Below are 72,089 nucleotides of genomic sequence, written 5' to 3'. Positions count from 1 at the left end.
CCGCCAAAGGTTTTTCTATGGGGTTGAGATCTGGAGACTGGCTAGGCCATTCCAGGACCTTGAAATGCTTCTTACGAAGCCACTACTTCGTTGCCCGGGTGGTGTGTTTGGATCATTGTCATGCCGAAAGACCCAGCCACGTTTCATCTTCAATGCCCTTGCTGATGGAAGGAGGTTTGCACTCAAAATCTCACGATACATGGTCCCATTTATTCTTTCATGTACACAGATCAAACCTCCTGTTCCCTTTGCAGAGAAACAGCCCCAAAGCATGATGTTGCCACCCCCATGCTTCACAGTAGGTATGGTGTTCTTTGGTTGCAACTCAGCATTCTCTCTCCTCCAAACATGACAGTTGTGATTCTACCAAACAGTTCTACTTTGTTTTCATCTGACCATATGACATTCTCCTAATCCTCTTCTGGATCATCCAAATGCTCTCTAGCAAACCTCAGACGGGCCCGGACATGTACTGGCTTAAGCAGGGGGACACGTCTGGCACTGCAGGATCTGAGTCCCTGGCGGTGTAGTATGTTACTGATGGTAGCCTTTGTTACGTTGGTCCCAGCTCTCTGCAGGTCATTCATTATGTCCCCCTGTGTGGTTCAGGGATTTTTGCTCACCGTTCTTGTGATCATTTTGACCCCATGGGGTGAGATCTTGCGTGGAGCCCCAGATCGAGGGAGATTATCAGTGGTCTTGTATGTCTTCCATTTTCTAATTATTGCTCCCACAGTGATTTCTTCACACCAAGCTTGCTTGCCTATTGCAGATTCAGTCTTCCCAGCCTGGTGCAGGTCTACAATTTTGTTTCTGGTGTCCTTTGACAGCTCTTTGGTCTTCACCATAGTGGAGTTTAGAGTGTGACTGTTTGAGGTTGTGGACAGGTGTCTTTTACACTGATAACAAGTTCAAACAGGTGCCATTAATACAGGTAATGAGTGGAGGACAGAGGAGCCTCCTAAAGAAGATACAGGTCTGTGAGAGCCAGAAATCTTGTAGGTGACCAAATACTTATTTTCCACCATAATTTGCAAATACATTCTTTCAAAAATCAGACAATGTGATTGTCTGGATTTGTTTCCACATTTTGTCTCTCATAGTTGAGGTGTACCTATGATGACAATTACAGGCATCTCTCATCTTTTTAAGTGGGAGAACTTACACAATTGGTGGCTGACTAAATACTTTTTTGCCCCACTGTACATGCACCATTTTTTTTTTTAACTGTGGTGATGAAATCACCTCCTACAGTGCTGGAGTCACGGCTTTAATTATTGTGGGAGCAAACGCTGTTGCTGTCAAGATAAATAAATCCGCGCTGCAACTGAATGGCGTACCTGCTATGCAAATGATGGTTAACAATAAAACAAAGTAACATTACAGTATAACAGTAAGACAGCTTTATGTATGGTGGGAGCAAATGCTGTTGCTGTCAAGATAAATAAATCCGCGCTGCAGCTGAATGGCGTACCTGAAAACAAAAAAATGGTTAACAATAAAGCACAGCAACCAGTAAAGTATAAAAAAATTACATACCTGAAAAGCAAACATGATAAAACATAATAACAATAAAACATTGCAGAATAGAATACAGTAAAAAGAGCAGAACAATAGAGAGAAAATAGAGAGAGCGAGAACAATAAAATGACAACTATTTTTGGTTTTTATCTTATATTTTTTTGTGGTTTTTTTTTTACAATTTTATTTGTAACTGTAACTGTAACGGTTCAGTTCCAGGTTCGGGTCTCTCAAAATGGGATGGCATCTTGGGAGACCCTGTGAAAGTGTGTCCTAGTCTGTGCAGTGCTGTACTCTACACGAAAACTCCACTAGTGTATGGTAGCGTTCAAAAAATTCACCAATGCAAAGACCAGGATTGTCAGGACAGGAGGGACAATAATAGCGGTTGTCACGCCTATATCAGCGCTTGCTACAGACATGACATCTTCTTTGGGGGGCTCGTTGAGTAGGGCTACTAGGGTGGATATACGGGAAATTCCTCTCATGCAGCCGGCTTACTGCATTTGGATTGGGAAGGTGAGGTGGAGCACCGTCTGGAAACAGAAGGGCTCTGACGATCTCATCCTGGAATTTAAGGAAGGATCCAGTCCATTCTGAAGCTCTGTATAGCACATGAGCATAATCCAATTGAAATAAGTATCCAGACACTTTTTTGTACCAGCGCCTGGCCTTATGGCAACTAGGTACGGCGCCAACAACTGGTCGTTGAGGTCCACCCCTCCCATATTTAGTTATATTCATGAATATAGGGGTTTCTCCAGAACACCAGTCACTGTAGGAATTTGGACCGTCATGTCTGCATGTAGGGAGGACAGAACGAAAACATTCTTATTATCCCTCCACTTCACAGTGAGCAAGTTATTACACTTCAAGCAGACTCTCTCCCCCAGCCTAAGACGGGAATCTGTAAAGCCTCTGGGGTAAGCCCCGGCAATTAGATCGCACGGTGCCACATGCGCCAATCTGATGATCAAATAAGTGAATAAAAAGTGGCATGCTCATGTAATAATTGTCCACATACAAATGGTACCCTGAATAAGGGTGACACCAAGTCCCACACAATCTTGCCACTGCTCCCTATGTAATCTGGGCAGTTTGGTGGCTCTACGTGACTATCTTTTCCCTTGTAAACCATAAAACTATATGTATAGCCTGTGGCCCTGTCACAGAGCTTATACATCTTGACCCCGTATCTGGCACGCTTGCTGGGAAGATACTGTTTGAAAGACAAGTGACCAGAAAACTTAATCAGGGACTCATCAATGCAGACAACTTGATGGGGAGTAAACAAGGCTGCAAAACGTTTGCTGAAGTGGTTTACGAGGGGCCGAATTTTGTAGAGCCGATCGTATCCAGGGTCTCCGCGAGGATGACAGAGTTCATTGTTGTTGAAGTGCATGAACCACAAGATCTGCTCATGTAATGCCCTGGTCATGGAAGCAGAGAACACGGGCATATGGTAAATTGGGTCAGTGGAGCAATATGACCGCAACATACTCATTTTAACGATGCCCATGTCGAGGGATAGGCCCAGAAAGGTCTTAAATTCGGAAACCGTAGTTGGTTTCCAATCTCTGGCAAGGGAGGACTGGGGATTAGCGGTGATGAATTGACCAGCATACAGATTACTTTGGTCCACAATAGAACTATAGAGATCTTCGGTGAAAAACAGCAAATAAAAATCAAGTGACGTAAAATCAACTGTTTCCACCTGAATTCCAGGTTGACCAGTGAATGGGGGAAGTACGGGTGCTGCAGAAGTGGTGGGCTCCCAATTGGATTGGCAAATTCTGCAGGACACTAGGACACTATGGGCACGACGGGCCTGTTTTTGTCTTGGTGGCAGCGGGACACTACTTGTGCTTGCCACCTCGCCAGCTTGAACTGCAGTTGTGGGACTTGCCACGTCACCATGTGATACTGCAGTGCTGGATGTACGACCAGGATGTACTGGGCCACTGGTGCTTGACAGTTCACCAGAAGGATGAGTGGCACTAGTACTTCTCTGCTCCATACGAGAGCCCTGTGGTTCTTGCACCTCAACAGCAGAAGAAGATCGGGGTCTGGTACGTCTGACCTTGGCAGGGACCACAACTACGTCGTCAGAGCTATCTGTCATGGAGAAGCTGTGGTCTACAGGATCATATTCTGAGCCTGAATCTGACAGATGAGTGACTTCCTCTTCACTATCTGTCATGCTCATAAACGTGTGGGCCTCTTCACTAGTGTACCTTCGATTTGCCATTTTGGGCTCTAAATTTACTGGTACAGTAGTGAGACTCACAGATAAAAAAGCTCCTAGGCTGTCAGCTACTGTATCAAATGCCACCAAAAAAACTGTTAGTGATCGCAGGGATCAGGCCTGACTCTGCAAATGCTGCAGTTATGTGTATAGTGTTTTGTAAGTGACAGTGATCGATCGATACTGCACTTGGATGGGCTGGGTTGGGCGGAGGGGCAAAACGCAGGTGCTAGCAGGTATCTGGGCTGATCCCACTAACACTGCGTTTTTGGGAACCCTAAACTGCTGGGGACTCTAGTATAGATCTGTTCAGATCAGATATTGATCCGTTCAGGCACTATACCACTAAGGGAGGTGTATGCTGCGTGCATGGGTGTTAGCGGTACTGGCACTAATCTGACACTGCCTGGGGTGATGCAAACCCTTACTGCCCCTAAAACCTATTTGATATCACTCACCGGGTGATCAGGGGGTTAAACCTTTATTGGGTAATAAACAGTAGTATAAAAAACAAACGAACTAACCAGCGTCACCCGTAACACTTATGCGGTGATCACTGGTGAAAGGATTAACTAGGGGGCAATCAGGGGATTAAAACCTTTATTAGGTAGTATATGGGGGTACCTGACGCTATAAAAAGCTGACGGTGAACCTAAATAACTAATAGGCTAACTAGCGTTACCCGTGACACCAATACGGCTATCAGAAAAATGATTGATTAGTGACACTGGCGACAGGGGGTCTGTATGTTTCTGGTCCTTTTTTGGGTATATATTATAATCTTTTTTTTCATGCAGCCTGTGGGCTGAACGAAAAAAAGAGATTGATCGGTGGGTATGCCCACCATTAGAATACCTCCCTTCATCCACCCAATTCTAATGATGGGCATACAGTGGGGAAAAAAAGTATTTAGTCAGCCACCAAATGTGCAAGTTCTCCCACTTAAAAAGATGAGAGAGGCCTGTAATTGTCATCATGGGTATACCTCAACTATGAGAGACAAAATGTGGAAACAAATCCAGACAATCACATTGTCTGATTTTTGAAAGAATTTATTTGCAAATTGTGGTGGAAAATAAGTATTTGGTCAATATCAAAAGTTCATCTCAATACTTTGTTATATATCCTTTGTTGGCAATGACAGAGGTCAAATTTTTTCTGTAAGTCTTCACAAGGTTGTCACAGCCTATTGCTGGTATGTTGGCCCATTCCTCCATGCACATCTCCTCTAGAGCAGTGATGTTTTGGGGCTGTCGCTGGGCAACACGGACTTTCAACTCCCGCCAAAGGTTTTCTATGGGGTTGAGATCTGGAGACTGGCTAGGCCATTCCAGGACCTTGAAATGCTTCTTACGAAGCCACTACTTCGTTGCCCGGGTGGTGTGTTTGGGATCATTGTCATGCCGAAAGACCCAGCCACGTTTCATCTTCAATGCCCTTGCTGATGGAAGGAGGTTTGCACTCAAAATCTCACGATACATGGTCCCATTTATTCTTTCATGTACACAGATCAAACCTCCTGTTCCCTTTGCAGAGAAACAGCCCCAAAGCATGATGTTGCCACCCCCATGCTTCACAGTAGGTATGGTGTTCTTTGGTTGCAACTCAGCATTCTCTCTCCTCCAAACATGACAGTTGTGATTCTACCAAACAGTTCTACTTTGTTTTCATCTGACCATATGACATTCTCCTAATCCTCTTCTGGATCATCCAAATGCTCTCTAGCAAACCTCAGACGGGCCCGGACATGTACTGGCTTAAGCAGGGGGACACGTCTGGCACTGCAGGATCTGAGTCCCTGGCGGTGTAGTATGTTACTGATGGTAGCCTTTGTTACGTTGGTCCCAGCTCTCTGCAGGTCATTCATTATGTCCCCCTGTGTGGTTCAGGGATTTTTGCTCACCGTTCTTGTGATCATTTTGACCCCATGGGGTGAGATCTTGCGTGGAGCCCCAGATCGAGGGAGATTATCAGTGGTCTTGTATGTCTTCCATTTTCTAATTATTGCTCCCACAGTTGATTTCTTCACACCAAGCTGCTTGCCTATTGCAGATTCAGTCTTCCCAGCCTGGTGCAGGTCTACAATTTTGTTTCTGGTGTCCTTTGACAGCTCTTTGGTCTTCACCATAGTGGAGTTTAGAGTGTGACTGTTTGAGGTTGTGGACAGGTGTCTTTTACACTGATAACAAGTTCAAACAGGTGCCATTAATACAGGTAATGAGTGGAGGACAGAGGAGCCTCCTAAAGAAGATACAGGTCTGTGAGAGCCAGAAATCTTGTAGGTGACCAAATACTTATTTTCCACCATAATTTGCAAATACATTCTTTCAAAAATCAGACAATGTGATTGTCTGGATTTGTTTCCACATTTTGTCTCTCATAGTTGAGGTGTACCTATGATGACAATTACAGGCATCTCTCATCTTTTTAAGTGGGAGAACTTACACAATTGGTGGCTGACTAAATACTTTTTTGCCCCACTGTACATGCACCATTTTTTTTTTTAACTGTGGTGATGAAATCACCTCCTACAGTGCTGGAGTCACGGCTTTAATTATTGTGGGAGCAAACGCTGTTGCTGTCAAGATAAATAAATCCGCGCTGCAACTGAATGGCGTACCTGCTATGCAAATGATGGTTAACAATAAAACAAAGTAACATTACAGTATAACAGTAAGACAGCTTTATGTATGGTGGGAGCAAATGCTGTTGCTGTCAAGATAAATAAATCCGCGCTGCAGCTGAATGGCGTACCTGAAAACAAAAAAATGGTTAACAATAAAGCACAGCAACCAGTAAAGTATAAAAAAATTACATACCTGAAAAGCAAACATGATAAAACATAATAACAATAAAACATTGCAGAATAGAATACAGTAAAAAGAGCAGAACAATAGAGAGAAAATAGAGAGAGCGAGAACAATAAAATGACAACTATTTTTGGTTTTTATCTTATATTTTTTTGTGGTTTTTTTTTTACAATTTTATTTGTAACTGTAACTGTAACGGTTCAGTTCCAGGTTCGGGTCTCTCAAAATGGGATGGCATCTTGGGAGACCCTGTGAAAGTGTGTCCTAGTCTGTGCAGTGCTGTACTCTACACGAAAACTCCACTAGTGTATGGTAGCGTTCAAAAAATTCACCAATGCAAAGACCAGGATTGTCAGGACAGGAGGGACAATAATAGCGGTTGTCACGCCTATATCAGCGCTTGCTACAGACATGACATCTTCTTTGGGGGGCTCGTTGAGTAGGGCTACTAGGGTGGATATACGGGAAATTCCTCTCATGCAGCCGGCTTACTGCATTTGGATTGGGAAGGTGAGGTGGAGCACCGTCTGGAAACAGAAGGGCTCTGACGATCTCATCCTGGAATTTAAGGAAGGATCCAGTCCATTCTGAAGCTCTGTATAGCACATGAGCATAATCCAATTGAAATAAGTATCCAGACACTTTTTTGTACCAGCGCCTGGCCTTATGGCAACTAGGTACGGCGCCAACAACTGGTCGTTGAGGTCCACCCCTCCCATATTTAGTTATATTCATGAATATAGGGGTTTCTCCAGAACACCAGTCACTGTAGGAATTTGGACCGTCATGTCTGCATGTAGGGAGGACAGAACGAAAACATTCTTATTATCCCTCCACTTCACAGTGAGCAAGTTATTACACTTCAAGCAGACTCTCTCCCCCAGCCTAAGACGGGAATCTGTAAAGCCTCTGGGGTAAGCCCCGGCAATTAGATCGCACGGTGCCACATGCGCCAATCTGATGATCAAATAAGTGAATAAAAAGTGGCATGCTCATGTAATAATTGTCCACATACAAATGGTACCCTGAATAAGGGTGACACCAAGTCCCACACAATCTTGCCACTGCTCCCTATGTAATCTGGGCAGTTTGGTGGCTCTACGTGACTATCTTTTCCCTTGTAAACCATAAAACTATATGTATAGCCTGTGGCCCTGTCACAGAGCTTATACATCTTGACCCCGTATCTGGCACGCTTGCTGGGAAGATACTGTTTGAAAGACAAGTGACCAGAAAACTTAATCAGGGACTCATCAATGCAGACAACTTGATGGGGAGTAAACAAGGCTGCAAAACGTTTGCTGAAGTGGTTTACGAGGGGCCGAATTTTGTAGAGCCGATCGTATCCAGGGTCTCCGCGAGGATGACAGAGTTCATTGTTGTTGAAGTGCATGAACCACAAGATCTGCTCATGTAATGCCCTGGTCATGGAAGCAGAGAACACGGGCATATGGTAAATTGGGTCAGTGGAGCAATATGACCGCAACATACTCATTTTAACGATGCCCATGTCGAGGGATAGGCCCAGAAAGGTCTTAAATTCGGAAACCGTAGTTGGTTTCCAATCTCTGGCAAGGGAGGACTGGGGATTAGCGGTGATGAATTGACCAGCATACAGATTACTTTGGTCCACAATAGAACTATAGAGATCTTCGGTGAAAAACAGCAAATAAAAATCAAGTGACGTAAAATCAACTGTTTCCACCTGAATTCCAGGTTGACCAGTGAATGGGGGAAGTACGGGTGCTGCAGAAGTGGTGGGCTCCCAATTGGATTGGCAAATTCTGCAGGACACTAGGACACTATGGGCACGACGGGCCTGTTTTTGTCTTGGTGGCAGCGGGACACTACTTGTGCTTGCCACCTCGCCAGCTTGAACTGCAGTTGTGGGACTTGCCACGTCACCATGTGATACTGCAGTGCTGGATGTACGACCAGGATGTACTGGGCCACTGGTGCTTGACAGTTCACCAGAAGGATGAGTGGCACTAGTACTTCTCTGCTCCATACGAGAGCCCTGTGGTTCTTGCACCTCAACAGCAGAAGAAGATCGGGGTCTGGTACGTCTGACCTTGGCAGGGACCACAACTACGTCGTCAGAGCTATCTGTCATGGAGAAGCTGTGGTCTACAGGATCATATTCTGAGCCTGAATCTGACAGATGAGTGACTTCCTCTTCACTATCTGTCATGCTCATAAACGTGTGGGCCTCTTCACTAGTGTACCTTCGATTTGCCATTTTGGGCTCTAAATTTACTGGTACAGTAGTGAGACTCACAGATAAAAAAGCTCCTAGGCTGTCAGCTACTGTATCAAATGCCACCAAAAAAACTGTTAGTGATCGCAGGGATCAGGCCTGACTCTGCAAATGCTGCAGTTATGTGTATAGTGTTTTGTAAGTGACAGTGATCGATCGATACTGCACTTGGATGGGCTGGGTTGGGCGGAGGGGCAAAACGCAGGTGCTAGCAGGTATCTGGGCTGATCCCACTAACACTGCGTTTTTGGGAACCCTAAACTGCTGGGGACTCTAGTATAGATCTGTTCAGATCAGATATTGATCCGTTCAGGCACTATACCACTAAGGGAGGTGTATGCTGCGTGCATGGGTGTTAGCGGTACTGGCACTAATCTGACACTGCCTGGGGTGATGCAAACCCTTACTGCCCCTAAAACCTATTTGATATCACTCACCGGGTGATCAGGGGGTTAAACCTTTATTGGGTAATAAACAGTAGTATAAAAAACAAACTAACTAACCAGCGTCACCCGTAACACTTATGCGGTGATCACTGGTGAAAGGATTAACTAGGGGGCAATCAGGGGATTAAAACCTTTATTAGGTAGTATATGGGGGTACCTGACGTTATAAAAAGCTGACGGTGAACCTAAATAACTAATAGGCTAACTAGCGTTACCCGTGACACCAATACGGCTATCAGAAAAATGATTGATTAGTGACACTGGCGACAGGGGGTCTGTATGTTTCTGGTCCTTTTTTGGGTATATATTATAATCTTTTTTTTCATGCAGCCTGTGGGCTGAACGAAAAAAAGAGATTGATCGGTGGGTATGCCCACCATTAGAATACCTCCCTTCATCCACCCAATTCTAATGATGGGCATACAGTGGGGAAAAAAAGTATTTAGTCAGCCACCAAATGTGCAAGTTCTCCCACTTAAAAAGATGAGAGAGGCCTGTAATTGTCATCATGGGTATACCTCAACTATGAGAGACAAAATGTGGAAACAAATCCAGACAATCACATTGTCTGATTTTTGAAAGAATTTATTTGCAAATTGTGGTGGAAAATAAGTATTTGGTCAATATCAAAAGTTCATCTCAATACTTTGTTATATATCCTTTGTTGGCAATGACAGAGGTCAAATTTTTTCTGTAAGTCTTCACAAGGTTGTCACAGCCTATTGCTGGTATGTTGGCCCATTCCTCCATGCACATCTCCTCTAGAGCAGTGATGTTTTGGGGCTGTCGCTGGGCAACACGGACTTTCAACTCCCGCCAAAGGTTTTCTATGGGGTTGAGATCTGGAGACTGGCTAGGCCATTCCAGGACCTTGAAATGCTTCTTACGAAGCCACTACTTCGTTGCCCGGGTGGTGTGTTTGGGATCATTGTCATGCCGAAAGACCCAGCCACGTTTCATCTTCAATGCCCTTGCTGATGGAAGGAGGTTTGCACTCAAAATCTCACGATACATGGTCCCATTTATTCTTTCATGTACACAGATCAAACCTCCTGTTCCCTTTGCAGAGAAACAGCCCCAAAGCATGATGTTGCCACCCCCATGCTTCACAGTAGGTATGGTGTTCTTTGGTTGCAACTCAGCATTCTCTCTCCTCCAAACATGACAGTTGTGATTCTACCAAACAGTTCTACTTTGTTTTCATCTGACCATATGACATTCTCCTAATCCTCTTCTGGATCATCCAAATGCTCTCTAGCAAACCTCAGACGGGCCCGGACATGTACTGGCTTAAGCAGGGGGACACGTCTGGCACTGCAGGATCTGAGTCCCTGGCGGTGTAGTATGTTACTGATGGTAGCCTTTGTTACGTTGGTCCCAGCTCTCTGCAGGTCATTCATTATGTCCCCCTGTGTGGTTCAGGGATTTTTGCTCACCGTTCTTGTGATCATTTTGACCCCATGGGGTGAGATCTTGCGTGGAGCCCCAGATCGAGGGAGATTATCAGTGGTCTTGTATGTCTTCCATTTTCTAATTATTGCTCCCACAGTTGATTTCTTCACACCAAGCTGCTTGCCTATTGTAGATTCAGTCTTCCCAGCCTGGTGCAGGTCTACAATTTTGTTTCTGGTGTCCTTTGACAGCTCTTTGGTCTTCACCATAGTGGAGTTTAGAGTGTGACTGTTTGAGGTTGTGGACAGGTGTCTTTTACACTGATAACAAGTTCAAACAGGTGCCATTAATACAGGTAATGAGTGGAGGACAGAGGAGCCTCCTAAAGAAGATACAGGTCTGTGAGAGCCAGAAATCTTGTAGGTGACCAAATACTTATTTTCCACCATAATTTGCAAATACATTCTTTCAAAAATCAGACAATGTGATTGTCTGGATTTGTTTCCACATTTTGTCTCTCATAGTTGAGGTGTACCTATGATGACAATTACAGGCATCTTTCATCTTTTTAAGTGGGAGAACTTACACAATTGGTGGCTGACTAAATACTTTTTTGCCCCACTGTACATGCACCATTTTTTTTTTTAACTGTGGTGATGAAATCACCTCCTACAGTGCTGGAGTCACGGCTTTAATTATTGTGGGAGCAAACGCTGTTGCTGTCAAGATAAATAAATCCGCGCTGCAACTGAATGGCGTACCTGCTATGCAAATGATGGTTAACAATAAAACAAAGTAACATTACAGTATAACAGTAAGACAGCTTTATGTATGGTGGGAGCAAATGCTGTTGCTGTCAAGATAAATAAATCCGCGCTGCAGCTGAATGGCGTACCTGAAAACAAAAAAATGGTTAACAATAAAGCACAGCAACCAGTAAAGTATAAAAAAATTACATACCTGAAAAGCAAACATGATAAAACATAATAACAATAAAACATTGCAGAATAGAATACAGTAAAAAGAGCAGAACAATAGAGAGAAAATAGAGAGAGCGAGAACAATAAAATGACAACTATTTTTGGTTTTTATCTTATATTTTTTTGTGTTTTTTTTTTACAATTTTATTTGTAACTGTAACTGTAACGGTTCAGTTCCAGGTTCGGGTCTCTCAAAATGGGATGGCATCTTGGGAGACCCTGTGAAAGTGTGTCCTAGTCTGTGCAGTGCTGTACTCTACACGAAAACTCCACTAGTGTATGGTAGCGTTCAAAAAATTCACCAATGCAAAGACCAGGATTGTCAGGACAGGAGGGACAATAATAGCGGTTGTCACGCCTATATCAGCGCTTGCTACAGACATGACATCTTCTTTGGGGGGCTCGTTGAGTAGGGCTACTAGGGAGGATATACGGGAAATTCCTCTCATGCAGCCGGCTTACTGCATTTGGATTGGGAAGGTGAGGTGGAGCACCGTCTGGAAACAGAAGGGCTCTGACGATCTCATCCTGGAATTTAAGGAAGGATCCAGTCCATTCTGAAGCTCTGTATAGCACATGAGCATAATCCAATTGAAATAAGTATCCAGACACTTTTTTGTACCAGCCCTGGCCTTATGGCAACTAGGTACGGCGCCAACAACTGGTCGTTGAGGTCCACCCCTCCCATATTTAGTTATATTCATGAATATAGGGGTTTCTCCAGAACACCAGTCACTGTAGGAATTTGGACCGTCATGTCTGCATGTAGGGAGGACAGAACGAAAACATTCTTATTATCCCTCCACTTCACAGTGAGCAAGTTATTACACTTCAAGCAGACTCTCTCCCCCAGCCTAAGACGGGAATCTGTAAAGCCTCTGGGGTAAGCCCCGGCAATTAGATCGCACGGTGCCACATGCGCCAATCTGATGATCAAATAAGTGAATAAAAAGTGGCATGCTCATGTAATAATTGTCCACATACAAATGGTACCCTGAATAAGGGTGACACCAAGTCCCACACAATCTTGCCACTGCTCCCTATGTAATCTGGGCAGTTTGGTGGCTCTACGTGACTATCTTTTCCCTTGTAAACCATAAAACTATATGTATAGCCTGTGGCCCTGTCACAGAGCTTATACATCTTGACCCCGTATCTGGCACGCTTGCTGGGAAGATACTGTTTGAAAGACAAGTGACCAGAAAACTTAATCAGGGACTCATCAATGCAGACAACTTGATGGGGAGTAAACAAGGCTGCAAAACGTTTGCTGAAGTGGTTTACGAGGGGCCGAATTTTGTAGAGCCGATCGTATCCAGGGTCTCCACGAGGATGACAGAGTTCATTGTTGTTGAAGTGCATGAACCACAAAATCTGCTCATGTAATGCCCTGGTCATGGAAGCAGAGAACACGGGCATATGGTAAATTGGGTCAGTGGAGCAATATGACCGCAACATACTCATTTTAACGATGCCCATGTCGAGGGATAGGCCCAGAAAGGTCTTAAATTCGGAAACCGTAGTTGGTTTCCAATCTCTGGCAAGGGAGGGCTGGGGATTAGCGGTGATGAATTGACCAGCATACAGATTACTTTGGTCCACAATAGAACTATAGAGATCTTCGGTGAAAAACAGCAAATAAAAATCAAGTGACGTAAAATCAACTGTTTCCACCTGAATTCCAGGTTGACCAGTGAATGGGGGAAGTACGGGTGCTGCAGAAGTGGTGGGCTCCCAATTGGATTGGCAAATTCTGCAGGACACTAGGACACTATGGGCACGACGGGCCTGTCTTTGTCTTGGTGGCAGCGGGACACTACTTGTGCTTGCCACCTCGCCAGCTTGAACTGCAGTTGTGGGACTTGCCACGTCACCATGTGATACTGCAGTGCTGGATGTACGACCAGGATGTACTGGGCCACTGGTGCTTGACAGTTCACCAGAAGGATGAGTGGCACTAGTACTTCTCTGCTCCATACGAGAGCCCTGTGGTTCTTGCACCTCAACAGCAGAAGAAGATCGGGGTCTGGTACGTCTGACCTTGGCAGGGACCACAACTACGTCATCAGAGCTATCTGTCATGGAGAAGCTGTGGTCTACAGGATCATATTCTGAGCCTGAATCTGACAGATGAGTGACTTCCTCTTCACTATCTGTCATGCTCATAAACGTGTGGGCCTCTTCACTAGTGTACCTTCGATTTGCCATTTTGGGCTCTAAATTTACTGGTACAGTAGTGAGACTCACAGATAAAAAAGCTCCTAGGCTGTCAGCTACTGTATCAAATGCTACCAAAAAAACTGTTAGTGATCGCAGGGATCAGGCCTGACTCTGCAAATGCTGCAGTTATGTGTATAGTGTTTTGTAAGTGACAGTGATCGATCGATACTGCACTTGGATGGGCTGGGTTGGGCGGAGGGGCAAAACACAGGTGCTAGCAGGTATCTGGGCTGATCCCACTATCACTGCGTTTTTGGGAACCCTAAACTGCTGGGGACTCTAGTATAGATCTGTTCAGATCAGATATTGATCCGTTCAGACACTATACCACTAAGGGAGGTGTATGCTGCGTGCATGGGTGTTAGCGGTACTGGCACTAATCTGACACTGCCTGGGGTGATGCAAACCCTTACTGCCCCTAAAACCTATTTGATATCACTCACCGGGTGATCAGGGGGTTAAACCTTTATTGGGTAATAAACAGTAGTATAAAAAACAAACGAACTAACCAGCGTCACCCGTAACACTTATGCGGTGATCACTGGTGAAAGGATTAACTAGGGGGCAATCAGGGGATTAAAACCTTTATTAGGTAGTATATGGGGGTACCTGATGCTATAAAAAGCTGACGGTGAACCTAAATAACTAATAGGCTAACTAGCGTTACCCGTGACACCAATACGGCTATCAGAAAAATGATTGATTAGTGACACTGGCGACAGGGGGTAAAAGGGTTAACTGCGGGGCGATCAAGGGGTTAAACCTTTATTAGGGGGGTAGGGGGTACCCTATACTTAAAGGGGCCTACCACTAATTGCCCTAACACTTATAACAGTCACAAAATGACACCAATGCAGTGATCAGTAAAAAAATGAAAACTGCTATTGGTGTCACTGTGACAAGGGGTGACAGGGGGGGCAGGGGGGTTGATTGGGGGGAATTGGGGGTGATTGGGGGTGATTTGTGTGCCTATGTGTACTGGTGTTAGTGTGCTGTTGGTGAAAACTCACAGTGGTGTCTTCTCTCCTCGGGCTCCGGACGAAAAGACTGACACAAGGAGAGATGACATCAATTCCTCTGCTTCTGTTTACAGTTTCAGAATCAGAGGAAACTTCCCATTCATCAGGAAAGATTGTGAGGGGGTGGCCATGAATCAGTGGCCTCCCTCTCAGGACGGATCACTCCTGCAACGATGCCGACCACCTCGGGAGGGGAGTAACGTATGGGTACGTTACTCTGCCTGCCCTTGCCATTCTGCCGACGTATATCTTTGTGAGGAGGTCGGCAAGTGGTTAATATTGGATTACAGCTTTAGATCTGGATAGAATGGCAAGATGACAGAACCTCCCTCATGTTTTTATTGATGTCCCCATTTTGGGAGATTGTGCATTTTCACTTTGGGATAAAGAAAATTTTTGATGGTGAGGCTTCTTCCAGGAAATTAGAATAGATTGGTAAATATGACTTACAGTATATACTAGAGTATAGAGTATAAGAGTATAAGCCAACTTTTTCAGCACATTTTTTATGCTAAAAAAGCCCCCCTCAGCTTATACTCGAGTGAGGGTCTCCCGCTGTGTATGAAACAGTATAAGAATTTAGGGTTGAATGGCTAGTTAGGAAGAGAGGTGGGAAGAGAAGGAAGGAACCCTACACTTTTTAGAATGTAACATCTGATATCTCTTCCTCCTTCTGAAGCCATCACCATACCATATGTTACCAGATGTCACTATGTAAGTCTTGTCTTTGCTCTCTTTCTGAAGAATAAAACAACTTTTCTTGAAGTATTGTACGAACTAAGGATTCTACTATTTCTAATATGAAACAAATTCCTAACATATTGATGGAGATGCGGCCTTGGATAAAGACAGACATACTTCTCCACACACCCATTTGGAGAGATGACACAGACATATTTACACACAAAGACTTTAACAAGTCGGAAAGCCATTCATCCAGAAACGCCCTTGAGATACAAGAATTCTAGTATTTATACTTTTCTTCACTCATTTTTTTTCCCACTCCTTAACAAAGGGGGGAGGTTAACCACTTCCCGCCCAGCCTATAGAAGATTGACGGCGGGGGATGGCTCAGTTATCCTGACTGGGCGTCATATGATGTCCTTCAGGATAACAGCCGCTGTGCACCCATGGGGGTGCGCATCGCGGCGATCGGTGGAGCGGTGTGTCAGTCTGACCTATCTGACCACCTATCAGTGCCCATCAGTGCCCATCCGTGCCACCTATCAGTACCACCAATAAGTACCCATCAGTGCCACCCATAAGTGCCCATCAGTGCCGCCTATGAGTGCCCATTAGTGCTGCCTATGAGTGCCCATCAGTGCCGCCTATGAGTGCCTATCAGTGCTGCATACCAGTGCCATCTATCAGTGCCCATCAGTGCCACCTATCAGTGTCCATCAGTGCCGCATTTCAGTGCCCATCATCAGTGCCTGCCAGTGCCACCTCATTGGCCCTCAGTGCTCATCATTAAAGAAGAAAACGTACTTATTTACAAAAATTTTTAACAGAAACAAAGAAAAACTTTTTTTTTTTTAATTTTAAATCTTTTTTTATTTGTTGCGCAAAAAATAAAAACCGAAGAGGTGATCAAATACCACCAAAAGAAAGCTCTATTTGTGGGAACAAAATGATAAAAAATTCGTTTGGGTACAGTGTTGTATGACCACGCAATTGTCATTCAAATTGTGACAGTGCTGAAAGCTGAAAATTGGCTTGGGCAGGAAGGTGCCTAAGTGCCTGGTATTGAAGTGGTTAACACAATTTCGTGATTGATCAAGTCTCGGCAAAAAACGATCAAAGAACCTAGAAATAGGAGTTTGTGTTGCGTCAGATGTGGACAACAGTCCAGTAAAAGTCGAGGGTGAGTTTTTCCTCTGTCTGTTTTTCTCACCTCTAACCAAAGTTTTCAACGTTGTACGAAGAAAAAAAAAGAAAAAGACCCAGCCTACGAGGTTGATTGACAAGGCCAGTTGGATGGTATGCTTCAAGTTATTCTGGAAATCCAGGGCTTTGTTTTTGAAAACGTAACGTTACGTACGTGAGGATTTCTGCTAAGGTTAGTTCCTAAGAAGGTGAGAAAATCTCATATAAGAAAATATTTGGGTTGTTGCCCAAGAAGAAAAATAATTGTTGAAACAGGAAATAAAACTTCACATTATTTGAAAAAGCCACCATTGTAGGTACAACGGGCAGATGTACTCTTTGGGTGAGCTAATATGAAAGTCGGATTTTGATGTTTGAAGATGGAAGGTCCAAAGACAAAGGCAAAGAAAGATCAACAGGCAAACATTACAGCACACAATTCAAGGAACAAAGCAAAAACTACAAGAAAATTATTCTTCAAAGAAAAAAAAAGATAAGGACAATATTCTTCCAAGAAAAAGCAACAAACGAAAGAAAAAGCAACGAACGAAAGAAAAGGCAATGAACAATCTTACTACATGCAGTAGTAAGGTAATTAATTAATTAATGCCATAGTGTAAAGAAGTTCTTTAATAAGGAAACTAAGTTTAATGCTGCATGTCAATGTTTATGAATATTTAAGCCCTGAATAGGGATGAGCCGAACACCCCCCTGTTCGGTTCGCACCAGAACATGCGAACAGGAAAAAAGTTTGTTCGAACACGTGAACACCATTAAAGTCTATGGGACATGAACATGAATAATCAAAAGTGTTAATTTTAAAGGCTTATATGCAAGTTATTGTCATAAAAAGTGTTTGGGGACCTGGGTCCTGCCCCAGGGGACATGGATCAATGCAAAAAAAGTTTTAAAAACGGCCGTTTTTTCAGGAGCAGTGATTTTAATAATGCTTAAAGTCAAACAATAAAAGTGTAATATCCCTTTAAATTTCGTAGCTGGGGGGTGTCTATAGTATGCCTGTAAAGGGGCGCATGTTTCCCGTGTTTAGAACAGTCTGACAGCAAAATGACATTTCGAAGGAAAAAACCCATTTAAAACTACTCGCGGCTATTGCATTGCCGACAATACACATAGAAGTTCATTGATAAAAACAGCATGGGAATTCCCCACAGGGGAACCCCGAACCAAAATTAAAAAAAAAAAAAATTACATGGGAGTCCCCCTAAATTCCATACCAGGCCCTTCAGGTCTGGTATGGATATTAAGGGGAACCCCGGCCAAAATTTAAAAAAAAATGACGTGGGGGTCCCCCTAAATTCCATACCAGACCCTTCAGGTCTGGTATGGATTTTAAGGGGAACCCCGCGCCAAAAAAAAAAAACAGCGTGGGGTCCCCCCAAAAATCCATACCAAACCCTTATCCGAGCACGCAACCTGGCAGGCCGCAGGAAAAGAGGGGGGGATGAGAGTGCTGCCCCCCTCCTGAACCGTACCAGGCCACATGCCCTCAACATTGGGAGGGTGCTTTGGGGTAGCCCCCCAAAACACCTTGTCCCCATGTTGATGAGGACAAGGGCCTCATCCCCACAACCCTGGCCGGTGGTTGTGGGGGTCTGCGGGTGGGGGGCTTATCGGAATCTGGAAGCCCCCTTTAACAAGGGGACCCCCAGATCCTGCCCCCCCTGTGTGAAATGGTAAGGGGGTACTTACCCCTACCATTTCACTAAAAAACTGTCAAAAATGTTAAAAATGACAAGAGAGTTTTTGACAATTCCTTTATTTAAATGCTTCTTCTTTCTTCTATCTTCCTTCATCTTCTTCTTCTGGTTCTTCTGGCTCTTTTGGTTCTTCCTCCGGCGTTCTCGTCCAGCATCTCCTCCGCGGCGTCTTCTATCTTCTTCTCCTCGGGCTGCTCCGCACCCATGGCATGGGGGGAGGCTCCCGCTCTTCTCTTCATCTTCTTCTCTTCTTCCTTCTTCTCTTCTTCTCTTCTTCTCTTCTTCATTTTCTTCTCCGGGCCGCTCCGCATCCATGCTGGCATGGAGGGAGGCTCCCGCTGTGTGACGGCGTCTCCTCGTCTGACGGTTCTTAAATAACGGGGGGCGGGGCCACCTAGTGACCCCGCCCCCCTCTGATGCACGTTGACTTGACGAGACTTCCCTGTGACATCATGGGGAATGCCACAGGGAAGTCCCGTCATGTCCTGTGCGTCAGAGGGGGCAGGGTCACCGGGTGGCCCCGCCCCCTGTTATTTAAGAACCGTAAGATGAGGAGACACCGTCACACAGCGGGAGCCTCCCTCCATGCCAGCATGGATGCAGAGCGGCCCGGAGAAGAAAATGAAGAAGAGAAGAAGAGAAGAAGGAAGAAGAGAAGAAGATGAAGAAGAAGATGAAGACAAGAGCGGGAGCCTCCCCCCCATGCCATGGGTGCGGAGCGGCCCGAGGAGAAGAAGATAGAAGACGCCGCGGAGGAGATGCTGGACGAGAACGCCGGAGGAAGAACCAGAAGAACCAGAAGAAGAAGATGAAGGAAGAAAGAAGAAGCATTTAAATAAAGGAATTGTCAAAAACTGTCTCTTGTCATTTTTAACATTTTTGACAGTTTTTTAGTGAAATGGTAGGGGTAAGTACCCCCTTACCATTTCACACAGGAGGGGGCCGGGATCTGGGGGTCCCCTTGTTAAAGGGGGCTTCCAGATTCCGATAATCCCCCCGCCCGAAGACCCCCACAATCACCTGCCAGGGTTGTGGGGATGAGGCCCTTGTCCTCATCAACATGGGGACAAGGTGTTTTGGGGGCTACCCCAAAGCACCCTCCCAATGTTGAGGGCATGTGGCCTGGTACGGTTCAGGAGGGGGGGCACATTCTCGTCCCCCCCTCTTTTCCTGTGGCCTGCCAGGTTGCGTGCTCGGATAAGGGTCTGGTATGGACCTTTGGGGGGACCCCAAGCTGTTTTTTTTTTTTTTGGCGCGGGGTTCCCCTTAAAATCCATACCAGACCTGAAGGGTCTGGTATGGAATTTAGGGGGAACCCCACGTCATTTGTTTTTAAAATTTTGGCCGGGGTTCCCCTTAATATCCATACCAGACCTGAAGGGCCTGGTATGGAATTTAGGGGGACTCCCACGCCATTTTTTTTTTAAATTTTGGTTCGGGGTTCCCCTGTGGGGAATTCCCATGCCGTTTTTATCAATGAACTTCTATGTGTATTGTCAGCAATGCAATAGCCGCGAGTAGTTTTAAATGGGTTTTTTCCTTTCGAAATGTCATTTTGCTGTCAGACTGTTCTAAACACGGGAAACATGCGCCCCTTTACAGGCATACTATAGACACCCCCCAGCTATGAACTTTAAAGGGATATTACACTTTTATTGTTTGACTTTTAAGCATTATTAAAATCACTGCTCCTGAAAAAACGGCCGTTTTTAAAACTTTTTTTTGCATTGATCCATGTCCCCTGGGGCAAGACCCAGGTCCCCAAACACTTTTTATGACAATAACTTGCATATAAGCCTTTAAAATTAGGACTTTTGATTTCTCCCATAGACTTTTAACCACTTGCCGACCGCCTCACGCATATATACGTGAGCAGAATGGCACGGGCAGGCAAAATCACGTACCCATACGTGATTGCCTTCCCGCGGGCAGGGGGTCCGATCGGACCCCCCCCCCGGTGCCAGCGGCAGTCGGCATTTGGCTAGGAGCGATGAGAGACGAGGGGGAGACCATCCGATCGTGGCCCCCCCCTCGCGATCGCTCCCAGCCAATGAGGAACATCCCCTGTCTGTGTATAGTACACACAGGCAGAGGATGTGATGTCATCTCTCCTCGGCTCTGCAGTTTCCGTTCTAGCGCCGAGGAGAGAAGACATGTAAGTGCACCAACACACACACACACAGTAGAACATGCCAGGCACACAAAACACCCCCGATCCCCCCCGATCGCCCCCCGATCCCCCCCCAATCACCCCTCCCCCCTCCCTGTCACACTGACACCAAGCAGTATTTTTTTTTTTTATGATTACTGCATGGTGTCAGTTAGTGACAGTTACTGTGGTAGGACAGTGAGTGTTACCCCCCTTTAGGTCTAGGGTACCCCCCTAACCCCCCCTAATAAAGTTTTAACCCCTTGATCACCCCCTGTCACCAGTGTCGCTAAGCGATCATTTTTCTGATCGCTGTATTAGTGTCGCTGGTGACGCTAGTTAGGAACGTAAATATTTAGGTTCGCCGTCAGCATTTTATAGCGTCAGGGACCCCCATATACTATCTAATAAATGTTTTAACCCCTTGATTGCCCCCTAGTTAACCCTTTCACCACTGATCACCGTATAACCGTTACGGGTGACGCTGGTTAGTTGGTTTATTGTTTATAGTGTCAGGGCACCCGCCGTTTATTACCGAATAAAGGTTTAGCCCCCTGATCGCCCGGCGGTAATATGCGTCGCCCCAGGCAGCGTCAGATTAGCGCCAGTACTGCTAACACCCACGCACGCAGCATACGCCTCCCTTAGTGGTATAGTATCTGAACGCATCAATATCTGATCCGATCAGATCTATACTAGCGTCCCCAGCAGTTTAGGGTTCCCAAAAACGCAGTGTTAGCGGGATCAGCCCAGATACCTGCTAGCACCTGCGTTTTGCCCCTCCGCCCGGCCCAGCCCAGCCCACCCAAGTGCAGTATCGATCGATCACTGTCACTTACAAAACGCTAAACGCATAACTGCAGCGTTCGCAGAGTCAGGCCTGATCCCTGCGATCGCTAACAGTTTTTTTGGTAGCGTTTTGGTGAACTGGCAAGTACCAGCCCCAGGCAGCGTCAGGTTAGCGCCAGTCGTGCTAACACCCACGCATGCACCGTACGCCTTCCTTAGTGGTATAGTATCTGAACGCAACAATATCTGATCCGATCAGATCTATACTAGCATCCCCAGCAGTTTAGGGTTCCCAAAAACGCAGTGTTAGCGGGATCAGCCCAGATACCTGCTAGCACCTGCGTTTTGCCCCTCCGCCTGGCCCAGCCCAGCCCACCCAAGTGCAGTATCGATCGATCACTGTCACTTACAAAACACTAAACACATAACTGCAGCGTTCACAGAGTCAGGCCTGATCCCTGCGATCGCTAACAGTTTTTTTGGTAGCGTTTTGGTGAACTGTCAAGCACCAGCCCCAGGCAGCGTCAGGTTAGCGCCAGTCGCGCTAACACCCACGCATGCACCGTACACCTCCCTTAGTGGTATAGTATCTGATCAGATCAATACCTGATCCGATCAGATCTATACTAGTGTCCCCAGCAGTTTAGGGTTCCCAAAAACGCAGTGTTAGTGGGATCAGCCCAGATACCTGCTAGCACCTGCGTTTTGCCCCTCCGCCCAGCCCGGCCCAGCCCACCCAAGTGCAGTATCGATCGATCACTGTCACTTACAGAACACTAAACGCATAACTGCAGCCCTCGCAGAGTCAGGCCTGATCCCTGCGATCGCTAACAGTTTTTTTGGTAGCGTTTTGGTGAACTGGCAAGCACCAGCGGCCTAGTACACCCCGGTCGTAGTCAAACCAGCACTGCAGTAACACTTGGTGACGTGGCAAGTCCCATAAATGCAGTTCAAGCTGGTGAGGTGGCAAGCACAAGTAGTGTCCCGCTGCCACCAAAAAGACAAACACAGGCCCGTCGTGCCCATAGTGCCCTTCCTGCTGCATTCGCCAATCCTAATTGGGAACCGACCACTTCTGCAGCGCCCGTACTTCCCCCATTCACATCCCCAACCAAATGCAGTCAGCTGCATGAGAGGCATTTTCTTTATGTCCTCCCGAGTACCCCTACCCAACGAACCCCCCCAAAAAAGATGTTGTGTCTGCAGCAAGCGCGGATATAGGCGTGACACCCGCTATTATTGTCCCTCCTGTCCTGACAATCCTGGTCTTTGCATTGGTGAATGTTTTGAATGCTACCATTCACTAGTTGAGTATTAGCGTAGGGTACAGCATTGCACAGACTAGGCACACTTTCACAGGGTCTCCCAAGATGCCATCACATTTTGAGAGACCCGAACCTGGAACCGGTTACAGTTATAAAAGTTAGTTACAAAAAAAAGTGTAAAAAAAAAAAAACAAAAAAAAAAAAACACATACAAAAATATAAAATAAAAAAAAAATAGTTGTCGTTTTATTGTTCTCTCTCTCTCTATTCTCTCTCTATTGTTCTGCTCTTTTTTACTGTATTCTATTCTGCAATGTTTTATTGTTATTATGTTTTATCATGTTTGTTTTTCAGGTCTGCAATTATTTATACTTTACCGTTTACTGTGCTTTATTGTTAACCATTTTTTTGTCTTCAGGTACGCCATTCACGACTTTGAGTGGTTATACCAGAATGATGCCTGCAGGTTTAGGTATCATCTTGGTATCATTCTTTTCAGCCAGCGGTCGGCTTTCATGTAAAAGCAATCCTAGCGGCTAATTAGCCTCTAGACTGCTTTTACAAGCAGTGGGAGGGAATGCCCCCCCCCACCGTCTTCCGTGTTTTTCTCTGGCTCTCCTGTCTCAACAGGGAACCTGAGAATGCAGCCGGTGATTCAGCCAGCTGACCATAGAGCTGATCAGAGACCAGAGTGGCTCCAAACATCTCTATGGCCTAAGAAACCGGAAGCTACGAGCATTTCATGACTTAGATTTTACCGGATGTAAACAGCGCCATTGGGAAATTGGGAAAGCATTTTATCACACCGATCTTGGTGTGGTCAGATGCTTTGAGGGCAGTGGAGAAATCTAGGGTCTAATAGACCCCAATTTTTTCAAAAAAGAGTACCTGTCACCACCTATTGCTATGATAGGGGATATTTACATTCCCTGAGATAACAATAAAAATGATTTAAAAAAAAAAATATGAAAGGAACAGTTTAAAAATAAGATAAAAAAGCAAAAAAATAAAGAAAAAAAAAAAAAAAAAAAAAAAAGCACCCCTGTCCCCCCTGCTCTCGCGCTAAGGCAAACGCAAGCGTCAGTCTGGCGTCAAATGTAAACAGCAATTGCACCATGCATGTGAGGTATCACCGCGAAGGTCAGATCGAGGGCAGTAATTTTTGCAGTAGACCTCCTCTGTAAATCTAAAGTGGTAACCTGTAAAGGCTTTTAAAGGCTTTTAAAAATGTATTTAGTTTGTCGCCACTGCACGTTTGTGCGCAATTTTAAAGCATGTCATGTTTGGTATCCATGTACTCGGCCTAAGATCATCTTTTTTATTTCATCAAACATTTGGGCAATATAGTGTGTTTTAGTGCATTAAAATTTAAAAAAGTGTGTTTTTTCCCCAAAAAATGCGTTTGAAAAATCGCTGCGCAAATACTGTGTGAAAAAAAAAAAATGAAACACCCACCATTTTAATCTGTAGGGCATTTGCTTTAAAAAAATATATAATGTGTGGGGGTTCAAAGTAATTTTCTTGCAAAAAAAAATAATTTTTTCATGTAATCAAAAAGTGTCAGAAAGGGCTTTGTATTCAAGTGGTTAGAAGAGTGGGTGATGTGTGACATAAGCTTCTAAATGTTGTGCATAAAATGCCAGGACAGTTCAAAACCCCCCCAAATGACCCCATTTTGGAAAGTAGACACCCCAAGCTATTTGCTGAGAGGCATGTCGAGTCCATGGAATATTTTATATTGTGACACAAGTTGCGGGAAAGAGACAATTTTTTTTTTTTTGCACAAAGTTGTCACTAAATGATATATTGCTCAAACATGCCATGGGAATATGTAAAATTACACCCCAAAATACATTCTGTTGCTTCTCCTGAGTACGGGGATACCACATGTGTGGGACTTTTTGGGAGCCTAGCCGCGCACGGGACTCAGAAAACCAAGCACCGCCTTCAGGCTTTCTAAGGGCGTAAATTTTTGATTTCACTCTTCACTGCCTATCACAGTTTCGGAGGCCATGGAATGCCCAGGTGGCAAACCCCCCCCCCCCCCAAATGACCCCATTCCCAAGCTATTTGCTGAGAGGTATAGTGAGTATTTTGCAGACCTCACTTTTTGTCACAAAGTTTTGAAAATTGAAAAAAGAAAAAAAAAATGTTTTTTCTTGTCTTTCTTTATTTTCAAAAACAAATGAGAGCTGCAAAATACTCACCATGCCTCTCAGCAAATAGCTTGGGGTGTCTACTTTCCAAAATGGGGTCATTTGGGGGGGGTTGTGCCACCTGGGCATTCCATGGCCTCCGAAACTGTGATAGGCAGTGAAGAGTGAAATCAAAAATTCACGCCCTTAGAAATCCTGAAGGCGGTGATTGGTTTTCGGGGCCCCGTACGCGGCTAGGCTCCTAAAAAGTCCCACACATGTGGTATCCCCATACTCAGGAGAAGAAGCTAAATGTATTTTGGGGTGCAATTCCACATATGCCCATGGCCTGTGTGAGCAATATATCATTTAGTGACAACTTTGTGCAAAAAAAAAAAAAAAAAATTTGTCACTTTCCCGCAACTTGTGTCAAAATATAAAACATTCCATGGACTCAACATGCCTCAAAGCAAATAGCTTGGGGTGTCTACTTTCCAAAATGGGGTCATTTGGGGGGGGTTTATGCCATCTGGGCATTTTATGGCATTCAAAACTGTGATAGGTAGTGAGGAGTAAAATAAAAAATGTACGCCCTTAGAAATCCTGAAGGCAGTGATTGGTTTTCGGGGCCCCGTACGCGGCTAGGCTCCCAAAAAGTCCCACACATGTGGTATCCCCGTACTCAGGAGAAGCAGCTAAATGTATTTTGGGGTGCAATTCCACATATGCCCATGGCCTGTGTGAGCAATATATCATTTAGTGACAACTTTTTGTAATTTTTTTTTTTTTTTTGTCATTATTCAATCACTTGGGACAAAAAAAATTAATATTCAATGGGCTCAACATGCCTCTCAGCAATTTCCTTGGGGTGTCTACTTTCCAAAATGGGGTCATTTGTGGGGGTTTTGTACTGCCCTGCCATTTTAGCACCTCAAGAAACGACATAGGCAGTCATAAATTAAAGGCTGTGTAAATTCCAGAAAATGTACCCTAGTTTGTAGGCGCTATAACTTTTGCGCAAACCAATAAATATACACTTATTGACATTTTTTTTACCAAAGACATGTGGCCGAATACATTTTGGCCTAAATGTATGACTAAAATTGAGTTTATTGGATTTTTTTTAGAACAAAAAGTAGAAAATATCAATTTTTTTCAAAATTTTCGGTCTTTTTCCATGTATAGCGCAAAAAATAAAAACGGCAGAGGTGATCAAATACCATCAAAAGAAAGCTCTATTTGTGGGAAGAAAAGGACGCAAATTTCGTTTGGGTACAGCATTGCATGACCGCGCAATTAGCAGTTAAAGCGACGCAGTGCCAAATTGTAAAAAGTGCTCTGGTCAGGAAGGGGGTAAATCCTTCCGGGGCTGAAGTGGTTAAAGGGTGTTCCGCGGCATTCGAATTTGCCGCGAACACCCCAAATTGTTCGCTGTTCGTTGAACTTGCGAACAGCCAATGTTTGAGTCGAACATGAGTTCGACTCGAACTCGAAGCTCATCCCTAGCCCTGAACAACAGAAAATGTGTGTTATTACACGTGGTCATTCTAAAACACATAAAATGGGGCAGAACAAAGTTTTCAGAGAAAAAACAGTTGATTAAGATTGTGGAAAGAACTGTATGAAATTGAGATAATGGAAAATAACATGGTGTTTAGTGTTTTACAAAAATTCTACAGATTTGGTTGCAGGAAATAATAAGTTAAGGTTTGAGCAATTTAAAAAAAAAATCCAAACTTGGATTTGGTTATTTAATTAGAAGTAGTAGATTTACTTAAGGCTACCCAGAGAAAATATTAATATATGAAAGTTTTGTTCAATCTAATAAAAATTGTAAAAAAAAAAAAAAAAACAAGTGTTAAAAGTATTTGTAAATGAGTGTTTCTGGTAAAAGTAAGGACTTTGGTTGGGGGAGGAGTTTTTCTCAGGGAAATGGCCAATTGCAGTCCATGGGCAGGACCCAATCTGTGAGTTTCACGAGATTGTCCTCTAAACAATTTTTTTGTCATTACTATAATCAGGAAAGTCATATAACCTAGTGTACATGATTTTTGGCAGATGTACAAACAAAATATGTTTATAAAGTGGTAAAAATGTTAAACATTATGAAAACGAGAAACAAGATTGTTACTGAATTGTACAGTGAAGAGGATACAAAGCATGGTAGCTAAGACTGAGAGTAACAGATCATTCTCTGAAGAGTATGGGACATGTAAGGAGTGTATTACCAACAGAGAAATGCAGATGAAGTTACACAGACTGGTCAGTCATGCTATGACAGTTTTCACTTTTGTGCATCAAAGCACAACACATTTTTGTGTTACATTTTCCAGATACTTGGAAGAGGGTTCATGGATGAGAAAAATAAATATTTAAAAAGGTATTACTTAATAAAGTAATTGTTTTGAAAAAAAAAAAAAAAGATTTTTTGGATCTTACTAACATTTTTCGAGAGTTCATTGAGATTTTTGCAGACAAAGTATCTGTCTGGGCAAATTTTAATGAATGAATTATAAAGGCTTACTGAGGATATAGGGCAACTATTTTTAATAACAAGAGAGAACTTGTATACAATCATTTGAAGATCTAAAAAAAGCCCTTATTAATTTAGTATTTTTGATTAATATAGAGATCACTCTCAGCCATTTTACATTCAAGTGTATGTGGGTGATGAGACAATTTCGTTGGTATTAGAAAAAAAAAAAAACTAAATTAGTGTTCTTTTACAAAATTAAAGCAATTTTCAGTGTAAAGAAAAAAAATACAATAATCTGGTAGGATTATTCTTTTACAAGATTTCATTTAGTCACAGGATAAAGAGGGGGACTATGACATTTTGTCTTAGTTAGAATCAGTACAGACTGATAATGGAGATACAATTTATTGTAAAAATAATTGATTCCAACAATTATGGATAGAGTTATTTTTTAATTTTTAAATGAAAATATTTATTTTTGCCTATCCAGGTCTACCTGACTGGCTGACTGACTGATTTTTTGTTTAAGCTAATGAAAGAAATTCTGAACTACTCATTTTAGAACACTTTGTCATTAAACTTCTGAATATTGTTTTATTTGTTTATAGAACAACCCAAAAGGAAAGAGTAACCTGACACTACAAGGTACTGAGGGATTTGGCAAATCTATATAGATTGATTATGTTAGTTTTTTTCCCCTGTTAAAGGAGGATACAAGGATTTTTTTTTAGTTAATGTTTCTTTTTGAAAAATTATTTGAGGTAATTCTAGAAAAAATAATATTTTTAACAAAAGCTAAGTTGTTGTGAACTTATGTCATATTCCATTGGGGTTTTCAAAACATGGAATCAGATAATGATTTTAAATTTTATAGGACATGAATGCAATTTTAGGTATTTAGTAAAGTTTTTGTTTCTTATCATCTTAAGTACTCAGGTATTGTAGAACGTATGAATAGTATTATAAAGTCTAAATAGGGTAAAAAGGTAAAGATTGGGTGACTTATTTACCTGCTATAGTTTTAGTTTAAAAACTTTAGTATTTTCTAAACATAGGGTTTGTTAACTTTTTGAGTTAAAGTGGAAACCATAGTCCCTTTTTGTATGAATCAGGGAATATGGTTGTGCGCTTGTGGAGGGGGAGCAGGCGGGGGAGGGGGGAGAATTTAATTCCCTTCTTTTTTTTTTTTTTTTCGTTTTCTCCCTGTCTCCGTCCCCTTTCTCCCTGTTTCCTGTTCTGGTAAATTATATCCATGCATACGTGAGACATGGGGGTGGAGAGGGGAGAAGGAAGGTATGATCCCCTTTTTCCTTTTTTTTTTGTGTGGGCGGACTGGAGGGGGGGGTAATCCTGCCTCTCTCCCTAGTTTGTCCACTATGCCAATTGTAAGGGAGGGGGAATATTTTCTCCCCCCCTCCCCCCTCTTTATCTCCTTTTTCTCTCTTTTTTTTTTTTTTGATTTTCAATATCGGATATATATATTGGATGAAAATAGAATTGATTTATTATACTATGTGATATGCAAGCAACTAAAATGTATTTGTTTATAAGTATAAAAATTGTTGGAAAAAATAAAATATAGAATTTAAAAAAAAAAAACTTTTTGAGTTAATGACAAGATGTCTTTTGAGATTAGCATACGTAGTAATTTATATAATCTGTTATATAGGAAAAAGTTTGGTTGCAAACATTGCAAACAACAGGTACAGGTATTTCAGAAGTTTGTTCACAAAACATGGCTAGGCCTTTGCTAAATTTAAATAGAAAGGATGTCTTGAATGAGATTTCTACTTCTAATGAGTATGTTTAGTAATTTATTCCAGTAGCTAAAGTTATGGTTAAGAATTATAGATCTGAAGGTAGCAGGGATGCCAACAGAGATGCCAACTGAGATATCAACTGAGATATCAACTGGGAAGATTATTTTGTTATCTTTTAGGTACGTTGGGATTATTAGTTTTTGTTTCAAAATTGGTAAAAATAAAAAATAATTGGTAAAAATAAGAATAAATGGGTAAACACATAAAGGATTATCAGTCTAGAATGGTTTATATTGATTAATGAAAATTACTTAGGAAAACATAATTTTTTATAAGAATTTGATACTTGTTTTCATTTTCTTTTATAGATATGTCTTTTATTTCTAAATATAAAGAAAATGATTCAATTATTTTCTGGACTTTTTTATATATTTTTTAAAATTCTTCCATGACAATGCAACAAGCACAACTAAACTTCTATTTGTTACTACTTCTTGTTTTTTTCAAAAATTATTTTTTTGATTATGTTATTAAGGACTATCATTTTTGGGTGAACTTCAATGATTTATTCATATGGACTTGCATCAAAAGCGACATATTGATTGGTCGATCATTATTCGAGGGGGAGTTGGGATGTTTGGGATGTTTGGGATGTGATTCTCATATAGGAATTTTTGGGGAATTGTCTGAATAATGATGATAGTAATAAGATAAAAGGAAAAACAAAAGGTATAGTTAGAGTATATACGGACTTGTGTGGAAGAAAAGGATTTAATGTCTAAACAGAGTCGCTATAAATAATATAGAATGTTGAAAAAAAGGAAATAGAAAGAGTTGCTTGTTGGTCATGGATAGATAGATAAATAAATAGAAAAATAAATAGTAATGATAGATAGAATATATCAAATATGATAATCAAATAATGGGAATGTTTTTTACCTATCTACAGATGAGTAGATTACTTATTATGATTATAAGTGTTCAGTGTCAAGGATAATGTATAAAAACTTATATTGTAGAAGTTATTTAGTTATTGAAATGTCAAGGAATGGAAGAAATTTTATTTATTAATTAATAATTTATATTACAAAGCAATATAATTTGATATTTCAAAGATATTTATTTCTTCTTTATATTAAAATAGTTATATGATATGGTTAAAGTTATAAGAGTTTCACAAGAAGTTAAATACATTTATGAAGTTGAAGGAAGAAAATCTTTATTATTACATGATTTAGATGGAGAATTAATTAAAATTAATACATAATATAATAATTAATATATTCTCAATGGAATTAAATAGTTACATATTTTTCATAGGAATATCTCAGAGTTTTGGAAAATGCTTATGTACAATATCTGACACACTAAATTGTATTAATGTTTATTGTATTGTTTGTAAAAAAAAGGAGGATCCGAGACATTTATTATTTAAGATGAATGCACTTATTTTGTTTGTTGATTATAGTGCATTGAGGGGGAATTGTTAAATATTTTGAGTTTATTATTATTTTAAGTGATACAAGTTTCTGAAAAATATATGAAACACATGAATGTTATAATGTAATTGTAATAAAGGTTACAGGACAGAGGACAGAGAAATGTTGTTTTGCTGTGTAGGTACTTCTATTCTGAGTTACTATGTCAGGACAATGGGTGAGGTTATGTAACTTAACTTTAGACTGAAGCCATATAAGCTTGTATGCAAGAATGGGTGTTACTCTAGGATATGCTGACATAAAATTATGAAGCAGTATAAGAATTTAGGGTTGAATGGCTAGTTAGGAACAGAGGTGGGAAGAGAGGGAAGGAACCCTACACTTTGGAGAATGTAACATCTGATATCTCTTACTCCTTCTGAAGCCATCACCATACCATATGTTACCAGATGTCATTATGTAAGTTTTGCCTTTGCTTATCTTTCTGAAGAATAAAACAACTTTTCTTGAAGTATTGTATGAACTAAGGATTCTACAATTTCTAATATGAAACAAATTCCTAACATATTGATGGAGATGTGGCCTTGGATAAAAACAGACACATTTTTCCATACACCCATTAGGAGAGATGACACAAACATATTTACACACAAAGACTTTAACAAGTTGCCTAACCCCTGCCTATAACCCAACACCACACTTTGATGTTAACCTGTTTTATCCACCTATCTATCGGACAGCAGGACACCTTTAGGGGTCACAGCGATTGTGGATACTTCAAATCATGCAATACTGGTCTACAAATTTCTCTTTGATTTCATAACATAATTCATTGCATTATAGCTATACCTTACCATGAATGTCCCCAATATACTGCTTTTATGTCTCAAGTCATGTCATCCCTCACTAAACACAAGGCCCATTTTATTCTTTTTCAGGAAACCCATTTCCGCTCAGACTCTATACCTAAACTCTCCAATCACATATACCGCTCCACGATACATTTTCTTAAGGTTGGACTGGATGGACTTGTGTCTTTTTTTCAACCTGACTAACTATGTAACAATGTAACATGCTACTAACCCTGTATCCAAGACCAAAGGAGTCTCTATATTAATCTCCAAACATGCAAACTTTCACTTATCTGATTCCCTCATTGATCCAGAAGGTAGATATATTTTTCTCAAGGGCTCATACCTGAGGACCTGACATCACCACATACCAGCTGATCGGCTTTTGCCATGGCTGTATATTTTTTTGTTTGCAATTGTGTTTGCTTTGTGCTTTTGATGTCAGTCGTCTGTCATGTGGAATAAAGGATTTTAACCTACTGCACTATGAAGCGTCTCTCTTCCTCTCCTTAATACTATATATCACGGCCAGCATTGTCAGAGAAGTGGATACTAAGAGCATTCCTGGCTGCCGCTGCAGCACTGGGAACTGCCAGACGTGGAGCAAACTTTGTTTGGATACAAATCAGCTGTTCTCTGGTTGCGGAGTCAACTATCCTGAGCCTGAAAGATCTCTGTAGTAGGGATCCAACATATCTGGTAAGCAGCTTATCTTTACCTTTGCTTGACCTGTAAATTTCTCCCTAAAACACCTCCTATTAGGACATTATTTAACCCTTTGATGGACTGTTCAATTCATTCAATATTTATCCATTTATAACTTAATTTATTTATTTGTATTTATTATTTACTATTCATTGATTTACCACTGTAGGTAGCGCACTTAGTTTTTTCTTTATATTCAAGGGCTCATACGCCTCAAAACCAATAACGATAACCAATATATATTGCCCCAATGACCATCAGGTTGTTTTCTTTAGAAAAATTTGCGACCTTTTAGCCTCCTTCCAGAAAGGAATAGTGTTCTTAGGTGGAGACTTTAACTTCCTTTTGAACCCTGTACTAGACTCCTCCTCAGGAACTTCTACCTTAACATACAAAGCCCTGCGCCAGATTAAAATACAGCTCCAAAATCTAACCCTCCACGACACTGGGTGCACTTTATTTCCATCCGATAAAGATTACACCTTTAATTCAGATCCTCATCAAAAATATTCTAGGATTGATTATTTCCTCCATTCCCAGACAGACTTACCCTTTCTCCAACAATCTACCATAGAACCGATGTTTCTGATCATCATCCGCTCACAGTCACTCTATCTTTCCCTGAAACCTGCTCTAAAATGAAGACATGGCATCTGAACTCCTCCCTAATCAAAGACCCCATATCGATAGAACACATACGCCCCCGACTTCATCTATATTTTACGGAAAACTCTAATCCGGAGGTATCCCCAATTTCCCTCTGGGAAGCACATAAATGTGTGATCCGAGGTGAACTGATTGCCCTTGCTGCGAAGGCTAAGAGACAACACCAAGAGACCATTAACGCTTTAACTAGGACAATTAAGAGCCTTGAAACATCTCACAAACTGACACACGCACAATCCACCTTACAGGATCTAGTACATACCTGATCCCTCCTTTTAGAGGAGCTGAGCAAACACACTAAAAGACGTTATATCCTTGGCCAGAGGATTTTCTACAAACAGGGCAACAAGTGTGGACGCCTTTTAGCCTGCACGGTCCAAAACTCTAAAATCTCCTCTACAATTCACCATATACGTAACGTCCAGGGAACCCTTCTGGCCAAGAATGAGGACATTGCTAAAGAATTTTAAAGTTTTTACTCAAAACTTTCCAATTTACATTCTAGCCACACAACCCAGACTACCACTGAAACTCGCACCAAACACATTAGAGACTTCCTATCCCAGTACAGCCCAAAACCAATAACTCCCCAACAAACACTTGATCTTGAGAGCCCCCTCTCGGCAGCAGAACTGGAGTCAGCTATCAAACAAATGAAAATGGCAAGAGCCCGGGACCGGATGGTTTTACCCTCCAGTATTATAAATCGTTTGCTGATACCCTTTCCCCTAAACTTCTGGCTACCTTCAATGCCCTATGGGACACCCAGATTAGACCAGACAGAATGTTAGCTGCACACATAACCGTTATACCTAAGAAAGGTAAAGACCCCTCACAAGTCGCAAATTATAGACCAATATCTCTTTTAAATGTGGACATTAAAATATACGTGAAGATTTTAGCTAATAGGCTACTCCCCCTAGTGCATGGCCTCATCTCCCTGGACCAAGTGGGTTTTGTTCCTGGTAGGGAGGCCAGAGACAATACCATTCGTACATTGAACCTACATCACTGGCTTATGACTTCCAAATCACAAGGATTTTTCCTTTCACTTGAAGCTGAGAAGGTGTTCGACAGGGTGGCCTGGGACTACATGCGCAAGGTGCTCTTGGCTAAAGGTCTTGAGACCCGCATGCTATCACATATAATGGCCCTATATTCCAGTCCCTCTGCTGCTGTGAGAGTCAATGGCCACGTGACAGACGCCTTCCCTATCAGCAATGGCACGTGCCAGGGATGCCCGCTTTCACCCCTGATCTACATACTAACCCTGGAACCCTTCCTTAACAGACTGAGAAACAACCCCAAAATAGTGAATAATATAACATTTAAACTTTCGCTGAATGGTGAAAAAACTGTGAAAAAGAAAACTACACTTGTGTGACCAAGTGTAGATGAGTGCAGATGTGAATATACAAAGCAAAAAACATGTAAATAAAGTCCAAATAAATGTGCTGAATGTTCTGATCCGCAATGGGAAAAAAAAACATTTGAAGTGCAACGGACCACAGATGCTCCAGGACTTTTCAGGTGCAGAAATGCCAACCCCACACATGTCCCCACTCAACAAATGGCGATGACCCCCAGCTTTGCAGTCTGGGGTCACTTCAGGATTATGTGATGGTATCCAGAGAAGCACAGGAGTGGTGTTGTGCACATCAGACCAAAGGATTTCTTATTGGAATTTCTCAGCAGAATCACCAGGCACCAAAAAAGGATAAAAAAAAATTGAACTAATAGTGAAAAGTACCGTTTGAAAAGGGATTTATTCCATATACAAATGGGTACTTACAAAATAGTTGATAAAAACAGGCATGTAAAGAGATTAGAGATGGATCCGGACACTGCTTACGGCGTGCATTCCAGAAACCAGGAAGTGCGTTCCAAGGAGCAGGAAATGACGTCAGTGCCAGCAGAAATACTTCGACATGTTTCGCCAACCTACAGGGCGTTATCAAAGACGTAATTCCCAGCCCACTCGACCATCTTAAATAGAGGAAAGGAGGAAACATCCCCCACACAGAGGACTAATCACCATCCACATGGGAACCATGCTGATGATGAAATGAAAAAAGGTCACTCCCACAGGCAGAGCACAGCCGCTGGGAGAGACCAAAAAAGTGCAAATAGCAATCTGCAAAAACAATTCAAAGGACTAAAGACGTTAGTTCCGGCTGAACCATGGAGCTCACTGGGAATACATTTACATGTAAAATTGAATTAATATACATACAAGCCGAAAAATGAAGTATAAAAAGGAAAAACTAATATTGAAAATGAAAATGAAATAAAAATAAAAATAAGAATTAAAAAATAAATTAATTAATTAAATAAAACTAAAAATACAAATAAAGAAAAAAGAGAAAAATAGAAAAAAATAAATAAAAATAAATAATAATAAAAATGAAAATAAAAAATAAAAATTAAAAAATAAATGATAAAAAAAAAAGAGAAACAACCCCGACATCCAAGGAGTAACTGTGAGAGATAGAAATTTAAAGGTGGCAGCTTTCGCTGATGACATTTTACTCTCTTTAAAATCACATCGAATCACCCTGCCTAACCTCCTCAAAGACATAGAATCCTTCGGTAAATTATCAAACCTTAAAATCAACCACACTAAGTCACATGCCCTAAACGCCACCCTCCCTTCACAAGAGGTGGCTCACTGTCAAGACTCCTTCCCATTTCAATGGGAAAAGGAGGAAATCACATATCTTGGCATCCAAATCCCTGCCCGCCTGTCAGATCTCTATTTGAAAAACTATCACGCAGCCCTTCTTAAGGCTCAAAAACATCTTAAAGATTGGATGGGTCTGAATGTTTCATGGTTTGGCCGCTCAGCCCTGATCAAAATGATCATCTTACCACGTCTACTCTATCTAATACAATCAGTCCCGATACCATAGGTGTGCGCAGCCTATTGTATAAGGGTGTGCACCTCAAAGTTCCAACACATACGCCTTTGTGACATATTAATCGGCCTCTTCCCCACTCGTCATCCTAAAACAATGGGGGGAGCAGGTGATCACACAGGGGGACCTGGGCAGCAGAAAGAAAAGGAACTGGGACAAGAGGGGTGGCATACATTGGTACCAATCCCCTGTATTTTCCTCCCATTGCAGCTGAATATCAGCGAGAGGAAGAGGAGGAGAAGCCTACTTTCAGCTGCTGCAGAAGAAAATACAGATCGGTCCCTTAAATTCCACTCCAGTCGCCTATCCTGTCCAAGTTCTGGGGGTCGGCAAGTAAGGATCACGGCTAACCTGTCACCTGCCCACAATTGATGTGTTGCCAACTCCATCATTAGGGTGTGCCCAGGCACACCTGGCACACCCCTTGCTCACGCCTATGCCTGATACACCTACCAACAGGCTTCTTTATAACCTCAGAAGGCCTGCTTTGCCTTCCTCTGGAAGAACTCTCCTCCTCTCATTAAATATTTATGCCTCACATTACCCAAATCTAGAGGGGGTATTGGGTTGCCGGACCTACATAAATATTATTTAGCATGCCACCTCACAAGGATCGCAGACTGGAATATGCATGACTTCAAAAAGTCTTGGGTATCCCTTGAAAAAGCCTTTTCGTCTGGGCCCTTGCACCCACTGCCTTGGCTGCCCTCGAAACACTGACCACAAACCCTCTCGTTGCACCCGCTCATTAACCTTTCACTATTGGCATTTAGAAAGGCAACATTATGTGGGACATTCACTACTATCCCGGGTCCCTTAACCATGCTAAGAGGAAACCCTGCTTTTCCCCCAGGCGATTCCAACACCTTCTTACAACAGGAATGGCCATTTGAGGATGTCCTAGCTCTCCAATTCTACCCCAATGAAATCCCCATTCCCTTAGGAAATATAAGAACAATCACTAAGACTTCTTTGTTCTCCTTTTGGACATATAGGCAAATCCGGCACTTTCTTGTGGCTCATACCCATCAAATGAACTAGACAAGACAAATTACACCCTTTGAGTCTCCATGCCATCGCAAAACACCGCAAAGACATCTGATCTCTCTCTTATACACCCTCCTTTCGGAGACACCAACCCATGTTCCAGCTCCCTCACAGGCTTCCTGGAATAGAGATTTACAAACACCCCTAACAACGGATGATTGGAATACTATCCATGACTATGCACATAAATGCTCGCTAAACGTTGTCATCCAAGAAAATAGTTATAAGGTAGTCACCAGATGGTACAGGACTCCATCACGCCTTCACAAATTCTACCCTAACTTTTCCAGTACCTGCTGGAGATGTGGGTCAGGGGATGGCACTATGCTTCATGTGTGGTGGGAATGTGAGAAACTTCAACCCTTCTGGAGGGAGGTCCATAGACTCATCACACATATCACCACATTTACCCTAGACTATACCCCGGCCCAGTTCCTCCTGCACCATAAATCTCTAACAAAAAAGGATTACTATAAATCTTTGGCCATGCATATGGTTAAAGCAGCCAGACTTTCTATCCCCAAACATTGGCACTCTACCTGCATCCCAACGATCAGGGAATGGTTCATGAGAATCTCCAGGATAAAAGGTCTCCCAAGACAGAATGCATACATTTCCAATCACATGGGCATGCTGGACCCATTTCACAACCACTGACCGGTATCGTCAGTATGCTTCGCAGGGTTGATCTGCAAATACCACAACAAGCCTCTTGTTGCTTTATAAGGGGCGGAGGGGAATGGGTGCGGATCTACCTCCAATTCCCTAATAAACACCCCCCTACACCTAACATTCCTCCCCCTACTCGCCCCTTCTTTCTTCCCTTTCTCTTCTCTACCCTAGTGCTTGGTCTCCTTTCCCCTTCCTTCCCCCAGGCCCCACCCCCTGTCCCCCTCGCTTTCCTTTCTCTCCTCTATTTTCTATTCTTTATTTTTGCCCCCTTTTTATTCTTTTCCTTTTGCGCCAGTCGAGTATATATACTCTCTCTTAAACTAATGTACCCCTCTCTTGCCACCAAGCATGCCCCGCCAGGATACATTACACCCTAGATTCTGACCGGGAGAGAATCAGTAAATCTCCTCCTTCCCTCGATCATAGGTGGGGGGAGGGGAAAAATTAAAAAGAGATCCTCCACCCTCTTACGCTAAGACTTAACCACATACTTTGTTCCTGGTCATTCCACTACTGACTACTCTTATATGTTGTATCCTCTAATTGGTACCATTATTTCATTCTTGTTTTTTGCTGTCATATGTCAACAGTTTTGACTTGTATGTTTACCTTTCATTTACTGAATAAAAATCTTTATGGAAAAAAATAAATAAATAAAAAAAACCCGGGAAATAAATGGTGTGCCACCTCCACCCCCCTCAATACACACCATGCCTTTTTGGTCTTGTATGGATTTTGAGGGGAACCTTGTGCCAAAATTAAAAAAAAATGGCATTTGGTCCCCCTAAAATCTATACCAGGCCCTTATCCGAGCATACAGCCTGGCAGGTCGGGAAAGGGAGGGGACGAGTGAGTGCCCTCCCCCTGAACCATACCAGGCCACATGCCCCAGTATGGATTTTGGGAGGCCCACGCCATTTTTAAAACATTTTTGGCATGGGGGTTCCCTTCAAGATCCAGGTCTTTTTTTTTACTTTCAGCTGTTAGTGGGGAACCCCACTGACAGCTGATGACTCATTACTTGTTAAGGATGCAGTGGCCGTCCGCTCCTTAACTACCAGTACACATTCCACATATACTGCATGCCTGGACCACTACTAAATGTCCGCATGACTTTAATTATTTATTTCCTTCTACGAGTGGATTTTGATGCCTTTTAATGCGTTTCTCGGTGAATACCACAACATGGTTTAGTGAATTGACAGTTTCAGGATCGCATGCGATATTTAGGCAAAATGTGCCCTGACACCTAAATATCTCATGCGAGTTCATTCTATGAATGGAGCCCAAAGTCTCCTTCAAATGTACTGGGTCTGGTCTGGTTAATACTGTAGGACCTTAGAGCTGACTGGATGTGTAATGGAAACAGGCACGACAAGTATAAGACATTTAGAATCGTGTTCCAAAGTAACAAGGATTCTAAGGCAGCCATATACTGTACATGTTTGTGCATTTTCTTAGTTTGGTTCTCCATCTTCCAAAAAGATTTAGCCAACTCTACTTTACTGTAGTCAGACTATGGATTCTGAAGGTTGCAATGAGTATTGCACATTGTTAATTACACAGTTTTATTAAATAAGCCTGATATACTTAAATCAGCCCCATCAGTAAACACAGTAACAATATTTCTAACAAAGCACCTTTGCAAATTTTCGAATTGATTTTTATAACGGTGAAGCACAGGGTTATGGCATTTGCCTAACTTGGAATTAAGCCTTACCTACTACTGGAGCCAAGCCCTGCATCATGCTATTTAGAGCCAACTTATCAGACATAGAGATGGGCAGAAAACCCCCCATTCGGTTCACACCAGAACTCCCAAACAGAGAAAAAGTTTTGACCCAAACGGCGAACCCTATTAAAGTCTGTGGGACCATAACTTGAACAATCAAAATTCCCCACTTTGAAGGCTTATATGCAAGTAATTGGCCATAAAAAGGGTATGGGGGTCTAGGTATTACTCTGGGGGATATGTATCAATGCAAACATTTTTTTTAAAAGAACATTGTTTTTACAGGAACAGTGATTTTAATGATGCTTAAAGTGCAACAAGCTGAATGCCTGGCTTGCAGTTTGACAGTTCTTATAAAGGTAAGGGCAGGCCACCTGGCGATGTCACCTGGTGGAACCGCCCCCTTGTGACGTCACAGACGCAGCATGCACTGATTGGTGACGTCACAAGGGGCAGTGCCACCAGGTGAAATCGCCAGGTGGCTCCGCCCCTTACCTATATAAGAACTGTCAAATGGCAAGCCAGGCATTCGGCGGTTTGCTGTAATTGCCAGCAGTGTAAATTTTTTTGGGATCCAGGGGTGACGGTATGATTGATGGTTGATCTACATCAGGGAAGCTGTTTTTTAATTTTTTAATAAAGGAATAGTCAAAAACTGTCTGTTTTTATTACTTTTTGACACTTTTTTGACGAATGGGTAGGGATACTGTGTACCCCACACTCATTCCCACAGGAAAATGTTGGAAAATCCTATTGTGTGTACAGGGCATAAGTATGCAGGCATCTTGGGTAAAGCTGTCAAAATAGACCATCCTCGGCACCGCCATTGACGTCATCCCTTCCACGCTGCACTCCATGAGCGGTTCAAGCCACGCTTTCAGATCGCTCTACTACTGCAGGGTAGTCTTCCCGGTCACAATTACAGACTGACAGCGGTGAGAGCCAGCGGTGCGGGGGATGGTCTATGTGGACAGTTTTACCCCGGATGCCTGCATACTTATGCTGCGTACACACGTTCAGATTTTCCGATGGGAAATGTTGGATGTAAGCTTGTTGTCGGAAAGTCTGACCGCGCTCAAAAGTTTATGTATGCTCGGTTTTAAGTACGAGCCAGAAGCGCAAGCGTAAAACTAGCGTTCGTAATGGAGATAGCACATTCGTCACGCGGCAAATTTTGAAATCTCTCAATCTCTCTCATTCTCTTCTGTATAATGCTATAATACTGAAATTGCTTTGCTGCTGATATTCACAGAGTTCTAACAAACGTATTTTTTATTATTTCTCGTGATCTCCTGAATAATCTTTCTTTTTGTTGTTTTTTCTTTTCTCGTGATCTCCAGAATAATCATCTTTTTTTTTTTTCTAGTGATCTCCATTTTTTTTCCTCACAATCCCCAGAATAATCTTTTTTTTTCTAGTGATCGCCATAATTTTTTTGGTCATTTTGTGTGTCAAGTTACCACAACACCATTATTATCTTGTATTTTTTAACCTCAAAGATACAACTGTGTTGGTGTCCCTTGTTAATTTGACATTGTATTTTTGAAATATACCTGCCTACTCACAAACAAACTGTCCCTTTTGAAGTAAAACACATAGCCAAGTGTTTGTCAAAACAAAAATTTAGAAAATTTAAATTTAGAAATTTAATAGGGATCATAACAAAATAAAGAGGAGGGCAACACTGGAGAAACAGTTGGAATTGGTGAAGCCTTTGTACCCCGGGACAGACATCAATTATTTGACTGTCAAAATTGATAACCTGAGGAGTCCATTTAGTAGGGAGCACAATACGGTCCAGGACTCTGAGAGATTGGGAGCAGCAGCAGATGACATATATGTCCCGAGGCTGTGGTCTTACAACAGCCTGCGTTTTTTGCCAGACCACACCAAACCCAGGCCATTACTATCAACACTTCCTTTCACACTTCCTTCCATGCTGCTCTGGTGGGTTGGGTGGCTGTGGTGTTGGTGGTGTTGCTGGAGGTGGTGGAGGGGTATGCTCCAACTCACACAGATGGGTTTTATTTGTGAGTTGGCCCATCGTCCCCTTGTTTAGGGAGTTCAAAATGATTTCCTCACAGATTGTGTATTGGACCTCCTCCATGTGTTCCAGTTTGCTTGCTGTCACACAGCCAAATGCCTCATGGCCACCAGGGGTCATGTTAAGTGCTGCAGTAGCCTGGCGAAGGAATACAGTCGCTGACTCCTCCAGGTTCCTCACCTTCCTGGTCCTTTTGGTTGGAGGGTGGAGGGGAGGAACCTGGGATTCCATCTGGCTGCTTGCCACGGCTGCCTCCTGACTGAGACTTTCCTTTGTATGAAAATGGTACATAGTTTTAGTTTTTTGGTCATCAATCACACACAATTTTGAGCTCATGACTGTTGCAAATTGAATGTTAGCAAATAGAAAAGACTATCGTTCTGACCCCAGCATTTTTCATTCTTGTCCCAATTATTTTTGGCCACTACTGTCTATTGATATGTAAACCACTTTGTTAAATCTTAAATTAGTGATCAATAACATCTAGTTAACATCATTCAATTTTTGACAAGAAATATGTTCAACAATGCTATACCTGGCTCAAGCTGGGCTCCTCCACATCTTCTTCCTGGATGGAAGGCCCAGATTGGACTTCGGGAGCCTCAGCTGATGTGGAAGGAAGTGTGGAAGGAAGTGTAGATAGTGATGCCCTGGGTTCCGTCTGGTCTGACAAAAAACACAGTCTGTCATAGTACCACAGCCTGGGGACATATACATCATCTGCTGCTGCTCCGGATATCATGGAATCCTGGACCTTCTTGCGCCTATTATATGTGCTCCTCAGGCTACCAATTTTGGCCTTCAAATAAATGATGTCTGCCGTGGGATACACAGGCTTCACTAATTCCAACAGTTTCTTCAGCGCTGCCTTCCTCTTTGGCTTGTTGGAGTAGTCCCTGTTTTGGACTTGCCAGAGACATGGCTGCTCCCTGTACATGTCTAGGATTTTGGGCAGGAAGTCCGGGTCAGTGAATTTATCCACCATTTTAGTTGCAAGACACAACACAAGACAAACCCTAATGTCAGGCTAAACTCTCCTAATCTTGTCCCAATACAGGCCTCGATCTATAAGCAGTATAGGCCACTAACCACTGATGCCCCAAGTTACAATTGTACCTTTGTTTAAACAATCGGCGCTTATGATCCTCCGTCCTCCACTCACAGATCGTACGTACGACGCACGGGTGTTATGCTTTATATACACTGCGCAAACGTGAAACTCCGTCCCTGTCCTTCTTTCTAGTATATTCCCTGCCTCTTCTCTTTCGGGGCAGTGGGAGAGCACATGGCGGAGACACAGCAGGTGCTTGCAGAGAGCAGCAACGACGAAGACGAGGAAAGGCCGGAGCAAGGCAGTTCCACATCAAGGAGGAGATAAGAGGCCTCAGATATGTCCTTTGAAGAGATGGTGGAGATGGTGGACATCTTGAAGAGAACAGACTATGATGGGAATCATGGACCGTACAGAAACCCAAATGTGAGAAAGGCCAAGATCATGACTAAAGTTGTGAGAAGTCTGCACAGGAATTTTGGGGTATGACGATCCAAGGAGCAATTGAGGAAATGCTGGACAGACCTGAAATTGAGGGAGCCTGATCAGTATAGAAGGATCAGGAAAGTGCTTCAAAAAAGTATTTGTCATGTGTTCCTATTATTTATTATTACTTTCGTGCTGGTCCATGTGCTTTTCTTTACTGTTGTACAGTTTAAAATTCGAGGTTTGTGGGCATAGAAATTGTTTGTATTAAACATTGTTAGTTCGCCCACTGATACGACGTTTTTGGCAGATACATGTTAACTACATTTGTTCATGCCTATTTGTATTAAAAGAAGTTTATTACATTGTTGTCTAGATGTGTTTGTAACTATAATGAAATGCACACTTGATTCAGTGTAAGGAGAGGACATTCAGCGGCTGTTTACACATCTGGACGCAGGAGCACTAGTATGGGACACCAGAACAACCTTTTTATGGTGCTCCAGTGGATACTAGGGCTCTCTATGTGTGAAACTTGCACAAACAGGTAAGTATTCCAGCTTTTGAAAGGGAAAAAAATAATGTCTTCAGCTTTGAACTCTGGCAAAACAGACCTTTGGACGACACTTCCAAGCAATGTTTCATATTACTATTTTTTGCCTCAAATATCTGTCTGCTAAGTATACCTTTTTTGTATTCACATAGGGGAGAAAAGAATAGGGACATCTGAGGACACCAGGAACCCCACACTTCCTGAAGAAGGGGAACTCAGCACACAACCTGAGGATGTAGATGCCGAGGTTCAGGAAGTGGTCGAAATGGTGACCACAACAGGTTAGTGTCTGAGACCACAGCTTCAGGTAATAGATGTATGCCTGCATATTTATAATACATGGTGTGTTTTTTCTTTTTAGGTGATGTGGATGTTGTGGAAGAAGAAACTCACTTCAACAGTGCAAGTGCAAAAGTCCTCATCAGTGAGATAATGATGTGCAATCAAATTTTAGAGAAGGTCAAGCAAAACATCAATGATGTTCAAAAAAGACTGACCAACATCATTGATGTTTTAGCCAAAATCTAAAACCACCCAATAATGTAAATTTCGTCGTTATTGTTTTATGTTTTTAAAAAGTTTTAAAGTAATTGCAAAGCCAAATTTTGAAGATGCACACAGTGTGTCAACATGTGCTATCTGCCATCATGGGATATCAATGTACGCGTTTTGTGGGTGCAACCCCTTCCTCGCAACTAAAGTAGGTGAGAGGAAGGGGTTGTACCCCCGAAACACATCCATTGATCCCCCATGATGGGAGCTAGCACATGTTGACACACTGTGGCTTATTTCAAAAAAGCAAAACCACTACACGTGCAATGCAAGTGCATTTGGAAGTGCACTTGTAGGGCAAAGTGGATTGTCCTTTCTGAAATAAGGCCTAGTGTGTCAACATGTGCTAGCTCACATCATGGGGGACGTGACCTTTCTCTCACCTACTTTAGTTGCGAGAAAGGGGTTGCACCCACAAAACATGTACATTGATATCTCATGATGGCAGATAGCACATGTTGACACATTGTGTGTTTTGTGGCTTTCGAAACATAGATGTAGGGAAAAGACACACATTTTAGGCATGGAATCATGAGGGAAATCCACATTTTGAGTCCCAATTTTTTTTGCATCTTCAAAATTTGGCATTTACAGGGGTGAGATCACCTCATCTGATGAAGGCAAAATCAAAACAGTTTTGACATACTAATGTCTCATATGGTCTTCACTTTATCAAAGTTGAACTTTGTAAGTTCCTGAGTTGGAGATGTGTATGTTATGGTTTTAAACATAGCTTTTTAGCAAGAAAAAAGGCTATATACTGTCAAACATACATGTTATGTTATTCAGGCAGGCACTTGCAATACATGCTTTGGTGAATTCATCCATAAATCTAACCACAAAAGAGGTAGGGATAGTGTGTATGGGTTGGGCAAAGTCAGCAGATAGAGTATTGGTATCGGATGACTTAGCGGTTGGGGTGGAGGGAGGGTTCCGAATGAGTTTTGGCCCCCCAAAAAAAGCCTCTTGCACTATGCCTGAATTTAAGGACAACAATAACATTTGGCCACATTTTAGGGGGTGTTTAGGGTAAGCACTACAATGGAGCTGACAAAATACATTGTTAGAGAGAAGGTCCAGCTGAAAAAAAAAATTAAACGTTAGCAGCTACAAACACTGTAGCTGCTGACTTTTAATAAGCACACTTACCTGTCCAGGGTGCCCGCGATATCGGCTGCCCTGGTACCGCCATTCGAACTAAGGGAAACAGACAGTGGAGCCTTGCGGCTTCACTGTCTGTTTCCTACTGTGCATCCGTGAGTTGCGCGGCGCTTTGTAAATGGCCGGCTGTGTTCTGGGACACACACAGTTCCCAGAACACAGCACGCCCCATTCCCCAGAAGGCAACGCAAGGAGGAGAAGAATCAAGATCACCACAGAGTAGGAAGTGACAGATTAGGACGATCTTCCTAGCAACAGCCATTTCTGGTAAGTAAAAAAAATGGTTTTTCAGAATTTTAGGAGCATTTTTATGTATTTTTTTTTAGGGTGGACCTCCACTTTAAGTGACTAGGCTAGGTGTGTATGGGCCCGGGATAGCATGCTGGGGAGGTTAGTGAAGGCAAATATGCATGAAGGAGAAAAAAGGAGCAGTAAAAGCTTACAGCATGCATGAGGACAAAGAGGACATTCATAGCATATTACAATCATGGTAATTATGGAATGAAGAAATTAATACAATACATTAGCAAACATTAAATACATAGAATGTGATGTTAAAGGATAAAACTTACCTTAATATAGTCCTTCTGCAGGACCTGTATGATGGCAGAACAGGTCTCGGAAATAATGATTTCCAGAGCCTGGGGGGAGATCCCAGTGGTGAACTTAATATACTGGAGACTTCTCCCCTTCGCCAAGTACCACAAAGTGGCGACAAGCCTTTGCTGAGTGATGGCTTGCCGCATGCAGGTGTCCTGCTTAGTAATATAGAGGGACAGCAAAGATGGTGAAAAATGAAGTCCGTCATCCGGAGATAGTTCCTGAAATCGTCAGGTTTATTCTCCTGGAGCTCCCGCAGCAAGGGCATATGAGAGAATTGGTGACGATTAAGTAATCAATTCTTGGTCCATGAACTCCTCCTCCCCCTGTTAATGGACTAGACTTGGGTCAAAGCAAGATCTCCAACACCAAGCCCAACAACAGCTCAAACTGTACAACGAGTACGTAACCGCAACATGGCTAGAAAACGGTTGACTGCTCAGAACGAACTGAAAGAACACACTGAAAATCAGAAAGGACCTGAGAAGAACAAGCTGAAAATCAGAAATGAGCAGACAAGAACGCACTTAAAAACAGAAGTGAACTATAAATAGAACGCACTGAAAGATAGGAACGAACTGACAACACGCACTGAAGAACAGATACGAACCGACAATAACAAACTGATAAGCAGAAACAAACTATAAAGCACAAGGCTGAAAAGTGCAAATCTTCTCTCACCAAACTTCTACTAACATGAGATAAACACGAGATTAGCAGAAGGAGCCCAAAGGGTGTCTCACTGGCTATTGAACTTCCTTTTTATTGGCTCGTCGTACGTGTTGTGCATCACCGTGTTCTCACGTTCGGAATTGTTGGCCAACATTTGTGTGACCGTGTGTATTCAAGACAAGTTTGAGCCAACAACCCTCGAACAAAAATCCACGGTTTTGTTGGCGGAAAGTCTGATCGTGTGTACGTGGCATTAGATGTGCCTCTTTTAATCATCAACCATGTGAGTTGCTAAATGTTGTACTTTCATTAAATGTAACCATATTGCTACACTTAGAGGGGCTTGTCTTCTCTTTTATACTCTGTAGCTCCTGCTGGATTTTGCTTCTAATCGCCTTGTGGAGGTTGCCATTTGTGGATGGACATTTTATGGTTACACAACCTATCACATTGCTATAATCTTTTTATATGGACTATAAAAACTGCAGGACTTATGAATAAATGGTTGTGGAACAAATAATTTAAGTTTCCATTATTTCTTATGGGGAAATTTGCTTTGATATACAAGTGCTTTGGATTCCAAGCATGTTTCTGGAATAAATTATGCTTGCAATCCAAGGGTTTATTTTATATTTAAATACAAGGCATAAACAATACTGCAATATATTTTTTTAGCAATGGATTTATTAACATAAAAAGATTCCTACTGACAAAAAAATCACAAAGTGAATAATGTGGAACTGTATCATAATCATTATTGATCTGACTAAATAAATCACATACCATTTTATGAAACAATACTGCTTTCAGGATGCATTTTATTGTTATATAAGTGTTATATGAGTTATTTAAGATACTATATTCTGATGGATAAATGTATTTCTTACTTGGAAGAGTTAGGACCATGTTAAACTGCATGACTCAAAAAGCAATAACCTAATTGCTTGGAAAGCTGATTCATTAGCTGCATGCAAATAATATAAATGAAAGAAGAAAATGTCTGCAATTGAATAGTATAGTTTATATACTGCCATTTCTAAATAAACCAAGCTGTCAATCCAGTATAGTGACATGTTCAAAATATGAAAAAATAGAAATGTAAAAAATGATTTAAATATGAACAACTGATATAACAAATGCTATAGTTCCAACAGTCATATTCTTCATATTTTTAGTGATAGTCACCACTCTGTGCTCAGAGCTCACTTGAGAACTGAGTGATCAGCAGTCTTTGATCAGCGCTTAATTCTCTGTGTAGAGCCGGTGGGGGATAGGTGAGGCATTGGATTGATGTTGCAGCCATCTAGGTGAGTATGAATGTTTTTTTTTAATTCCCACCCTTCTTTTTTAAACAACAGTTTAAACATTAATGGCTGCGTGTTGAGTTATTTTGAGAGGACAGCCAATTTACACTGTTATACAAGCTGTACACTCACTACTTTACATTGTAGCAAAGTGTCATTTCTTCAGTGTTGTCACATGAAAAGATAGAATAAAATATTTACAAAAATGTGAGGGGTGTACCCACTTTTGTAAGATACTGTAGTTTTCAAAACACTTAACCCTTAAAACTAAGCCCAACATAACCCAACCCTCAACGCAGTGGCACAATAATTGGATCCTTAACAAAATGTCTGAAATTATTTTATAAGCCAGAAAACCATCTTTATTGTGCCACTAAGATGTTTCACCCACCTGCCATTCCCTTTTGTCAGTGCCTCAGTAGACACTAGAGACAGACTCACTGGAAAGATGGTTGTTGGAATATATCTCATAAGTCAGGAAAGTCCAGCCCTAGTGACAAATTGAAGCTAACATCAGGGGAGCATATAGAGAAGAGTTTTCTGGCTGATAAAGGTAAAGTCTAAACATCCGACCAGTGCAGAGCCTCCTTGTGGCAATAAGTGCCAATAAGAATCTACTGTGATGAAATATGAAATGCATTGGGTTGGCCTAGCAATGCACCCTTGACCTGGAATTGCTTCCAGGAAAGTGAGAGCATAGCATACAATCAAAAAGTATCACGTACCTGGTGAAGACTGAAATGTTGTGGAGGCCTCTCTTGCACCTCCTGCCTCCCAGAGGATGCTGGACTGTTCCAGGATTTCAACCAAAGCTGTGTCCCACTCCATACCTTAGTACATACTGCCAGGTGGAGTGATCTCCTACCCGACAGTATAATCATAGGGGACACAGAGCAGGAGACAGGTAAGTGAATGCTTCATCTCACACTAAACACCAATGCTATTCAAGGGATGGTGGAGGGAGCAAACACCATTGATCACCAATGTTTTTTTGAGAGGGTGAAGGGAGAAACACAACTTTCAGGGATGTAGGAGCTCTTACAACCAATGCCTAAAGGTGGAGGAGGGAGGAGACACCACTGACCACCAATGTTTTTAAAGGGGGGAAGCACCATTGACCACCAATGCTTTTCAAGGGGGGGAGACACCACTGGCCACTAATGCTTTTCAAGGTTGGGCAGAAACACCACTGGCTACCTATGCTCTTAGAGAGGTTGGGGGGAACCACCACTATTCACCCATGCTTTTTTTACTTACCATAATTCTTATTAAGAGTGGAGATGGAAAAACCACCACAGGCCACTATTGCTTTTAAAAGAGGGCGGGGCCTTCACTGACTACCAATCCCTTGGCAGGAGACTGGGGACCTTCAGACCCATTCATGCTAGGATGCTGTGATGCATTTAATGCATGTTATGGCAAACATTAACATGTGTAGTATTGAGACTTCAGCAGTGATGCTACCCTAAAACAATAGGTTTAGGACTACAGAATATGTCCTTAAATGGTTAACATAGGGACTGGTGTTTCATTGTCCACAGATACAAACTGGGCAAGGTGGTAAAACTGCTTGAGTGCAAGAGCTGCAGAATCTTAAGCGCTTACTGTAAGTTGTTAGGGTTTACATACGTTTTAATCATGCTAAAAATTAGGAATTATTTTTTAAAGGGATTTTTTTTTTAATGATCACATTAGTAATATTTGTAAAATGGTTTACCATTAAATAGGTAATATTTTCAAGGTCTGTGGTAGTCCTTTCAGTGTAGTCTTGAATACAGTTGCTTTCTTACCTGGTCTACAATAAAGTTTATTATAAGTATATAATTAATTTAAAATGCTTCTGTAACATACCACGTTTAGTGATTCTATTCTACTAGCTATTAAATTGCTTAATTGGATAACCATCTATTTATCTATAAATCTATCTATTTTAGAATTCAACTTTTATTATTTTTAAAATGTCTTTCTGGTCTTGCTCCTCCTTATCTTAATAACATTATTTTCTTTCTGTTGCTATGGAGCCAAGATCTGCTACTCTGTATAAACAAATGCAGATAACTCTGGAGTTACTGATACACATAAGTGCTTTCAGTAGAGAGGGCATAAGGTACAGTGGAATGCTTTGTCAGAGAAGGTATGAGGATTTTCAAACCTGCCTAATTGTTCGCTACCCCCAACAGCAATAGGAGGCCACCAAAAGACATAGTTACATATATAGTTACATAGTAGTTGAGGTTGAAAAAAGACACAAGTTTATCAAGTCCAACCTATGTGTGTGATTATATGTCAGTATTACATTGTATATCCCTGTATGTTGCGGTCGTTCAGGTGCTTATCTAATAGTTTTTTTAAACTATCGATGCTCCCAGCTGAAACCACTGCCCGTGGAAGGGAAATCCACATCCTCGCCGCTCTTACAATAAAGAACCCTCTACGCAGTTTAGGGTTAAACATCTTTTCTTCTAATTTTAATGAGTGGCCACGTGTCTAATTAAACTCACTTCCGCTGAAAAGTTTTATCCCTATAGTGGGGTCACCAGTATGGTATTTGTAAATTGAAATCATATCCCCTCTCAAGCGTCTCTTCTCCAGAGAGAAGTTCAATGCTTGTAACCTTTCTTCATAACTAATATCCTCCAGTCCCTTTATTAGTTTTGTTGCCCTTCTGTGTACTTTCTCCATTTCCAGAACATCCTTCCTGAGGACTGGTTCCCAGAACTGGACAGCATACTCCAGGTGAGGCCAGACCAGAGTCTTATAGAGCGGGAGAATTATCGTTTTATCTCTGGAGTTGATCCTCTTTTTAATGCATGCCAATATTCTGTTTGCTTTATTAGCAGCAGCTTGGCATTGCATGCCATTACTGAGCCTATCATCACTAGAACCCCAGGTCCTTTTCCATCCTTGATTCCCCCAGAGGCTCTCCCCCCCGTGAGTAGATTGCATTCATACTTTTGCCACCCAAATGCATTATTTTACATTTTTCCACATTAAACCTCATTTGCCATGTAGTTGCCCACTCTATATATTTTTTTTAGATCTACTTGCAAGGTTTCCACATCCTGCGGGGAAGTTATTGCCCTGCTTAGCTTAGTATCGTCCGCAAATACAGAGATTGAACTGTTCATCCTCCAGGTCATTTATGAACAAATTAAATAGAAGTGGTCCCAGGACAGAACCCTGGGGACCCCACTTTCCACCCCTGACCATTCCGAGTACTCCTCATTTATCACTACCCTCTGAACTGGCCCTTGTAGCCAGTTTTCAATCCCTGTATTCACCCTATGGTCCATGCCAATGGACCTTACTTTGTACAGTAAACATTTCTAGGGGAACGGTGCCAAATGCTTTTGCAAAATCCAGATACACCACGTCTATGGGCCTCACCTTATCTAGATGGCAGCTCACCTCCTCATAGAAGGTTAATAGATTGGTTTGGCAAGAACGATTCTTCATGAATCCATACTGATTACTGCTAATGATACTGTTTTCATTACTAAAATCTTGTATATAGTCCCTTATCATCCCCTCCAAGAGCTTGCATACTATTGATGTTAGGTTAACTGGTCTGTAATTCCCAGGGATGTATTTTGGCCCTTTTTAAAATATTGGTGCTACATTGGCTTTTCTCCAATCAGCTGGTACCATTCCAGTCAGTAGACTGTCAGTAAAAATTAGGAACAATGGTCTGGCAATTACTTGACTGAGTTCCCTAGGGACCCTTGGGTGTAAGCCATCTGGTCCAGTGTTAAGTTTTCCAAGTCTATTTCTAATTCTGTCCTCTGTTAGCCATGAGGGTGCTTCCTGTGATGTGTCATGAGGATAAACACTGCAGCTTTGGTTACTGAAGCCCCCCCGATTCCCTCATGAAAACTGAGGAGAAGAATAAATTTAATACCTTTGCCATCTCACCATCCTTTGTAAGCAGATGTCCTTCATAATTCTTTATGGGGCCAATATGGTCTGTCCTCCCTCTTTTACTGTTTATATACTTAAAGAATTTCTTGGGATTTTTTTCGCTCTCCTTTGCTATGTGTCTTTCGTGTTCTATCTTAGCCTCCCTAATTGCACCCTTACATTTCTTGTTGCGTTCTTTGTAAAGTCTGAATGCTGATGATGATCCCTCAGCCTTGTATTTTTTGAAGGCCTTCTCCTTTGCTTTTATATGCATTTTTACATTGGAGTTAAGCCATCCAGGACTCTTGTTTGTTCTTTTAAATGTATTTCCCAATGGGATGCACTGGCTAATTTCCTTATTTAATATGCTCTTAAAGCAAACCTATCTCTTCTCCGTGTTCTTTGTTCCTAAGATTTTATCCCAATTTATATCTTCTAGCAAGGTTTGTAGTTTAGGGAAGTTGGCTCTTTTGAAATTCAGTGTCTTTGTATTCCCCTTATGTTTTCTGTGTGATCTATACTGAAGCTAATTGACCTGTGATTACTGTTTTCCTAAATTGCCCCTTATTTCCACGTCCACATGTCTGTATTGTTGGTAATCATTAGGTCTAATAATAGGGTTATGCCAAAGATTTGTAGAGTAGGAGTTGCTGCCCACAATTCTAATTTTGTTAAATACAAAAAAGATTCCTCTGTGGGACCTTGAAAGGCAGAAACTCCTTAGTAATTTAACAGTATTGAAAACATGTTCATATTTTATTTGTAAAGTTAAAATCATGAAAATATAGCATGATAAAATCAAAACTGGATGCATATACAGCTGCGGTGCAATATCAAAACATTATACAAACAACTACTGGACTCTGTCCTATCTACATACCGACAGAGTCCAGTGGTTGTTTGTATAATGTTTTGATATTGCACCGCAGCTGTATATGATTCCAATTTTGATTTTATCATGCTATATTTTCATGATTTTAACTTTACAAATAAAATATCAATATGTTTTCAATGCTGTTTAATTACTAAGGAGTTTCTGCCTTTCAAAGTAACACAGAGGAATCTTTTTTGTTTTTAATCTGTAAGTCTAGTAATGCTTTGTTTCTAGTTGGTGCGTCTACCATCTGACCCATGAAATTGTCCTGCAAGACATTTAGGAACTGGCGAGCCTTAGACAAATGCACGGTTCCTTTTGCCCAGTCTATGTCTGGATAATTAAAATCCCCCATTATGATGACACCTCCCATCCTTGCCGCTAATCCAAATTGTGATAGGAGGTCCATCTCCCCCAGGTTAGGTGGCCTATAGCATACTCTCAGTATTACTTTCCCCTTAGTTTCATCTCTTTGGAGCTCTACCCATAAGGATTCCACCTCCTCCCTAGCTCCCCTAGAGATGTTATCTCTCACATTTACTTGTACATTATTCTTGATATACAGGCATACCCCTCCCCCTTTTTTACCCTCTCTAACCCTGCAATAAAGGGAATACCCTTGAATGGTTGCCATCCAATCATGAGAGCTGTTGAACCAAGCTTCTGAAATTCCCACAAAATCGAAATCCTCCTTGTACAACAGTATCTCTAGTTCTCCCATCTTGTCCGCCGGGCTCCTGGCATTTGTGAACATGCCACGTAGTTTAAACTGGTCGCATTCTGTCTTCTTATTGGGTGTTACAGAGGTTGCAAATAGGACTTGTTACTATACTTACCTTGGGTTTATGTGCTTTAGTCAACCTACCACTAATACCCCCAATACTACCCTCTGGAATGTGTTCCACACTGACTATCTCTACCTCTGGACCTTTCCCCCCATCGCCTAGTTTAAAAGCCCCTCTAACTTTTTTGGCCATCTTCACTCCCAGCAGATCTGCACTCTCCTCATTTAGGTGCAGTCCATCCCTTCTATAGAACTGGTGACTGACTGAGAAGTCAGCCCAGTTCTCCTGGAACCCAAACCTCTCCTTACTACACCAGCTCCTCAGCCACTTGTTTACCTCCCTAATCTCCTTCTGCCTTTCTGGTGTGGCTCGAGGTAGCAGTAGTATTCCTGAGAATACTACCTTGGAGGTCATTTTCCTCAATTTAGTTCCTAAGTCGCTAAAATCGTTCTTTAGGACACTCCAGCTGCTTCTGACTTTGTCATTGGTGCCATCTTGGACCATGACAGCCGGGTCTTCACCAGCCCCTCCCAGTAATATGTCCACCAGATCCATGATTTGCTGAACTCGAGCACCCGGTAGACAGCATACAGGTCAACGCTTCTGGTCTTTGTCACAGATTGCCCTCTCTGTCCTTCTAATAATTGAGTCCTCTACCACCAGAATCTGTCTTTTCTTTCCCTTTGCTCCCCCCCCACTCTTACTGGAGGAGTTCTTCCCCTGGCAGCTAGGGGAGTCCCTTAGCTTCAGCAGTGCTGGTCCCTGACTGGTTTCACCAATGTCACTCAACAGGGCATACTTATTGGGATGTTGCAGCCCAGGATCGGCCTCCCTGGCACTTTCCCCTCCACCCTTCCTGACTGTCACCCATCTACTCTTTTCTAGTGTTGGCACCTCTTTGTCTCCCCCCGCCTCTGTGCTGGCCCCTACCGGCACCTGCCGGGTACGTTCCCAACTCTCCTTTAGTATGGAGGGTCTTCTCAGTATTGACAGTTGCTTCCCTCGATTCAGAATCTGGGCTTCCAGGGAAACAATGTGCTTACATTTTGCACAGCACTATTTGCCCTTGATCAGATGATCAAGGAACGCATACATGCCGCATGATGTACACCGAGTCGCATCTCCAAGCCCACCAGGCATCATACCTACTAATTCAATGAGGATTCGGGATTATATCATGTACAAATTAACTAAAAACTAGCTTCCTGACACTAAAACTCAACAATACACAGGTACGCAACAATAAAATACACAGGTACTCACAGCCCACTTTTACTCCCCACCCACGTGCCCTAACAGTCCATGTGTACTTACAGCCCACGTGTACTCGCAGCCCACGTGCACTTACAGCCCACGTGCACTCGCAGTCCATGTGCACTCGCAGCCCACATATACTCACAGTCTATGCACACTCGCAGCCCACATGTACATACAGTCCATGTGCACTCGCAGCCCATGTGTACTCGCAGTCCATGTGCACATACTGCCCATGTGCACTCACAATACAAAGGTACACACAATACACAGGTACACACAATACACAGGTACACACACAATACACAGAAAATGCTCACTTTTTAATTTTGTATAGAGTAGAGGAGGATTAAAACGATCAGTTTTTTTGCCATCTGTGTCTCTTTAGGAAGATTTTTCTTTACTCCTATTCCAAAGTCTGAACAGAAAGTTTTGTTCAAACTACGGCATAGGAAGAAACAATGTGCTTACATTTTTCACACCAGTATTCACCCTTGATCAGATGATCAAGGAACGCAAGATGTACACTGAGTCGCATCTCCACACCCGCCAGGCATCGTACCTACTAATTTAATGAGGATTGGGGATTATACCTGTCCAAATTAACTAAAAACTATCTTTCTGACACTAATACTCAACAACACATAGGTACTCAACAATACAATACACAGGTACTCAACAATACAATACACAGGTACTCACAGCCCACGTGCACTTGCAGCCCATGTGTACTTTTAGTCCATGTGTACCTGCAGCCCACGTGCACTTGCAGCCCACGTGTACTTGTAGTCCATGTGTACTCACTGCCGATGTGCACTCACAACACACAGGTTACATATTTACATTGTAGGTGAGGTTGAAAAAAGTCCATCAAGTCCAACCTATGTGTGTGATTATATGTCAGTATTACATTGTATATCTCTGTGCGGGAACGATTCTTCATGAATCCATGCTGATTACTGCTTATGATACCGTTTTCATTACTAAAATCTTGTATATAGTCCCTTACCATCCCCTCCAAGAGCTTGCATACTATTGATGTTAGGCTAACTGTCTGTAATTCCCAGGGATGTATTTTGGGCCCTTTTTAAATATTGGTGCTACATTGGCTTTTCTCCAATCCACTGGTATCATTCCAGTCAGTAGACTGTCAATAAAAATTAGGAACAATGGTCTGGCAATTACTTGACAACACAGGTACACACAATACAGAAGTACACACAATACACAGGTACGCACATAATACACAGAAAATTCCCACTTTTTAATTTTGTATAGAGTAGAGGAGGATTAAAACGTTTTTTTGCCATCTGTGTCTCATTAGGAAGATTTTTCTTTACTTCCCATGCTGTAGTCTGAACAAAAAGTGTTGTTCAGACTACAGCATAGGAAATAACAACGTGCTTACATTTTGCACAGCAATATTTGCCCTCGATTTGATGATCAAGGAACACATCCATGCTGCAAGATGTACACCGAGTCGCATCTCCACACCTGCCAAGCATCCTACCTACTAATTTAATGAGGATTGGGGATTATACCCTGTCCAAATTAACTAAAAACTATCTTCCTGACACTACTACTCAACAATACACAGGTACTCAACAATGCAATACACAGGTACTCAACAATACAATACACAGGTACTCATAGCCCACGTGTACTCGCAGTCTACGTGCACTTGCAGCCCATGTGCACTCGCAGCCCATGTGCACTCACAGTCCATGTGCACTCGCAGCCCACATGTACTCGCAGTCCACGTGCACTCCCAGCCCACATGTAGTCACAGTCCACATGCACTCCCAGCCCACATGTAGTCACAGTCCACGTGCACTTGCAGGAATAGGAATATTTACAATAAATATATTATTTTTTATTTTTTGTTTTAAAATTTAAATTTTTAATTTTAATTATTTTAAATGAAACAGATTAGGGTACACATATAATGTTATCCGTTATTGTTATGATAATGTTATTTAGATTTTGTAATGATGACCCCCGTTGGTAGTCGCAGGTGAGATACTTAGGTTTGGCGTAGTAGCCCTTTTACCTAGATTCAGTCCATATTTATTCCTTATATAAATATATTATTTATATGATGACATTATATTTATATTTATCTAATTATTTATCTAGATTTATGATTTAAGGCCTTCTTAATTTTTGTGTGCATATCTGTCATTGGAATGCACATAATATATGGTTGCACTATAATCTATTAAATGGTTCATAGCCCCATTTTTAACTCTTTGCCCTTTGCGATCGATTCCGGTGAATGATTAATTGTCTCATCCACTCAGAATAAGGCTATTTTGACTGTGATGTCCCTTTAGCCCTGTGGGTGACATTATAGCGCTGCTGTATAGCTTGACTGCGTTGCATTGAATGGCGGTGTTGATTCCGTCTATCACTGCTATCACTGCATATACCCCAGTCGAAGTCCCATCGGACGAAATGCGTAGGGTTTGTTATGCCTGTCTTGCCACTATTTGAATTTTAGCGCTTTATCTACTTTTTATTCCTTTTGGAAAAGCCAGAGTGTTTTTTATCACTTTGTTTTAATAAAGCTGGTTCTAAGCTGATTCACACTATGGGGAAGTCTTCATTGTTATCCCTTTATATTTGAGGACTGACATCCCGTCCAGGAAGCCGGACCTGTTATGAGCACCCGCCATTGACATCTTCGACACTACTGGTCAGTGAGATCATAGAAGTTGGGTCGGTGAGTGTTGCCATCCTTCCGTCTTCTTTAGCTGTCAGGGACCAGGAGCTACTCCCCCCGCTCCAATACAAGCCTGTCTGACTCCCAAGTCGTTGGCTGGGAGTCCATCATTTCTGGTAAGGGTACTTATACCTATCCCTTTCATACAGATGTCTGATACCCTACCTTGTGGATGCCTATCTTGGATTTAATGATCCTCCATCACTAATCCCGGCGGCAGTTGATTGTTCCAAATTGCATTATTTGGACTTTGAGTTATTATTAACAATAATTTATGAGTTCTGGATGGACTTTTAGTTTCATTAGCACTGTATATATTCAGTATTTCTTATGTCAATTTTTATTTTTAGCCCAATTCCTCACTACATGATTAATCCCATCTGTGTTTTACACCATTTTGTGACGTTTATTGTCCTCACATTATTTTTGGTTCCTATGCATAGAACTGCTCCTCCCTATTGTTGGCATTTGTAGTTCTTCTTATTCTTCTTTTTTGCTTTCTTCTTACATTCGCTTACAGTGTGTTGCCACGTTTTCACTTCAGGTGTCAAACATTAGTTTATATATGATCCACTTATATGGCTCACCTATATACCTTCTGGCTTAGATTGTCTATTTATTTATGCTAGTGCCAACTAACAGTTCTCATACGATCTATTTCCATTTACTTATTTCTGCCACTGTCAACTAATAGTTCTTATACGATCTATTTTCATTAATACACTTTATTGCGCATATCGCCTTTCAGATTATATTCGGTCTGGCTTTGCCCAATAATGTACATTTGTTAGCGCCACACTTATTTTTTATATCTTCTTTACTATTTGTCTGATTGTTGTGTTGGCTGCTCTACCCTCTGGTTGGCGCACTATTATCCTTGTTTTTCTGATATAATGTTATCCGTTATTGTTATGATAATGTTATTTAGATTTTGTAATGATGACCCCCGTTGGTAGTCGCAGGTGAGATACTTAGGTTTGGCGTAGTAGCCCGTTTACCTAGATTCAGTCCATATTTATTCCTCATATAAATATATTATTTATATGATTATATTATATTTATATTTATCTAATTATTTATCTAGATTTATGATTTAAGACCTTCTTAACTTTTGTGTGCATATCTGTCATTGGAATGCACATAATATATGGTTGCACTATAATCTATTAAATGGTTCATAGCCCCATTTTTAACTCTTTGCCCTTTGCGATCGATTCCGGTGAATGATTAATTGTCTCATCCACTCAGAATAAGGCTATTTTGACTGTGATGTCCCTTTAGCCCTGTGGGTGACATTATAGCGCTGCTGTATAGCTTGACTGCGTTGCATTGAATGGCGGTGTTGATTCCGCCTATCACTGCTATCACTGCATATACCCCAGTCGAAGTCCCATCGGACGAAACGCGTAGGGTTTTTATGCCTGTCTTGCTACTATTTGAATTTTAGCGCTTTATCTACTTTTTATTCCTTTTGGAAAAGCCAGAGTGTTTTTTATCACTTTGTTTTAATAAAGCTGGTTCTAAGCTGATTCACACTATGGGGAAGTCTTCATTGTTATCCCTTTATATTTGAGGACTGACATCCCGTCCAGGAAGCCGGACCTGTTATGAGCACCCGCCATTGACATCTTCGACACTACTGGTCAGTGAGATCATAGAAGTTGGGTCGGTGAGTGTTGCCATCCTTCCGTCTTCTTCAGCTGTCGGGGACCAGGAGCTACTCCCCCCGCTCCAATACAAGCCTGTCTGACTCCCAAGTTGTTGGCTGGGAGTCCATCATTTCTGGTAAGGGTACTTATACCTATCCCTTTCATACAGATGTCTGATACCCTACCTTGTGGATGCCTATCTTGGATTTAATGATCCTCCATCACTAATCCCGGCGGCAGTTGATTGTTCCAAATTGCATTATTTGGACTTTGAGTTATTATTAACAATAATTTATGAGTTCTGGATGGACTTTTAGTTTCATTAGCACTGTATATATTCAGTATTTCTTATGTCAATTTTTATTTTTAGCCCAATTCCTCACTACACGATTAATCCCATCTGTGTTTTACACCATTTTGTGACGTTTATTGTCCTCACATTATTTTCGGTTCCTATGCATAGAACTGCTCCTCCCTATTGTTGGGATTTGTAGTTCTTCTTATTCTTCTTTTTTGTTTTCTTCTTACATTCGCTTACAGTGTGTTGCCATGTTTTCACTTCAGGTGTCAAACATTAGTTTATATATGATCCACTTATATGGCTCACGTATATACCTTCTGGCTTAGATTGTCTATTTATTTATGCTAGTGCCAACTAACATTTCTCATACGATCTATTTCCATTTACTTATTTCTGCCACTGTCAACTAATAGTTCTTATACGATCTATTTTCATTAATACACTTTATTGCGCATATCGCCTTTCAGATTATATTCGGTCTGGCTTTGCCCAATAATGTACATCTGTTAGCGCCACACTTATTTTTATATCTTCTTTACTATTTGTCTGATTGTTGTGTTGGCTGCTCTACCCTGTGGTTGGCGCACTATTATCCTTGTTTTTCTGATATAATGTTATCCGTTATTGTTATGATAATGTTATTTAGATTTTGTAATGATGACCCCCGTTGGTAGTCGCAGGTGAGATACTTAGGTTTGGCGTAGTAGCCCGTTTACCTAGATTCAGTCCATATTTATTCCTCATATAAATATATTATTTATATGATTACATTATATTTATATTTATCTAATTATTTATCTAGATTTATGATTTAAGGCCTTCTTAATTTTTGTGTGCATATCTGTCATTGGAATGCACATAATATATGGTTGCACTATAATCTATTAAATGGTTCATAGCCCCATTTTTAACTCTTTGCCCTTTGCGATCGATTCCGGTGAATGATTAATTGTCTCATCCACTCAGAATAAGGCTATTTTGACTGTGATGTCCCTTTAGCCCTGTGGGTGTCATTATAGCGCTGCTGCATAGCTTGACTGCGTTGCATTGAATGGCGGTGTTGATTCCTCCTATCACTGCTGTGTTGTCTATTCAGGGGATCATGTGACTGCACTCAAATGAAGGCTTGTTTACCTTGTTTGAGAGCCCTGTGACGCCGCCACGTGATCGCGTACGACGTCACTGCGCAAATTGAACAGGAGGCTTGGCTCAGCCTCTATAGAGCTGGAGCGCTGTGACGCTGCCGCACTGGGCGTAATGACGTCACCGCGCGGAATGTAAACGAGGCTTGGCTCTGTGTAATACAGACAGCCTTTGTGTGTATGTTACCCAAACAAGGCGTGGTTCCGCCTCCAGTATATTAATAGCCGGCTTGTAGGCTTTATATATGACATATTAATTATCCATTAAAGGCATATTAGTTAATTAATTCTCTAAATTGCCATGGATTAATTTTGTTATTTGTTTTTAGATAGACCGGAAGTGATGTAATTTTCTTCTACTTCCGGTATCATGTCACTTCCATAGGGGGTCACTAATCCTTTATATAGCGGTGAGGTGGGGGGTCCACACCCCAGATGACAGCTCTTTAGCAGAAACATGTTGGATGGACCCCTCATCATTACCGCTACTTGATTTTTTGATTCTGTTGATGATCTAGAAAATGTGAGTTTGTTTTTAACTATTTAATAAACCAGTACTTACGTTATTACGCTATGTGAGCTTTTTCTACTCCTCACATGGCATTTGAAATCCCGTTTGTGGCCTTTCATTGAAATACCAATCCTATGGCTGTTGAGAATCACTGTGGACGCCCAGGAGTTGCCCTAAGTTGAAGCATTTTGAGGAACACACCAAAGGGGAATATCCTTCCGACCAGATGGTTAATATGCCTATTTGACTTGGTTGACATAAGTCTTTCCAGGTCAACACCCTCTGGTAAGCCTTTAGATCTTCAGGTGACGGCTTTTCCCTACCATTGTTACCTCTCCCGGGAATTCTGGTTGCTTTCGCATAGCCTCTTCATTTACTTTCGTTATATACTTCAATTCAACACGGGCATCTAAAATAATACAATTGAGTGAACCGTTGGTCTCATAGCCTGTTTTGACTTGGCCGGCATATGCCGTTCCAAGTCATTTACATCTGGTAAGCCCCCTATAACCCTAGGTGTTGGCTTCTTCACCCTTTTTTTCGTTTACACTGTTGGTGGACTTTAACCTGCTGGTTCCTAGTTGCTCCAATTCACCTTTTGGACTTTATAAATATATATATATATGTTATTATCACTTTTCACATGCTTTGTCAGATACATGTTTTGATTTGTATGTTTATATATGCTATTCAGTATATGGTATAGTGTATACACAACTTGTATTGATATTGGATAATTTTTCCTCATACATTGGTTCACACCTTTTGTATTTATATAGGTGATATTTTGTATTTTATATCACATGCACTTGAATGGTTTATATATATTTTTTTTTTGATCTGAGATATGTTACACATGTCATTATATATTCTTTTTAAATTTATAGCGCCACACTTTTTCACGCTTATATTTTTAACTACCTGGGTCTAGAGGTGTGTTGGCAGCTGTTTATTCATGTTACGCAGCGCTGTTTTATTCATATAGCCCATGTGTACTCGCAGTCCACGTGCACTCGCAGCCCATGTGCACTCACAGTCCACGTGCACTCCCAGCCCATGTGTACTCGCAGTCCACGTGCACTCTGTACCCACATGCACTCACAATACACAGGTACTCACAAAACACAGGTACACACACAATACAGAGGTACACACAATACACAGATTTACACACAATACACAGAAAATGCTCACTTTTTCATTTTGTATAGAGTAGAGGAGGATTAAAACTTTTTTGGCCATACCTCCCCCTCCCGCACTCACCCCTCCATGGTGACGGTCTCCCCCTGCACTCACCCCTCCACGGTGACATCTCCCCCTGCACTCATCCCTCCTCGGCTTCTTCGGGAGAAGCCGGAAGACAATAGCGAATATTAATTCACTATTGTCACAAGTGGGTGGGTTTGGAGTGCAATGCTTTGCGCTCCAAAACCAACCTTTTTCAAGCCAATTAGAGCCTTAGGCTCTAAACATGTGGCTTGAAAAACCCAACTCATACAAATGTATGAGTCCAACACCCTGCAGGGGGTCGGTGTCCCAGAGCCCCTAATGTACCGGCCGCTCCTGATAAGATCGCTTTCTCATGGAATAGACTCTGTGAAGCAGATTCGTCTGCTCAGCAGGGGATCTGTCTGCTGATCCCACTGAGCAGGCGGATGACAGGTCTGTGTCTACTCCGCTGATGCAGAGTGGACACAAAAACAGCCCACTGTTCAGGGGTGGCCCGTCCTTTAAGGCGCACAGGTGCCGCCCCCTCTCTCCAGGCACCCCCTCTATGACTAATGGATAGATTCATGGATATCATGTATCTATCCATAGCCGCCGCTGCCACCCACTATTCAGGTGTCCGGCCCCTTTTTGGATGTGGGGCGCCTGAATCCAGTGGCGGGGGGTGTTTTTTTGAAGCACCTGATTAAAGCCACAGGCTTCAAAAAAGGTGGGCTTGGAGTGCAGAGCATTGTGCTTGCAGTCCACCCAGATATGATAGAAAAGCAAATGAATATTTGCTTTTCTAACACTGAACTGCCTCTCTGCCAATCAGGTAGCGCAGGTGTAATACCCATCACCTGATTGGCTGAAGGCACAGGCGCCCCGATTGGATGCCTAGCAGAAAGGAAGAAGAGAGGAGGAGGAAGCATGGAGGACACAGGAGCTGTCCCACAGCTCGCCGCCGTCACCTGCTGCCTGATCCGCCACTAAGATGGGGTAAGTGCTGGCAGACAGTGGGTCACAGTGGCAGCATTTGATGGGCACAAGTGGTGGCAGTTTATTGGCACAAGTGGCGGCATTTGATTGGCACAAGTGGCTGCATTTGATGGGGTTTTTTTTAGTATTTTTCAGTTTGTTTGCGCCCCCCAAAAAATTGGAGCACCAGCCACTACTGCCGCTGTTCTATATGGGGCGGTTGGATGTCCAGTTCCATCGGATACTATCCGATCTGCAAGATGGATGGGGAATGGGATCCCCATCCCTCTGGAATGGATCAGATGCAGGCGGGTGTAAACATACACATGTCCATTTACATCAGCCTCTCCATAGAGAACAGTAGGTTGTCCAATAGGGCCAACCTAAAAAACGAACAGGCAGTTTTGATCGCTGTGCTTGTATGAAAGGGGCCTAAGGCCTTGTTCACACAGGGCATACACAGCGTACCTTTACAGGGATGCACAGGTGTTCCATGCATCTCTGTGCATGCAGTCCCATTGATGTCATTTGAGATGTAGCAACTGCACGACAGAGCCGCTTCCAATTTTACATCGATGTAGGTCTGCATGCATGTCCCTGAGCTCTGTCTGGGGTCATGTACCCACACTCACATGGATGTCAGATTGGGAACAGCAGCTATGCCTGTGCAGCCGTTGCATCCCAATTGACATAACTGGGACTGCCTGTACAGGGATGCACGGAACACCTGTGCGGGTAAACATGGTCCCTCATGGGCGTGTACTTTAGTATGCCACATGTGAACGAGGCTTTAGTAGCAATTTAGCAGGAATTTGTAAGTTATAGTTTATGTGCACTAATAATGATTTTAGTGTATTTTTTGCAAAAATATTGTTTTGATAAACATTTGCTCAAATATTGCGCTGCCTTAAAAATCAGTAGCACCTCCTTTTTATTCTACTGGTCATGTGCTTTCAGAAAATGTATGGTTTGGGGGTCTTTTACAAATCCTGCAAGCTGTAAGTAAAAAAAAGGAAAACCTCCAGATTTTCTAAGAAACTTTTGCATACCTCCGATTTTCACTATTTCTCAAAAAGGTACAATTTAAAATTTACAAATATTTGTTATTTATTAACTAAATATGGGTTAAGCTTTTATATTTAGAAGGAATTTAGCAGGAATTTAGTAAAATTTGCTGTGTTTGTATTTGCTAATAATGATTTTAGAATATTTTTTATTGATTTGGTAAATTTTTTCGCAAATATCGTGGTGCCTTAAAAATCAAAAGCACCTTCTTTTTATTCTACTGTTTCTGTGCTATCAGCAAATATATGGATTGGGGGGGGGGTCTTTTACAAATTCTAAATACTGTAAGGGAAAAATGAAAGCCTTCAGATTTGTTGAGAAATTTGTATATTTACATTTTTGCGTACATTTGATTGTAACCCTTTTGCACAAAGGCGCAATGTAAAAATTGCAAATATTTGTTATGTATTAACTCCATGCAGGTTAAGCTTTTATATTTAGTTGGAATTTAGCAGGAATTTAGTAAAATTAGCTGGGTTTTTATCTGCTGATAATAGTTTTAGTGTATTTTTGGTGAATATATTAGTTTGATAAACATTTGCGCAAATACTGTGGGGTCTAAAAAATCAGTAGCACCTTCTTTTTATTCTAGAGGTCATATGCTTTCAGAAAATATATGGTTTTGGGGGTCTTTCACAAATTCTGAAAGCTTTAAGGGAAAAATTAAAACCTTCAGATTTTCAGAGAAATTTGGATATTTACACTTTTGCGTCTGTTCAGTTTCTACCATTTTGCAAAAAGGGGCAATTTAAAAGTTACAAATATTTGTTATTTATTAACTCAATACAGGTTAAGCTTTTATATTTAGTAGGCATTTTGTAAAATGTGCTGGGTATTTATCTGCTAATCATTATTTTAGTGGATTTTTAGCAAAAATATTGTTTTGATAAAAGCACCCATCAGACAGAAACTGTTAGTGGACAGTTTCAGTCTGATGGGTGTGTTCAGCCCTATGGAGCGCCAGGGCCAAAAAGGTATCAGGTTTGTTTGACTTCTTGTAGAGTTTGTGTTGTGACCTATGGTGACATAGCGGAGGGCTGTGTTTGGAAGGCTGCTGAGGCCTTATAGAAGGCTTCCTCCAAACGTTTGTGTTGGAGGCGCGTCTCCTTATGTTGATAGGAAGATTGATTATTACAGACTCCCCTGATAACTGGTTTGTGAGCTTCCCATAACATCAGTAGGAAAATATATATAGGTGCATTGTTGGTTATGTCGTCCCTAAGGGCTGTTTTCAGTTTCAGTCGATGAGTTGGGTTCGCCAAGACACTAACATTGATGTACCAAGCCGCATGGGTAGGTCTAGGGATTAAAGATGAGAGTGATGTAATTACAGCACTATGATCTGTCCAAGAAAAGGGGACAATGGTTGAGGCCAGGAGGAGAGGGGACGAGCCAATGGTAAGGAAGATATGATCTACACAAGATCTTATGTGGATGTGAATAGTAAGTATACTGGTGTCTTTCAGGATTTTGCTCTCTCCAGGAGTCTAAGAGCGAGAATTGGTTTAAGAGTTGCTGAAAGGAGAGGCGACTAGCTTCGGGGGAGGATGAGACTGGGGATTTTTCAAGGAACGAGTATAAAACTTGGTTAGAATCACCACATATTAGAGTGCCGCATTTATGGGAATCAATCACAGTTAGCTAATGGGAAATAAAAGAGAGTGGGTGTTTATTGGAAGCATATTAAGAGATGACTTTAACTTCATTCTCTAGAAAGTGCCTGCTTAAAATGAGGTAACGACCTTCTTGGTCTCTGATCTCCACCAGGAGTGTGAAGGAGGTTGTTTGACGGAATGCGATAAGTACACCCCTCTTTTTGGAGGAAGCTAAGGCTGCAAATGCTTGTGGATATTGGCGGGCAAAACATGTAGGTGTGGACTAAGCCATAAAATGTGTCTCCTGTAGGCAAACCACATGTGCTTTGGTCGATGCAAATTAATGAAACGCTTTGGTACAAGAGGGGGGAGGAGTAGGACAGAGTAGTAAAGAGGTGCATGGGCTCACAGGCTCACAGGGGCAGGGGTTCAGGCCATATAAGGCATTTAAATATCAGGGTATGCGGTAATGCTGATTGAGGGAAGGGAGGGAGGGGGAAGAGGAAGGGTGGGAGTAAGGGTTGAAGAAAGGGGAGAGAAGGGGGGTAAGGAAAAAGGGAGGGGAGAAAAGGAGGGGGGGAAGGGGGGTGGGAAGGTAGGGGAGAATGAGCAAATACATACATAATAAGAGTAATGCCCTATGAGCACATGTGGATGGATACTACAAAAAGATTTGCGAGGAGAGCGAGAGTGAAGAGATGAGGAGTTTTATACTCCTGAGAAGAAGCTTTCAGCCCAAGGAATCTTCATGGGTTGGGACAGGTGAGATAGAACAACCTCGTTTGTGGGTGTTTGAGGAGGCCTTTGTTCCAGAGGAGGCTTCGAGCTTCCTCTGGGAGCTGGATGCAGAACAGTTATGGGATCCCTCAGTAACATTGTTGTGAGGTGCCAGGTGAAAGTCCTGGAGTGTAGCTTAAGGGTCTTCAGCTGACTTGCATAGGTTGGAGGATTGTGGATGGTAGTAGGGGAAGCCCAAATGATGGGTGATGCGATACTGTTGTAGGATTTGCAGATGAGGCTTTAAAACCTTTCCGTTTTGCCAGGGTCACTTGAGAGAGGTCAAGAAAGATCTGGTAGTGATAGCCTTGCAACACTAGTGATTCCTTGTGGCGTGATGTTGTAAACAATTGTTCTTTAGTGTGAAAGTAGTGTAGCTTCATGACAATGTCGTGGGGGGTGCAACTTCTGAGCACGGGGCCGAGGTTCAGTGGATTCTGTCCATTTTAAGGCGCTCAATTGGTATTAATACCACCAGTTCCTGGAAGAGCGCTGTAATAGTGGACTGCAAATCTGTTACTCTCAGATCTGCCACGTATGCGCAGGTTAAAGTGCCTGGCCCTGTTCTCAAAGTCCTCGGGACAGGACTGAAGAGTAAGAGTTTCTTCACGCAATGCTTCTAACGCCTTCAAATGGTTATTAGTGAGAATTTCTATCTTGTCAGCCCTCTGTTCAAGTTCTGAGGTGTGCCAGCCTAGATCCCTGATTTCACAGGTTTTAATAGTATCAGAGGTGTGCTTCAGGGCTTTTGCTAGCATCTGCATCAAACTGCAGCAGGTTGTGAGTTCTGAACATGGAGGGCTAAGTGGGTTACCCCAAATTCTGTGTCTAACTCACTATCAGTAGCAGCCACTGACCGGGTTAGTTTGGGAGTAAGCGCCATTGCTGGCTGGGAAGATGGAATAGTCACATCTTGTAGCACAGCTCAACCCCTCACTACCTTATCTGAATCTAAAAAAATGGTTTGAATTTGATTATACTATAATGCTTCTTTTGACTTAATTTTAAAGTATTTTATTTATGTATTCATTTGCTACTTCATAAAACCTTGACCTTAGAAGTATTACATTTGGGGTTTTTCAAAGTCGATCCAATTGAATGTACAATTGAGTACAATCAGCATGTCTGATTTTTCTGTGCGTCTTCCTAGTAAGGATTGCTCACCATGCCCCCTGCCAAGAGAACACAATAGCTCTGCGGGAGGGATTCCCCCATGAACACTGACAGTGTTGACAGAGGAATCGTGCAATTTTCTTGACTGTGTTTCATCAGATTCGGCAACCTGTCAGATTTTGTAACGAAAGTGACGTTCTGTCGCGGCCATCTTGCTACACCCCGCACTAGTCCGTAGTAAGGCTACAGTGAGAAGATGGCAAGCGGATATATTGCTACACCCACCGGAGTCTTGCATTACACCCTTATTTTTAACAGAAATGGAGCTTATATATAGTGAAATACAGTATTTTTAAATCCGTCTGGCTGTTTGGATGTTGAATTTTAAAAGCAGCGGCAAGCCTGCTGATCTCACAGGTTTGCTAATCTGACAGAACACCACTGTGTTGAAAATTCAACATCAAAACAGTCAGACAGATTGCAAAACCCTGAAATTTCACTAAATAAGCTTTGTTTCCTGTTAACCACTTCATCCCCGGAAGTTTTACCCCCTTACTGACCAGAAAGCTTTTTACAATTTGGCACTGCATCGCTTTAACTGGTAATTGCGCAGTCATGCAATACTGTACCCAAATGAGCTTTCTTTTGATGCTATTTGATCACCTCTGTGGTTTTGATTTTTTGTGCTATACACAAAAAAAGAGCGACAATTTTGAAAAAAAAAACACGTTTTTACTTTTTGCTATAATAAAAATCCCCAAAAATGTTTTTAAAAAACAAATTTCTTCATCAGTTTAGGCCAATATATATTCTTCTACATATTTTTTGGTAAGAAAAAAAATCGCAATAAGCATATATTGATTGGTTTGCGAAAAAGTTATAGCGTTTACAAACTATGGGAAAGATTTATGGCATTTTTATTATTTTTTTTATTAGTAATGGTGGTGATCTGCAATTATTAGCGGTATTGCGGCGGACAGATCGGACATTTTTTACACGTTTTTGGGACCATTGACATTTATGCAGTGATCAGTGCTATAAAAATGCACTGATTACTGTGTAAATGACACTGATAGGGAAGGGGTTAACACTAGGGAGCGATCAAGGGGTTAAATGTGTGTTCCCTCAGCGTGTTCTAACTGTATGGGGATAGGACTGAATAGGAGAGGAGACATTTCGCTGTTCCTACTTACTAGGAACAAACAACATGTCTCCTCTCTTCTCACAGCACAGGGATTTGTGTGATTACACACACAAATCCCCGTACTGGCACTCGTGCACGTGATCGCAAGTGGACGGCGGTGATAGCCACCACCAGCCACGAGCATCAAGTCCTCGTACGGGGTTCCACTCAATGGTGCCATTGTGCCTCAGTATATGTACGCGAGCCAGTCGGGAACCAGTTAAAAATAAGTGTGCAATACAAGACTCTGGTGGGTGTAACAAGATGTCTGCTTGCCGCCTTCTCGCTGTATCCTTACTGTGGATGAGTGCGGGGTGTACCAAAATGGCCACAATGGAATGTCACTTCTGCTACAAAATCTGACAGGTTGCCTAATCTGATGAAACACCTGCAACCCGTGGTTGCAGGAAAGAAAATTGCATCATCTATGGCCTGCCTTACACTGGTCTAAAATTAATTCGGCATTAGATATTAATAACTAATATTTTTGTACTATCTTTTATTTTTTGTTTTTCATGTCTACATGCCAGGTGGGTAGACAAAATAACAATAATGAAGCAATTTTGCTTCACAAAGTGGTGAGTCACCTGTCTATAAATATCAAATGCAACTAGAAAAGGTACAATTTCTGGGGAAATTGTGAAAAGTGTTCTTGCCTCTACATCTGGAGTGAGCGGAGTAACTGGGGGGAGTGCCTGGAGTAACTGTTGTGTGGTTGGAGTAACTGTGGAAAGGTTGAACTGGGCAGATGGGCAGAGTAACTGTGTGGAGTGTTTGTAGTGAGTAAAGATAGTAAACATTACACTAACCAATTGATTGATCAAATTTAAAAAGTGCACAAGTGCTAATGATGTAGAAGGTAGAAATATCGGTAAATTACTTTGTCGGACACAGACTTAAGGGTTACCAGGATTTATTCCGCCCCAGCCAAAGCATAGCACCTGACGGACTCGCGTCCCAAAATCAAGTGTGTCAAAAACAGTTTACACAGTGTACATATAATTTCAATATATTGCATCACAAGCGAACTGGCGGTATATTTCCGTTATACATTAACATTAACATTAACATTTTGAACAGTCAACTTTTTGAACTTTTTGGATACAAGGCAATTCATTAAAGCATATACTTTAAACCCTTACAAATTTTCAGTTTCTCTGCAGTTTTGCTCCTTGCTGTTTCTTTGTCTTACTAATCAGCAAGCAGGCTATAGCACAGGAAGGAGAGGGTGAGTGTGATGAGGACAGTGTGATAGGGCGAGCTGACGTGCTGCATCTACCGTCTGTAGGACGGGTGATCGTTTTAGCCAGCCGGCTTCTTATGCTTATTTGAATCTGCTACACTGTAAGTGTTATTTTAATTCTTTTAATAAACCTCAAAACCAGGATTACGCTATGTTGTTTCCCTCTCTTTTCCCGGGGTACCCCTAAATGAGAACAACCCCCCAGCTAGGAGTCTTTTATTAATCTCCATGATAAGAGTGATTTCCTGTGACTTGGTGGACTAGTGGTATCATCACCCTTTGGCTGTATGAAGTGGCATGTCGTTTCCTAGAAGCCTATCCAATGAAAGGCCCTGACCGGGTTAAGGTCGCAAGCCCCCTTGTGCTTGCCGTTTGGTAAGCGCGCATTTTATTTTCAGCTACCACCGTGGTGCGGTGGAGGAATTTTTTCTATTTTACATTTCCTGCTTTAAAAAAATGGGGTCTGAGCCTATGTATTTTCACAACATTTATTTGGACTTTATTCACTGTGTTAGGACTGTCCAGTGAACACTTATTGATTTAGGTTTCAAGAACTGTGTTAGTTATTTAATTTGGGTTCTAACCAATTAGTCCTATTCAACACTGGTACTAGTATTTACTCCTATTTACAGCGCTGCTATATTTGTTATATTGTTGTATTAGTGTGTGTATCTCACATAGAGTGGCTGCTTTTGTTATTATGTAGTTTTTTTTAATTTTTTTTCACTAAGTTATTTTCATCACTATTTTGGTTATCCCCTATTTGGTCATTCACAATATTTCACGAACAGGTACCCTTTTTGGGTGCACTACAGCGCGGTATTCCTCTTACTATATGATGAGGACAGATGTCTGTGATGGATGGGGGGGAGTAAGTGAGTTCAGTGTCTAACAAGTACACCGAACATGAAATATAGAGAATGATGTTTAGCTAATTGTAAATGGTCCCACATAACTATGGCCACGTAAACTGACCCTCATTGCCACTTTATCTGTTTGATGACCACTGTCTCACAACCACTGTTTCCTGGCAACACTCATGCCCTGTTTATGCAGGCTCTAAGCGTGTTCACAACCACTGCTCAAAACACAATACACAGGATAATGGTAGCTGTAATAACTGTGCAGTACTCCTGACTGGAGACACTGCTGCACCCTGGAGATGTAAATGTGATCCAACAGTGTGTTTTTTTCTGTGGTGGCTGCCCAGACCAGTTGAGTGTATCCTCTTGAGTGAAGAAGGTCAGATATTGGCTTCTTTTCTCTGCACAGAAAATCTTCATTGAAATCTCCACAGAGTATTATAGGTTGGCAATCCATTATTTCCAAAGATTCCAAGAGGCCCAGCAGGTTAGTAAGGAATTGGCCAATACTGTAATCCGGTGGCCTGTAAACGACAGCGATCAAAGCTTGTACAGGGGACTCCAGTTTGACAACCAAGAACTCCAAGTCAGTCACATTGTGATGATACTGCTTTTCATAGGCCTTGAAATGGTTTCTGACATACAAGGCGACACCTCCGCCACTTTTACTTGCAATGTCAGGAAGGTTTGTGTACGAGAGGTGTCTGTTGCGTTTGAACAGGTTGTAGCCCTCCAGCTGGAGACTTTCAGCAACAGAAGAGCCTGAGAGATGAGTTTCAGTGAAACATAAAACATCTCCAAGTGTCAACTCATGGTGAGATTTGATATCTTCAATGTGAGCTGGTAATCCTTCCGTGTTGTGATGGATAATTGTTAATGTTTGCTGTTTGTCTGTTGTCTGTAGAAACTTTAAGAGGGGCATAACACTTTCCAGTGATGCATTCTTCATTGAATCCAGGGAAGCTGTGATTTCAGGATCAGCAAAGATCTTCTTCTCATCAAAGTCGGTTATGTACAGTCCTTGTAGTGTAGTCGTTCTACTCAGAGCAACTCAGAGCAACATAGGAAGACCCGTTTCAATGAGACCACTGCCGACTGTATCGACATCCCCTGACACTTATGAATCGTACATCCAAAAGCCAACTTCAGGGGGAACTGCCTGCGAACAACTCCTTTCTGTCTCAGGTTTTCCTCTACCCTTTCTATGTACACCAAGTTGTCAGCATCACAAGACGACTTGTTACGGTATCTCTGTCCTGCATTTGGATTGTCCAGCACAAGCCCAAGCTTGTTTACCGTAGTAGCACCATTCTCAGTCTGGATGATTATTCTTGCAATCTTGCCAAATGTCCCGTTAACAAGCCCGTCTTCTACATCAATGTTTCTTGTGATCATGATACGGGCACCTTCAGCTGCTTGCAGTGTGTCAATCAGATTGTCTTTGTGTCCTTTGAAAGGTTGGTGTTGCCTCAGCATCACTCCTGTCTTAGGGT

The sequence above is a fragment of the Aquarana catesbeiana genome, linkage group LG05 (assembly GCF_042186555.1).
Source record: "Aquarana catesbeiana isolate 2022-GZ linkage group LG05, ASM4218655v1, whole genome shotgun sequence".
NCBI classification, from domain to species: domain Eukaryota; kingdom Metazoa; phylum Chordata; class Amphibia; order Anura; family Ranidae; genus Aquarana; species Aquarana catesbeiana.
The sequence above is the reverse complement of the archived record's forward strand: the minus strand, read 5'-3'. Positions refer to the sequence as shown.